The sequence below is a fragment of the Caloenas nicobarica genome, chromosome 8 (genome assembly GCF_036013445.1).
Source record: "Caloenas nicobarica isolate bCalNic1 chromosome 8, bCalNic1.hap1, whole genome shotgun sequence".
In the NCBI taxonomy this organism is placed as follows: Eukaryota; Metazoa; Chordata; class Aves; order Columbiformes; family Columbidae; genus Caloenas; species Caloenas nicobarica.
The window spans coordinates 12285856-12350656 of NC_088252.1; the positions used below are offsets into that span (position 1 = coordinate 12285856).

At 39.8% G+C, this 64801-nt stretch overlaps 3 protein-coding genes across 13 annotated transcripts; 1 reads left to right on the forward strand and 2 right to left on the reverse strand.

Moving 5' to 3' along the window:
• The first annotated feature begins 1824 nt into the window (after positions 1-1824).
• AGFG1 (ArfGAP with FG repeats 1) lies at positions 1825-37459 on the forward strand. Of its 11 annotated transcripts, none has more exons than XM_065640359.1 (15): positions 1825-2264; positions 11625-11718; positions 21848-21963; positions 22502-22664; positions 23578-23734; positions 28484-28600; positions 29236-29307; positions 30191-30400; positions 31236-31332; positions 32070-32149; positions 32435-32527; positions 34074-34121; positions 35510-35668; positions 36280-36371; positions 36713-37459. In XM_065640359.1, exons 1-15 carry the CDS (start codon positions 2098-2100, stop codon positions 36770-36772), a joined length of 1725 nt encoding a protein of 574 aa, XP_065496431.1. In that variant the 5' UTR covers positions 1825-2097; the 3' UTR covers positions 36773-37459. The 11 variants fall into 11 exon arrangements, with proteins under 11 accessions (XP_065496431.1, XP_065496426.1, XP_065496428.1 ...); XM_065640354.1 differs by having other exon boundaries at positions 1826-2264; positions 31236-31419; positions 36286-36371; XM_065640353.1 differs by having other exon boundaries at positions 1827-2264; positions 31236-31419.
• A 3431-nt stretch (positions 37460-40890) lies between these two features.
• LOC135991547 (thiamine transporter 2-like) lies at positions 40891-47040 on the reverse strand. The gene is made up of 5 exons (XM_065640253.1): positions 46891-47040; positions 43986-44790; positions 42459-42651; positions 41797-41938; positions 40891-41013 (listed from the first exon to the last, which is right to left on the reverse strand). The coding sequence occupies exons 1-5, from the start codon at positions 47038-47040 to the stop codon at positions 40891-40893; spliced, it is 1413 nt and encodes a 470-aa protein (XP_065496325.1).
• Positions 47041-52228: 5188 nt separating this feature from the next.
• Positions 52229-58340, reverse strand: LOC135991534 (thiamine transporter 2-like). The gene is made up of 5 exons (XM_065640229.1): positions 58176-58340; positions 57070-57874; positions 55355-55547; positions 53629-53770; positions 52229-52408 (listed from the first exon to the last, which is right to left on the reverse strand). Exons 1-5 carry the CDS (start codon positions 58323-58325, stop codon positions 52229-52231), a joined length of 1470 nt encoding a protein of 489 aa, XP_065496301.1. The 5' UTR covers positions 58326-58340.
• Between the last annotated feature and the right edge of the window lie 6461 nt (positions 58341-64801).

The window sequence follows — 64801 nt, forward strand, 5'->3', positions numbered from 1 at the left end:
CATGAAACAAAGGAGAGCCGGCTCCAGTGTGATATGAAATCCATGAGGCTCCTACTGAACTTTGTGAAGGACTTAAACAGCACTAGGATTTTCCCTGGGAGCTCAGTTCCACATTTAAATGTCAATGAAAACTTCAATGGCAATGGTATTGCTTTTATTAACAACTGCTCGTGTAAGTACATTCGTGACACAAGCAGTTGAAGTCGGACTTTCTCGTGGCGGTTACAAAGCACCTTTGACTCTCACTGAAACAAAGCCCAACCGTGTGTAGCAACTCTCCGCTACGGCAGGTGGTGTGACCAATCATCGCTCTCCAAAGTATTTTCCAGGAAAAAAAAAACCCTTGTTTTTTAACCTTTAAATTTTCTTTTCCTAAATTTAGGTCATCTACCTCAGCCTGCCTAGGTCATTGGCAAATCGCCAATGTCAGCGTGTTTCGTACAAGGCAAAAAAAGAGAGAAATCTTCCGAAAAACAAGAATATCAGCATTTCAGAGAGAAGTGAAAAATTAGAGGAAGCAGTGAGAGTTTGAACTTTGCAAGACTGGAGATATGTCATGTTTACTTTTAAGAATGCTGTTTAAGCATTTGTGATTATTTAATGATTTAGTGATGTTTATTTTTCACCATGAAAGGCTCCTGCCATCTGTATTAGAAAAATTTGAGATCAGTGCATTATAGTCTGAGTTTAAAACTTAGGACTGGTTGATCAACTCACATAAATCAGCACATCCAGAGGAATCAGAGAAGGAATGCCAAATTACTGATACTGAACACCTAGTCCTAGGGTTTTTTAACTAAAACTATGAGGAAAATACAGTGGATCAGATCTTGCTCCTACAAACACTGGTGGTAACATAGGTACTGACGTCAGAGGTGCAGAACTTGACCCTAAATACACAGCATTGGGAATCATTAAACCTTCAAAGATTTTGATCATACGTAGTGTTGCCAGGCAGTATTGCAAATTAAATCACCAATTTTTAAAGTAATTGCATTTTATCTAGAAATATTTCGTGCTCTGTTGAAAATATTCCTTGCGGCAGGTTTGTAAGGAACAAAAGCGTATTTTCTAGATCAGCAGCAGATTTGAGTTCAAGCCAGAGCCAAGGGTTCCTGAAGGATATCAGCAGATAGATGTGACTGCTGGCTCTTTACTTTGATGGCGAAAGTGTCCAGTCGGGCACCAACGGCCAAATTCCCAAGGGGAAACTGTGCACTTCTCATCTCCGTGACAAAAAGGACGGAGACCCAGAGCAGCGTTCTCCCCACAGATCCCGCTGCCCTGTGACGACCGCACTGACGGCGCTCGCTGGGCCCCCGGGAAGCACCGCGGCCGCCCGCGAGGCCCGCGTGTGCTGCTCTATGGAGCAGACTCCCCTCCCCAGCTGGCTCAGCCCGCGCTCAGCGCCTGCGGCCGGAGGCGCGTGGAGACCCAACGGCCGCAACGGCCCCAACGGCCGCGCCTCGCGCTCGCGCGGGAGCCGTGGAGCAGCGCGCCCCAAGCACACCGCGGGGAGGGGGCGGCCCCCGCGCCCCGAGAGCAGGCGAGCCGTACGTTTCATTGAGATTTTTCCATCGAGACTCCCTACAGGACTGCCCTCCCCGCTCCCCGGAGCGAGCCCCCGTCCCGCCGGGTCACGCCGGGTGACGCGGTCCCTGCGGCGGCACCTCCCCCGGGCGGGGGTCGCGGCAGGAGGGCAGTGCGTCCTCCCGCGCGAGAGGGGGCGCTGCCGCCGGCGAGCGCGGTCGGCTCCGCCGCCGCCATCTCCTTCTCTGATCTCATAAAGGTGTCGCGCAGGTTCCGCCTCGACTCGTCATTCAGCCGCCCCCGGCCTGGCGCCGCCGCCGGCCTCCTCCGCGCCCCGGCCCGCCCCCTCTCGTGGTGCAGCCGGCCGGCGTGAGCGGTGACCGCGCTCCCGCCCCAGCTCATCCGCCGCACCGGCTTCCCTCCCCGCCCCTTCCTCCCCTTCCTTTCCCCACCCCCCCCCTCCCGCCCCGGCTCCTTCTCCCGCCGGCCGGGCCCCGGAGCGCCGCCGCCGTCGGGGTGTGAGCGGGGCCCGGCGCCGTGCCGGGCCGTCCCTTCGCCGGCGGGGCCATGGCCGCGAGCGCCAAGCGGAAGCAGGAGGAGAAGCACCTGAAGCTGCTGCGGGAGATGAGCAGCCTCCCGCCCAACCGCAAGTGCTTCGACTGCGACCAGCGCGGCCCCACCTACACCGACATGACGGTGGGCAGCTTCGTGTGCACCTCCTGCTCCGGCATCCTGTGAGTGCGGGCGGGGGGGCTCTGGGCTCCGGCCCGGGAGGGGGAGGGCGAGGGCGGCCCCGCTGCCGGCGGGGTGACCTCCGCCCCTGGCCGGCCTCCGGGTTCGCTTCGCCGCCGGGAGACGCGGCTGCTGGGGCGGCGGCAGCGCAGCGAGCCGCTACGCGGCTGTAGCCTCTGGTTTGGCTGCGCCGGCCGCTTCCCCCTTGGGTCTGCCCTTCCTGCTGCCGCAGGGCAGCGGCGGCTGCTGGGGCAGCCACGTCGGAGGGGAGCAGGCGGGGGGTTTCCCGGCGAGGGGGATGGGGCGGCTTTCTTGGGGTTTTGGCTAAACGTCCCCGTCGAGCCCCTGCCCGGGGGATGGCGGTGGGCGCCCGGGTGTGTGTGCGGGGAGCGGGGCAGCCTGGCGGGCAGCAGCGCTCCGGACCCGTCCAGCCGCCGCTCCCGGAGGTGTTTTCCTGCACGTAGGGAGTGGAAGGGTTTGCCTGAAGGGGGATGCTCCACCGCCACCCTGGAAATCACTGGGGGGTAGTTGATTAAACAAGTGTTTGGAAAATAGTTTTGGAGAGAGAAGGGGGCACATGGCTGAACAGTTCATTTTCGTGGCAGTCTTGAAGGCGTGGTGAGACTAACCCTGTCGTGAATAGGCAGTTTAACGTTTAAAAATCTTACTTTAATATTAAATCACCAGCCTAGCCTTTCGTGTATCAAATTATGCTTGACAGTAGTTTATAAGACAGTTCTCTAAACTCTAGCTTAGAGGATGAACTCTACCCTTAATAGTTTAATATACTTGATCAGAGAAGTAGTAGAAGGTTTTTTCTTGCATCTATTGCTTCCTACAAACTATATATATAAACCATAGAATGGGATTGGCTCTGATAAAGTGGATTGCATTTTTCCTGTTCCTCATTCCTGCATGGGCCTCCCCCCATGTCTCCTCCCTTTTCCACCCTTCCCCCGCTGAGACAGTGTGTATGAAACTAAGAATTGAGATCAGTCAGTTCTGAATTGCAGTTACATGTATGTAACTTGGGGAAAAAACCCTGTCTTCAGTGTTACCGTCTCTGTAGCAAAATCTGTTTGCTTGTTTATGCTTCTGTGGCATTGTGCTTATGGAATGGAGTGGCCAAAGTAAGCAATAAATAGTATGTCAAAGGATACAGATCTGTGTTTGGAAGGGTTTGAGTTCATAAAAGGCATTCAGGAGCCTGAACTAGCTTCTGTCCCCTTACTAAGAAGGACTAAGTACCCCACACAGGCCTTCCAAGTAAGAGGTCTGGTGTTTTAGGACAAAGTTGGTAATTATATTGAGATTCAAAACAAAGTGAACATGTTAGTTCTGTGCTGAATTTACATGGAACAAGCTACCTTTTATACTACTAGACTCCTAATTAGTCTTGTGGGGTTTTTTTCTTCTTTTTCTATTAAGTGTAGACTTTTGAACAGACTTGACTCAAATACAGAAAATACAGTTGGGTCGTGGAACTGAAAGATTCTAGTTTTTAACTAGATACATACTACTTAATCAGCCAGCTCTGGCTATTGTTTGCTCTGTTAGCAAACTGTTATTTGTGCTGGCATGTGAAACTATTTTAAGCTACTGCACAGAGCTTTTTTAATGGTTGCACATGTTCTTACTGGTTAAACTGACAGCATGATAAACCTGCTCCTTGAGAATATGTTCCTTTATTTTTCAGGCTTCTTGACCTTAATAGACAAATATATCATGAGTGGTGCTGAGATTTTTGGTATGCGCTCAGTAGGACTTGTTCCTTTTGTCTATTGGCTGGGAGGTATGGACTGCTAGAGACCATAGTCCAGTGTACAGTAGCCAAAGGGATGTACATGCAGTGAGCAGGGGACCGCTGCCACTTGCTGTGAAGTTGGCCACGTTTGGATGTTAACATGCTTAAAGCAGGAAGACTTTTCCTGAAGAGCAGTTGTTAATGTGTTGGTGTTCTAATAAAATGCAAATAGCTCTCTCCTTCTAAATATGCAGTGCTTTTGTGTTGCCATAAAAAAGAAACTACAAACAACATTTTTGGTTGTTACAGCCAGTGACACCTACTCTTAAAGCTAGAGTAAAGGACTGTTAAGAGGACATAAAGCTTTCTTCTGAAATAAATTTGGGCTCATTCTTTCATGTTAACTTGGAAATGCTTTAATAAATTGTATGTGCAAGATCATGTGTATTGGCTAACACCTTAGAACCTAGCCAGTGGGATATTTCTGTTAGTGATGAGACTTAGTGTAGAGATAGGTCATGTCTGTTTCATAATTAGAAACTGTTATTTTTATCACTTCTGTCAGAATAGTCCTTCATACAACTTGTTTATTTCCAAATGCTTTTCACTGTAGAATTCCACAGTGGAGGGAAATGACTTGGAAAGAAACCACACAGTGGCAAATAGGTGTAAAAGTAGTGCTGCTTCTGTAGTGCTTGATGGCTGCTTGCATTCTGCTTCATAATACTTGCTTTACTATGAGGCCTTAATAATCTTATTACTTCATCTTGTTTGTATGCTATGTGAATGACTTGCATTGCTTCTTGGTTTAATTTTTTTTTTCTACTCTAGTACAGGAAGTATTTTTGGAGTCACATAGACCGGTATTTTCAAGTATGAAGTGCCCAATGCAAGATTAAAATACTATTCATTAACAAGTCTCCTTCAGAAAGGTTGCTCACTTAATTAAAAGTGGTTGCTAACATTGATACCATCTTAGACAGGCATCTTGTTCTAGGTACAGTTAACTGTAAACTTTTAAAATCTCAAGTCTAACTTGTTTTCTTTTGCAAGTCTTCAAAGTGTTTATTCGTTGTTCTGGCAAGGACAGTCTATTCAAACCCAAAACCTTCATTCTGGATCCATTGTTAGTTTCTATTAATGATTCTCTGTGTAGACAGAGTGTGATGCTATTTATTACTAGACTTAGTTTTCAAATACTACCATTTTCTTAACTGTTTCCAAAAATAGTATGTCTAGCTTGTTCAAGTACTACTAAAAATGATGAGAGAGTTAGTGACTTGGCGACAGAGAGCTGTTTCTGACTTTAATGTTGGAGGTGAGTCTTGTCAAGTTAAAAGTATGAATAACATAGAGGAGTTCCTATGCTGTAATACCTAGGTTTAAAGTTTTCTCATCAGGTTTGGTTTAGCTGTACAAAATGGTGTATGTGGGAGAAAGTTCATTGATAGCGGTGCAGATGGTGACTTCCTCTTAAATTCCCTTTTCTCGTTCCCTGTGTTTAAATTCTCTTAATATAGAAAAAAGCACACTATTATCACACAGGCTGTGCCTAATTCAGCTTTTTGATGTTGGACAAGAATATAGGATATATAGAAATATACACACAACTATTTCTTCCCTGAGAGTGGGAGGAGATACTCTAGAGGAACAGTCTTCTTGGGTCAAGGATCTTGGTAATACAAAACCAAAAGACTTCTCTTTATTATAGCAAAACCACATCTCAGGAAATGCTGGCAGAGAGATTCCTTGGTTTGACAGGAGTCCTTTGGTTCAAAGGATGATGTTGGTAGCTATGTGTGTTGTGTTTCTGCATGCTACCACGTGTCCTGCTGACAGTGACATCCTTCCCTTTGTATTATCAAATGCCTCTTTGCCTTGTGTCTCAGCTGTCTGTGCGTATCTCTGCTTTCAAGCGCTTCTCTACCACTCTTGGTCAGCCCTCTACTAACTTTCATAAAAAGAAAAGTTTTTAAATTCTTGAATGGAAAATATTCCATTCCATCCAGTTCGACTGAGTCCCTTCTCCGAGTTTTGTACTACAGAAATTTTTTCTTTAATATTGACATTTTTTTAATCATCTGCTGATGTGATAATTAGGACGCTCCTACCCTTTCCCTCACTGCCACCCTCCTTACTCCCTCCCTTCCAACATACAGAGGAAGTCACTTGTTCAGATGTTTGCACTTCTAGTTTGTGTCAGGAAGGAGCAACGAAGAATGTTTAGAACATATGGTTATTGCAGGGAATGCAAAAGCCCTTTTATGCTATTTCTTACAATTATTAGATCATATGGCCTTCTTTTGGCCTCTTGTAATATTCCTAGTTGAAATTTTAAATTTTCCTGGGGAATGGACTTCTGTATCAGCCAGACTGGAGTATTTGATGGCAAATACTAGTAACAAACTAAAAAATTTTGTGCAGTAGTGGTGAATTATTGTCGCTTTCCCCAAAAGAAGTTTTGCAGAAATTAAAATAAACAGTGTTACAATGATGATGATTCTTGCTGTGTTGGCATGATTTTCCAGCCCTTTTTTTCCTTTGGAGCATGTTTGGAATATGGCTCCATGTTGTAATGTGTATGTTTATATATATATTTAAGGGTATTTCCCATATTACTGTATTTCTTGGTTTCAGTGTCATGGCTGGAGAGCAAAGGAAATGTCTGTACCACAGTGAATACTATGCAGTTCAGAAAGGATGTTTGTTTTTTCTTAAGAAAAGAGTTAAATTAACCTTGACTGTGCTTCTAAATATGTGTGTGAGCCTTTTGCTGTTAAAAATAAATGAGCTTGTGAGATGGTGGAGGGTCTCCAGGGAGGTCTACAAGTATCAGGAGTGGCCAGTACTGATTATATTCTTTTACTAATAACAATAGCATAGAAATAATAAGGCATGCTATGACATTGGGTTTTTTAAAACTTGTTTTCCAGACACTTGGGGTTGTAGGATGCTCTATGGCGGCTTGGCATTTGACTTGCCTCATTAACTTCCTGCTTCTTAGGGGATCAGATTTTGCTGGCTTAGACTTCAGATCATGTGGGAATCTGACACAGGGGATGTTAGTGCTGTTGAGTTGCCACCTGTCAACCCCTCCTCCCACAGAAGTGACCCTCTCTTCCACCAGAATCCACTCTTTAAATGTCGTGGGTTTTTTGTTTGTTTCTTTTGGTTTGGTTTGGTTTTTTTCCCCATCCTAGCCCTGGCCTTTGCAGACAACTTTGACATTTGTTTGAGATGAATGCGGAAATGGCTGCTATGCCAACAATCACAAGTTCAACCATAATTTGCTACTAAATTGTGTTAGTAACAAATGTTCACTGTTTGTTGACAGTGTTCTGAATGTTTAATATTTCGGTTGCCAGACTTGAGAATCTTGTGTCCGTGGCCCTAAGGCTTCCTTTGTTTGGGAGAGCACCGGTTTTCACAGTGCTCTTTGAAGAACAGAACTCTCCTGTTCTGCTCATGTTTTGCTGTAGCTGTCCCTATGACAGACTGTGTCACTAGAAGTTTGGACTGATTCAGTGGAGGGTCGGTGGAGAACAGTCTCATAGCTGGAAGTTCTGGTCCTAGTGCTGTTCCACAGAAATTACCATTGCTGAGTATGAAGAAGCTGGCAGCGATGAGTGGGATCTATGTGTGGGATGTTCTAGCTATGGTGTGCTGGATAAGTGCAGATGGCAGAATAGTCTTACTCGGTCATCTTTCCCAAGGGCCTGTTAGGAGACAGCTGCCATCTGGGTTAAGTGCTGAGGTAACGTTTGGTTGCTGTCTTCCTCAGGAACTCTGTAGCAGAGAAAGGAGTAACTGCTACTGCTGCTTGGGTGCAGGTTGCAAATATTTGTTCAGGGTCAATTTACATTTAGGCATTATTAGTTTGGACTAAGGGACGGTAGTCCATTTTGTCCCCTGTTAAATGCGGAATACTGTAAAGCATTACAACTGTGCAAACCACTTGTCAAATACATGGAAAGCAACAAAGCAAGTGGTAGATACTTTCCCCCCACCTATAAAAAAGGTTTGTTAATTCCTCTTAAGTGATAATTGTACTTGGCTGTCTACCACTTAACTTCCCCCATATGTAGATGAGTTGTTTGTGAATCATTTGGGTCATCAAGTAATCTCTGTAGGTAAGAAAGGGTATAAAATGTCCTAGGGTTTTAAAGTAAGTGTAGCTTTAGTACTTAGGCTTGGTTCTTGAGTTTTGCTTCATAAATCCCACAACTGCTCTGTTTTAGGGAGATTCTAGTCAGTTTGTAGGTATAATGTTATTGGAATGGGCTCATGCTAGTTAGAAATCATAAAAATGGGGTTTAGCTGTTCTAATGGTAGAATCAAAGTAATTTATCTAAGGAACATAATGCATATGTTTTGGGTTGTATTTGAATGCTGTATAATACAGCATCTTGTCTTGAATTCCTTCTTGCAGTCTGACTTATGGTGCTTTAGCATAAGAGGAGGCTTTTCATAGGCTTTTCCCCACTCCTTGCCATGTTAAATAAACATAAAGATTACTTGTATGTGTAGTACTGCAGCTTGATAGTTAACTTTGCATTTATGGCAATTAAAGTTACAGTCAGGATTTCTAGTCTTCCTGGCCCATGGATGTGGTGTTGTGCTCTCATCATGCAAGACATCTGCCACTTCTGTGTTGTGACCTTTAGGAGTGGGACATGTCTTCCTCCTTTAGCAGGAGGGCATAGAAGAAATGAGAATTCACCTTATCCAACATCATGGTTATAATGTGTAAATCGGGGAACTTCATAACCTGAACCTTAAAACTTTAGAGCAGTCTTCACTGGAGAGAGCAGCATGTAGGAAGTCTCTAGTTAGGCTAAACGAAATCTAATCTATGCTTTAAGTACGTTTAATATTGCTGCTTAACAGAACTGAAGATGCATGTTTGCTGATGTAAATGCTTTGAAGAGCCCTAGTAGATCAGTGTAGAGTGGGTGCTCCTTAAATAACTTGTGCAGTCCCTTTAAATTGTAAATAGCACTTAACTATACTTACTGTAAAAAATAATTTCTAGCCCAAGATAGTGTGAAAGCTTAGATATACTACCTGTGCTGAAAAACATGTGAATAAGTTAGTGAATAACCCTAGCTTTTAAAATAGTCATTAAATCATTTACAGATATCTAACTGTGCATCTTAATTAGTAGGAGGAGACAAGGGACAGTGATTGCCATAATACTTGATAGAGCATATTTATGTGAAATGCCAGGCGGATGCCAACTTTGTTTCTGAGCTGTCACTTAATATGCAATTCTACGGTCTTGCTTAGTGACATGTAATCACATGCACAGAGCAAGAAGGTGTTTAAAAAAAACCACCCCCCACACAACCCCCCCCAAACCCTAACAACCAAATCTAATCCTAGCACCAGCTCTGAAACAATTAATTTTAACTGCATAGAACTCTTACAGATTTTTTTGAAGTTGCATCATCTTGAAATGAGTATTTGCTTCAAAAAATTCTAGACGATAACAATAAAGTATTTTAGTAAGTGTTGTTTATTCGCGATATAGATGTGGATTTGATTTACTACTAGATGAAAGATGTTAAATTGTTAATTTCAATTTAGCATGGAATTTAAACATTTTGAGTCAAGAAATAAATTTGTTGATGATTGAATTGAACAAACCATCTTGAAACCTCTCACTAACTTAACAAAAAGGCAAATGAAGTTTTGTTAGAGGTGCTGAACCATGGAGTCTAATTTTAGCTGTTCCGATTTGAAAAATTTGCTTAAGCAAATAGCATTCTGTAAAATTAATTCTCATATGCCAATACGTTCATATATGATTTTTGTTTTTAAGGTACTCTTAAGTTCATTACATTTTTGTGGCAAAATACATTTAATTGTTTGTTTTTATCCAGGTGTTTCAAACATTGAGTGTCTTAATTTTTTTTTAATGAAACAGGCTAAAACGTTACTGCTTAGCGTTCTAATCAATAACCAGCTTTTAACTAAAAATGTGGAAATTGTTTTAACACAGGATCAGAATGGTACTCTTACAGGCACAATATGAATGCATGTGTCAAGGTGAATTTGCAAGCTAAATGCACAACAATTTTTTTTTTTCTTATACTTACTCGGAAACTCAAAGTGCTAAAAATATCGCTTAAGTTGAGTAGTAATGTTAATATTTGAAACATCAGATTTGTGTCGTTTGCTGTTTTGATGGATAACAATTTAACTTCTGGTTAGTAGTCTTGGAATAATCAATAGTAGTCATCTTTAATTGGATGTCAGTGATTTTGTTGTTGATGTGTTTTTATTCCTAAAAGCAATTTAAAAAAAAAAGTATAATGAAAGTAAAATAAAAAAATCTAAGCAATTAAGCTGACTCTTAGAAGTTGATTTGTCAGCAATTCGTTAGCCACTTGTTACATCCCTGGAAAGTTTTCCCCAACTTCCTTTCTGGAAACTTTCTTCTCATATACATAACTGCAGAATTTTGCATTCTTTGGTATCTCATAGTTAATGTACATTTGGTTTTATTTTGTGGGGTGTTTTTGGTTTTGTTTTTGGGTTTGTTTTGTTTTTTTAAAGATGGTATTGCAGAAATCCAGACCTGATTAACTTGAGTGTTAAACTAACCCTGTTGTATTGCCTGAGTTAATGTCTCCACTGTTTGGCATACGTGGGATGTAATGTTCTTGTTTCCATTGAGCAAAACACGGCTTGATTTGAATTTCAAGTATTTGTGGGCAAAAGCAGTAGTTAGCATGTATTTCAAGATACAGCTTGGAAAGAAAGCAAGCTTTTTCTTACACTGGGAGTGTTGCTAGCAGGATTTTTCTCTATGCTTGCAGGTTTTGACTGAACTGGGTTTGACAATGTCAGGCTTTGGCAGCACCAGGGACTTGAGTTTCTGTTCTAATAGCTCTGCTGCAGCTGGCTGTGGTGTGGGTGCGAGAATGGTGCCCACCTTTGCTTAAGGGAGAGCTGCTGAAGTTTGGAGCTATTGCATTAGTTATGGTATCTCTCATTTGAGAGCACAATAAAAAGATTGTCTTTTTGCTTTTTGTTGCTGTTACTTGTGTAGTGTTCAGGAGGAGGAAGACAGACCTGTGGGTGGAGGAGCAAAATGTAAACTAGAAAAAGGTGCTGGGGGGAAATGGGAAATATAGGTTAAAGCAAGAGAAAAGGAATCTGAGCTGGACAGTTTAGCTTGAAGAAATCTAGTTTTTGGCTAGAAGTTGCAGTAAGAATAGGTTGAAGTGAGGGAGGAGTTAGAAGGAAAGAAAACTACAACAGACGGGGCTCAGGATTGAGAGAGGAAGGGTAGAGACAAGGGTGAGCAAGTTTGGGGAAGCAGCTCAGGATTTCTAAAAAGGTCCGTTTTCATAAATATGCATAGAAAGGGTAAGAGTTCGTCTGTGCAGTTGTAAATGTTGGTCTCCCCTAAAGCTCAGTTATTTCACTTTGCATGCTGGATGTTATTTTGAGATGAGCTTACACAGCCAAAAGTTGTATGGCAGTACTAAAATAAGTGTGTTTTGCAGAGGTGGCTCCTGAGTTTAAAACTGACTGACTTCTGGTTATAATGTGATTGTATGATGAAAGATTTCCTGAATACTGACTAAATACTTCTTGCTGCTTCTTTTAGACGGGGCTTGAATCCACCCCACAGAGTGAAGTCGATTTCAATGACTACTTTCACACAACAGGAAATAGAATTTCTGCAGAAACATGGAAACGAAGTAAGTATTCTTTGGAGAATATCAAGTGGTTTTGGCACTTTAATAAACTTTAAAACACTACTTAGGAAAACATTTTTGTATTGAAAAGTAGATGAAAACCTTTTAAAGCTAACATCATTTGAAGTTATGCTTCTGAAGAGCTTGTTTCACTTAGGTAGCTGCTCATCATAATGTTATGTGTTATTGCCTAATCCAGACAATCTAGATTCACATGATCAGTGTTTCTGAATTGGGTTTTCTTTTGCTTTTGCGCAAGACAATATGCATCTGTCTTTTTCTGCAAGCCCAGACCTTGAGGCTGACTGCAGCAGTGTTTCCTGAAAGAGCATACCATGACAAAAATAAATCTGTTGCTTGTAGCTGTATTTCTTCAGAGTGGGTGTCAGAAAGTCTTCTAGTAGTTTCAGTAACCTCCTTCTTTAATGGAAATATATCAATGTTGAAAGTTCTTGAAGAGAGGAAGGAAAGGAAGAATTTTTTTCCTCTAATGATTGTTATCTAATAAGTGGTTATCTGTTTAGAGTGGCTTGGGACAGCTTTGAAGACACAAAGTTCTGCCTTTTTGTTCTTTTAATAGATGAAAACTAAATAAGAGGTAAATGTTGGATTTGCTCTATGGGGACACATGGAGCATGTGAAACCTCGATGTGGCTATTGATATCTTCAAATTGAGGACGAAGTTTTTATACCACACTATAGCATTAAGGATTTTAGAGGCAGCTTTTACTTCTGAATTAGAAAACGTTCTATTTTGCTTTGATTTATCTGTGTTCTGCTTTAGTAGAACTATTGATTGTAGGCTACAGAGTGTCTTATCAACATGTACTTGTGAAGCTTTGTGGGGTAAATCCCATCATTAGCTAAAATGTTGATACTTGACTTTCTTAAACTTGGCCCATTCATAACTGTCAGGTTGAAGAGTGAAAACAGAAGTAGCAATTTCTTTTTCTTTCCTGGTAAATATGTGTTATTTGTTGAAATGGCTGTTAGTGGATGATTCCTCTAGACAGAGCTGGAACAAGGTCTGAACTCTTCTAGGCACTATAAAATACTCTTAATGACTTTGACTGTTTTTTAATTGTTTTGGCACATTAAAGCTGTATAACATTGCATATATATTTATATACATATGTTTGCATATATATGTATGGCATATTGCTGACTTTTTGCATAGGGTGAATAATAAAGAATCTTCTGTGGGTTCAGCTATAGTATGTTGGAATCTCTTTCCATGAGAGTAGTTCGTAAACTCCAGCTTCGCTTTAAGTTTCACAGGAGTAAAGTAAAATGTGTGTGTGCACGTATGTCCCTCCCTCTGTTCCTCCATGCATCTGTTTTAATTTCAGTTTTTCACTAAATCTGCAGTGGCCAGAGAATGCAACCAGTTTCATTTTTCACTGACCGGAAGCCTTAAGTGATCCCTATTCAGCTGATTAGTGTAGCTGTCCTTCTCATTATAGACCCGACTAGTCTGCCAATCATAATGATTTAGTAGATGCATAATTTATTATTGACATAAAAAAGTTCACGGATTTCTGCAATGCTATACTGCGTTTCAAAAGCAGGGGTCTTCGTGTTTGCAGTGCTTATTCCTTTAAAGTATGACAGTAATTTAAATGAGCTACCTCATAAATGAAGATGTCCTCCTGAGTTTAGTTTTGGGTTGTTGGATAGCAGTGCGTTCCCCTAATTCTAAAGTAACACCAAACAGATATTTGTAACTGCAGATGGTAGATTTAACAGGTGCTCAAATACTGAACAGAAATGATGTTGTTTTAAACACTGTTAGAAATTAAAAAATTAAACGTTTCCACTTTGTTGTGCTGTATGTTGCAGTAGTTATTAATTAGCGTTTTGCTTTCTCTTGTTGGTATTGGACTTTGGAATACTCACCTGCAAATAAGATAGTATTGGGCAGTTGAAGTGCATATGACCTCACAAAAAACCTGCTTTGCTTAGCATGCTCTTCAGCATAGATGGCCCTTGTGTGTATATTAAGAAACTAAATTTTCTATGATCTTGTTCAAATATGGAACTGTCCAACCTTTTTAGAATGTGGACCTGTAAAACAAAGTAGAGTCACTGAATGTTTTGATGTTGTAACGTTTAGTTGTTTTAGTTCAGCTATACATATTAAACAAACCTCAACCTTTTTCAGTCTAGTATGTTTAACTTCCATTTTTCTGTAGCTTGTAAAATACTTTCATTCCCACTTTGTCCTCCCAGTCTTTCTCCACCGTGGCCAAGGCTTTCTTGCTTCCAGATGAACAGGTAATAGTGTACAATATAGAACTTGTTCTGAATGGAAACGAAAATAGCAAGAAAGCTTCCTTGAGATAAGGTAGTTAAGGTGGTGAGTTGTTCTTAGAGGAAGTAGTTTTCCACTCTCCTTCAAAGAGTATAAGGTCAATGTGCTGTATGAGGTTGAAGTTCTCTTAAAAAAAAAAAAAAATCCTAATCCCTGATATGGTAACTTCTCCCCAGTTGTCACAAATTGCCATCTTTGGCACGTGTGGGTAAAACATTTAGTTACTAAAAGGCTTCCACAAAGTGATTTCTTTGAGAAGAGATTGTTATTCAAACCAGCTTCTCTTCAGGTGTGAGGGTACCATCTTCTTCCTGTATATACGTCTCCAAGGAAGGTCTTTCTGACACAGGTAACTTGAGCTTTTTTTCAGATGAGTTTTTACTGCTTCAAATACAGATTTAAATAGTTTTACTGTATTAGAAGACATCTATATTTTGGTATTGCTTACTAATCTGCAGGTATAAACAGATGTCCAGATTCTGGTTTTGCTTATGTTTGTGTTAGCTCATTTTTGCAGCAAGAATGGAGACATCTTCCAGCTGATATTCCTCAAGTGCTTTCTGAAGTCCTTTTGAAGGATGAAGGCAATTCTGACTCGCTGGGTACAGTTCTCCCCTCCTCGTTCTCTTCATGAAGAGCAGTGTGAGGTATTCAAACACCGTATTTTCATGTTAGGAGTAATGAGGAGAAGAGTGATATGGAGATGGTTCTGTTCGAATGCTCATAATCAAATGATGCTAATGTTGATTAGGTCTCTGATTTGGTAGTGCAATGATAGTAGAAAGTGAACTCGCTGCAGAAAGTGGAGTGCCACTTGTAGCTTGCCATTGTAGCTGTGAGTATTTATTCAAGAACTTTCCCCTGGAGCTGGAAAATGAGGGAAGCCTGTTAGTTAATTTTTCTACTGCACTTTTGAAAACTGCCATATGTTTTTGTGTTTTAGAACCTTCCCAAATAGCCTATTCTAATGTGCATATGGTGGAAGAAAATTATTTGGATGGTCTTGTATTTGGAAAAAATCTGTGTTTATATGGCAGCAAAGGTCATGTTTACCTGAGCTAATGAGTAGAACGCTATGTGGGTATGCCCAGCGGCTTGGGACTAGTTTATCAGTGCTTCATTCTGGTTTTGTGCCAATCTTCCTGACTCTCAATAGCACCTGTGCAACTGTTTCATACCAGTTTCCTGCATTCTAGATTCCAACAGAACCTGCAATTGCAGAACCAGCAGCAGTATGGGGCTGGTTCAAAGCTGGTGTTTGGCCTGACCAAAATGCTTTCCTAGAATCTTCTTTACTATGGAATGTGGCCTAGAAACCGCAGACTGGAAAGAGCAGCTGGAGCTGATGAGTCCTGACAGCATGAGCTGTGCAGTCAGGTGTCCTTGTAGAACATCCCTGGTTCTACTAATACGATATAGAGATACGTGAGCTGATTGTGTGTAGAACAGTGGCTTTGTTAGCAGGATTTACTAGCTTGGACTCTGCGCTTATGAAAGCGGCTGTAGCTTCTGGACCCAGACTGGCTTGGAAATCAGTATGCTGGCAGTATAAAATTCTTCTAACCTACAGAGATTAATGAATAATATTGACATCAGAAGTGCTGAATTACTAAACAAAGCTATAAATTGCTTACATAAGGGAACTGTTTCCAAATCTTTCTTCCTGTGGCGAGTGTTGTGTTTTGGAACATAGTTTTGTTGTGTGGTAATCTGCAATTCTTTGCACTGTCAGCATTATATTTGGTGCGTATCTGAGGATATTTGACTGGGGGGAAGGGAGAGAAGAAGAAATCTAACTTGGCATTTACCAGGCCCCTGGAAGGTAATAAGTCACTAGAGCTTTTTAAACTAGACTGACGTGTGTAATCTTCCTATGCAGTGGTACATCGGAGTCTGAACAGGAAGTGCTGTATGCTGTAGGTTTTCTAGGTGAAGTACAGCTTCTACCAGCAGAAGTACTTGTCCTATTACAGCTTTTCCTTCCCATGCGGCCTTCACCATATACAAGAGAAGGCAGCTTCATGAGCAAAAACTTAGTTTTGCTGGCCTAACTGAATTTTTATTATGCCTAGCTAGCACAACTCTGCTAACAGGAGTTTTTGAAGTGTGGTGGCTCGATGTGTTGTGTAAGCAGAAGGCCTTTGTCTCTCCCATATCCGCCTTCCCGCACACACTGGAGATCTGTATCAGTGAAATAGTTATGGCATGGTAAAGTGTTGTTTGGTAGTTGAAATATGTAGCACTGGAATATAAACAACTGAAATTGCAGATTGTTTGAGGCTTTCTGCAAAATTTGGTGGATACTACTGATTTTGGTTTTTAATTGGAAGTTTTTTAGTGTGCCTGTCCTTCCCCACCTTCCCAACTCTGTAAAAACAGACACACAAAAATCCTGAACATCACAACAAACCTAGAAATAAACCCAAAAGCTAAACGTTTGTGGAAAACAGGTACATTTATGTTCTTTTTAGCCTCTGAGCCCTGCCTGGAGTGCCTGAAAGCATGAAATGTTACTAGGAGGCTGGGTTTTAAACCAAAAGCCCTTCTGGTCAGCTTTATTTTGTGGAGTACGAGATGTGCAATGAATGGGATGAGTTCTTTGTTCCTTTCTGTCAAAGGTGAAAACAGGGGTAATTACTCAAACTGTAGGACTACAAATGTAAATAGTGTATGGAAAAAAGAAAGGTAAGTGCAATTATTCTAGGGGAAACAGTTTCTCCCTCAAATAGGTGGCTGTTGAGTGCAGATGCAGGGAAAGCAATGGTATGAAGACAAATATAGGTAAAGATTTTATTATATCATACAATACGCAATTGGCCCAATTTCTGCTTTCAACAATATATTTAAGTTATGGCAACTCACAGTTTCTGCCTTGATGCCTCCTGGGTGTTTTATCTAGGTCAGGGTGAGTAGGTTGAAGCTGGTTGCGATTCTCTTTCCCTCTTTGCTTCATGCTGTACTTACTGATCTAATTCTGAGCTTCCCAGTATCTGCTTGCCAAATGTCTAATGACATCCCTTGCAGGACTGAAGCTTGTTGGCAGAGAACAGGTACTGTTCTTCCCAAATCAATTGTAAAAGGATTCTCATGAACTTTTAAATATTGTGAAGATAACTGCTGAATCTTTTACTTATTGTTACCTGACAAGATAAAACTTTGCTTTGTCGTGGTACTTTGCAGCTCCTACAATGTAGCAAAGGCAGGCAAAACTTCAAAGCCTTGCTTCTGTCAACCCTTCAACAAAGGTAGATTTTTCAAATGCTGCATATGCTCAATCATTCTGACTTTAATGCTGGCAATTTTCTTCTTGCAGCATTGGTGAAACAGTGGGACATGGACTAATTATACTTTTCAGTGACAGTGGACAATAATTATGGATTGTTGGATATATTCCACTGTTTCTTGGGGCTTCCACATAACTCGAACGTTTACTCTTGGCTCCAGCTTGCCAGGCTCTTCTCTGAGCAGAGCCTTTTATTTAATAGAGCTTTGGTTATCAAAAGGAGGAGTATAGCAATGCCTTTTGTAAATGAACAGAGCTTTTGAGCAGATGCTTACTTGTGCTGCTGTTGCAAAAAGAACAATATTAATACTAAATGGCTAAGCCAGGCTATCTCCAAGATGATGATGTGATGTTAGAAGGATTTCAGAAAGCTATAGTATTTTTAGGCCTGATGCCTTAATAGTAATGTTGTGAAACTTGTGGTGAATTGGGGTGCTTCTTCATGTATTATCTGTAAAAGCAAAAGAATGAGAATTACTGTTAAAATGGAACTTAAGATGTATCATGGAACTTGGGCAGTAGCATTTTCCAAATCAGCTCTGCAAGTCTGGTTTATGTATGGAATAGAGAAAATATGTGCTCTTTAGGATATTAAATTCAAATTTCTCGAAGTATGTGTTCTGATTTTTTTGTTTCTTTTGAAAATAACTTCTTTTTTTTTCTCAAATAGTAAGTTTGTGTTAGAAAACCAGGAAGAAAATTTTGTGTTTAGCAGAGCAACTGATAGCTTAGAGCTTGGTTTTGTGCAAATTTTTATGACCCTTGCTGCCTCTTTGCACTTTTTCCCCCCCCATGTCCTGCAAGTAATGGCTGGGTGAAAGTCAACACGTACTGTGAATAACTGTGTGCTCATTTGTCCAGGTCCTGCCTGGGCAGCTGTCGGGCCAGACAGAACATAGAACTGAAGCTCATGTTGAAGTATTGGCAACTGAAGTTGCCAATCTGATTTTTCTACATTTCCACTAACTTTTTTTTTTTTGTTACAATTAATCTTCTAGTGTCTCAAGTGCTGTCACATTCAGATAGTGGATTTAAGAGTTGTAATTAGTGGGGGGTGATTAGCTGTGTCAGGGTACCAAAGTAGTAAATACTGAGTGATCATTCCCCACCATAACTCAACAGCAAGTTATATGGCATAAATTTCCTTGATCTTTATCGTAAGAGTAACTTTTAAACAGCTTTGAAGTAAAATGTGACAGCCCGATCAGTAGAAATATTCACATTTCTCCCAGCAAACTTTTTTTTGCACCAGATTTGGTACTGTTAGTGACTTGTTTTAAGACTATGGAAAGATAACTTTCAAAAACCAACAATTGTATATGCTGCAAGTTCTGTCTCTGACAATATTTTATTTTAATTTCCAATTTTGATTTCATCTATGATATTGCGCCACACACTGCCATTTTCTTTTTTGTAGTTTGCTTCAAGCGAGCCAGAAAACACAGTTTTCAGCTTAATCAATGCAGTATTGTGGATCCCTGTCAAGTCAGATGATAGTAACAAAAGTATAGCTAGAAAGAGCGTACAGGTCACCAGCAAACAGGGAAAGACAACAGGCCTTTTATTGTGTTCTGAATGCTGGCTTGGAACGGCTGCTGGTGCTCAAAGCATTGTGTGGTGCTTCGTACAGAAATAGACAAAACTGTGCCTTTTAGTAGTTTTTGTGTGGTGTATAAAATGTGTGGCTTTATAAAATTTGGCTTTCTAAAGGACTCGTCTGTATTTAAGACTTGGAAGAAATTGTACTTTCTCTGAGAACCCTTTAGGTAAGGAAACTTATGTGAAATTTATTTTGCATCTCTGGTGTGGTAAAGTAAATGTTTTAACTTGTGTTCATATAGCTGCTGCTCTCAAACTGTTAAAATGAGAACTTCTTGCTGAAGCGTGTGTGATTAAGTCTAGATTCTTCTTTGCTCAGTGGTTGTGTGTTGCCCATTAGTAATACAGTTTTCTGTGCTTGCATCATTTCAAACCAACAATGTGTTTGGACAGCACAGTCCTTCATGCCCCTTTGCATATTCATAGAACTGTTATCTGCTATAGCTGCCATAGCTGGTAAATGATCTGAAGTCACACAGGGCTTCGTTTTCTGATTCCTCCTAGAAATCATCTGTAGTGATTAGGAAGGCTTGAGACTGTTTCACATGGAGTTGTGGGTTGTCTTTGGTTTTTTTCCTTTTCCCCTCACTCTGAATGCTTAGGCACTTCAGGGTGAAGACGAGCAGAAACCTGGGAGGGAGAAAGGTAAAAAAACTGGGTTGTGGTTTGACTGTTGCTGTGAGTTGATCTCAGTACATGTTTCAGCGGTACTAGTGGTGTGGTAGTGATGAGTTTCTTTCATCTGGCTTCTTTTAGGTGGCAGGAGAAGGGGGAGTAATTCAGTGGCCTGATCTGGGTGGGGCAGAGGACCACCTCTTTCATTCACTAGTCTTAGGCTGCTTGCAAACTGATCATCACAGTACAGCCCTGAGTGTTATCCTGCGAACTGCAGGATAAAATAGGCTCTGTTCCAACACCCATCTTTCTGCTTGTCTGAAATTAGGCTCAACTTCTTTTCTTCAGTGTTTCTCGATGTTGTTCCCAATACTGAAGTGGGGGGGTGGGGAACCCTCTGTAGATTTGGACACCACCACCTCCTGCTGCCAGATATTCTCTAACTAGCCACAGACAGGACTTCTCTTCCTCCTGACAATGGTATGACTGTTAGTTGGTACAGATATATTCACAAATCTAAGTGTGGAGAGACTGCTGCTGGCCCACATCAGCCTATCCACTGCAGATGTTTAAAGCTATATCCATAAATGTTCTGACTTTATAAATTTTGTCAGCAAAAAGTAGTGCTTATGTGAAAGATTGCTACTATTAAAATACTGCTTTGTGCTATTAGCTACTATTTTAGAACAGACTTGTGACTTTTTTTGACTAAGTTTGTTTCTTCTAACTTTGTATGAAGAAGTATTAAACAAATACCTTCAGTTTCATTTCATCTATTACCAAATTGCAAATAATGACTGTTTAAATTTGCAAACTCAGATCGGTGCATGGAACCTTAACCCTTTTGTGGAGTACAATTGCTGAATGAATGCTAAATAACTAAGTTTATTTGAAGTGGGAACTACCGATCTTATTTTTAGATGAGGATTTAAATCACTAATTTAGAGCTATCCTTTGATCATTAAATCTGTTTTGCATTGTTGCTGTTTGTCTCTATCCAGTAGCTGTCGATAAGGACTGTGTGTTGGACATGCAAGCAGATTATATAAAATCAAGGTATCAAGTATGAAATACGTACAGGTGCTGTCTAATCTCTCTAATCCTGAGCAATCTTCAAAATGACCTATGAGACTGATCACATTTGACAACTAGCACTCCTGAAGATGCTGAGTTGCTACAATTTTAGTCAAGTTAGCTGGTGAGGTAAAGAAGAAAACCTTTCTGGGAAAGATGTAGTGGAAGTATCACAGCTTCTACCTTGATTTGCCAGCTTCCAGGGCAGTTGGTTTATGCAGCTGTTGCTTGTTAGAGCATGTGCTGCTTCTGAAGGTCATGGGGACCGTGCTGAGAACCTGACTATTGCAGGGAGAGAGGGCAACGTTTGTAGGAGGCAGGTAAGAGGAGTGGTCAGGACCACTTCAGAAAGGGTGTGGGAAGAAAGGGTGTGCATCATAAAAAGAAAGCTTTTTTGACTCCACTTCTTCGGAAGAAACCTGTTCTAAAATGGCAGAGTCTGTTTTTAGAGGGTGGCTAATGTTTAGTATATTGTTTGAGTGCATGTTCAGGTTACTTGCAGAGTAGCCTTAAATGCTTAAAGAAAATATTTTAAGAGTGACAACTCCTGTGTCTTGTTGAGTTTTGAGAATAGTCGCCATTCCTCTTGTTTAGGTCAAGAATTGAAGCTGAACATACTGAGAATTTTGCAATTGTTTCAACTTTTGCTCACACAACTACAATTTAAAAAATCAAAGCAGAGCAAGAGTACTTTCCCCCCTTCTCTCGTATCCTCACTCAAACTAAATGTATATGATACCATAGAAATTGCATCATGGTAAGAAAGGCTGTTTAAAAAAAAAAAGTAGTTCCTATGCTCAAACAGTAATTGTAAGTATAGATACTGAACCTCAGATCCTGTAAGAGCTACTGTTTGGGGCTTGTGGCGTATGGAATCTGTCAAAACAGTTTAAACCCTGAAGTACAGGTAAGGAAATGTGTGGAATTAAGTGAAGAAGAATCTTAAAGATCACAAGTAGAAATCGAGTACTTTGCCCCTTCATGAGTATATACTACAAATATTTTGTAAAAGCAGTATTTGGTGAAATTGGATGCTAGGATTTCCTTGCCCTGCTGTGACAGATGGTCTTTCAACTTTAAGTATTTAGGCCAGTACATGGTGCACCCGTCAGTTGTTAAAACAGCTCGATCTGGAATAAAAAATGTGCAGCCACACACTTTAATGGTTTGATGTATTAACAATTGTAAACTTAAATAGATTTTGAATTAAGATATTTTCTCTGATTAATCTTTTTTTTTTTTAATAAAAGGTGTGCAAACAGATTTGGCTAGGCCTATTTGATGATAGATCATCAGCAATTCCAGACTTCAGGGATCCACAGAAAGTGAAGGAATTTCTACAGGAAAAATATGAAAAGAAAAGATGGTAAGATAGCTTTACAGTTATAAAGATTGCCTCTGTGACAAGAAGTGAAGGTGGACTGTTATCCTCACATTGAGTGTGCTTTCTTTCTCGTGTTCTTTGGACTAGATTGGACAGTTCTGTAAAGGAAAATGATTTCTGGGCTTTATTCAAAGCTCCCACAGGAAGCAGAGAAAACAAACTATTTAAAGAAGTTTCTCAATGTGTAGTTCATATTGATAGAACAGAAATGGCTTAAGGGGATGTCAACAACAGTGTAAAGTAAGGGGTTTGCAGGCTTTTATTTGAAGGTGAAAGATGTGTGGTTTGTATTAAAAAGATGCTATAAAAAAGTGATGATTTGGAATTCTAGTTGCTTTTTAAAGAAATAACTGCCATATTTAAATAATAGGTATTTTGCGAACTACTGGTAGGATTTGTTGCAGGGTCATTGGTTAAAATAGCAAAGCTGAGATCTATCGGTTCTCACACTTGAGTCTTATGAATATTGAGCAGAACTTTTGCTTAAACTTGTAAAAAGCATTGCTCTTTTTGAATGTAGGTATGTTCCTCCAGAGCAAGCAAAGGTGGTGGCATCAGTCCATGCATCCATATCGGGGTCTTCTGCTAGTAGTACAAGCAGCACACCTGAGGTGAAGCCACTCAAATCTCTCTTGGGAGAAGCTGCACCCACACTGCACTTAAACAAGGGCACACCGAGCCAAGTGAGTAATGACACAGCTGAAGAGCATAGAACTGTTTAGCAGTACTTCTTCTCTTTTATTGGCCAAGAATTCTTGCAATAGCAACTGTTACCTTGGCTATATGATGGCTAAAGACAGCTTTATTTTATGTATTTTGTTGAAGTATACAGGTGTTTGCAGATTAGGTTCTAAATTAAGCTTGTTTCTATTGACCACTGATTTTTTTTAAATGATTGTTTTCAGTAAGCAGAATTTTCCAGTGTTGTTGACAAGTTTAATTATGTTTGTCTTTTGCTTAAATATCTCTTAAGGTTTGAACCTAATGTGATATATTTTCCTTTTTGTGTGGGTTTTTTAATTTGAAAACAATAAAATAGCTGATACTGTTAACCATGAGATTAGTAGTGAATATGTGCATGTTCATCATTACTTGCTATGCATTCAGTATCTGTCTCATCAAGTGGGTTTCAGGGAGTGTCTGTATGCTGTTATGTAAAGTCAAACAATATTATGTACTTAGGTTTTGGAGGGAAGACTGTCTTTTGAAAAACGGTTTTACCTTTAGGGTACAGGCAACTCTTGAATTGGCCTTTTATGACTCAAACAGAAATTTGGAGCTTGCAGCCTTTATTGTTTGCATTAGTACAATACTTGCAGTTCTAAATGCATGATTTTGAAGTTGCTTATGCTGCTACTTTATTCTTCTAGACTCTTCTAATCCATGGAAATCTGCTACAGAGTTCCTTTAAAAGCATAAATAGGTAGTCGTCTTCATACTATAGGAGGAGGGTCTGTGCTGTATACAGCATCTTAAACTTCAGGAATAAATGGCTTGTTAAAGAAATATCCTTACTCTGTTCTTCTAGTATTTTGCAAAAGTCAGATTATAAAATATCAGCTTTTTTGTATTGGCTAATTGAAATGTTGTTTGTAGTCTCCTGTTGTAGTTCGATCTCAAGGACAGCAGCAACAAGAAAAGAAACAATTTGACCTCCTCAGTGACCTTGGCTCAGATATCTTTGCTGCTGCTCCTCCTCAGTCAACTGCTACAGCAAATTTTGCTAATTTTGCACACTTCAACAGTCATACAGGTAAGTATACTGAGCAGGGTATCCCTTTTAAATGTATAAAATGTAGTTTTAATTTTTGATTACTTTAGTCTAAACTTTTTTATGAGGTATATGTAATTTCTGTGCCTTGAGAATGTTGTATTACTCAAGATTTCCTTTAGATCTTTATGAAGAAAGCTTGGAGACAGGCTGATAATCCTGCTTTTGAAGTGGGAGTCGCTATAGCTATTTTCTATGATATGTATGATTAGACTGTTTCTGCCTACTACTAGAACTTTAAATTCTTTGAGGGAGAGAGTGAGAGGATGAGTAACAGAATGTAGGGAGAAGCTGCTATTAGACCTTCAATTTTATTTTTGAAAATTATTAGGAAGAGCATTTGTGGAAAGAAAGATGATATAAAGACTTAAAGGGAGTTCAAATGCATTGACAATAACTGTCAATTTGTTAAGAGGAAAACAAAGGCTTCCTGAGTTTAAAGAATGACCTCTTATTTTGTGTATGTGTCTATCTGAAAGGTGAATGCTACCCATGTGGATAGTATTCTGTAGTTTCAGGAAGAATAAACAAGCTTTGAGCATATGTATTGACTGAGGATGGGGGTAGGCCTTGAATTCTTTAATGATTTCAGTAAAATATATTGAGCCCTCAGGATTTATTTTCAGCCAAAGATCTTGAGCCATAGAAGCCCGTCCTAAAGAAGTTGTTGATTCTGTGGTCACTGAAGTATGTTGTTTCTAACTTGCATTGTAATTGTGGGGAAAGTACCTTTGCCTGCCTTGTCTGAATTGGCTTTTCATCATGTTTTTCTGAAAGAAACTGTGATGCTGCTAAGCCAGCAAAAATAAGAGATTTCTTGCAAATCAATCCTGAAATTAATATGAGAGGAAACATGGAGGGGACTTAAGTCACATCTGAGGAACTGAACAAAGTATCAAGGCTTTCTCCAAGTTAACTTTCAAAAAAAAAGTTTGAAAATAATAATATAGAATAAGAATTGCTGTTGCAGTGTATTTTCTAAAAGAAGATTTCATGTTAATCATCTTTTGGAGATATATTTAACTGGGAGAACTTGTGCTGACTGGCCAAAGTTGTACAGTTTAACTGAAGAGTGTAAATATTTAATTCTTTCTAATAACTTATTATTTCCAGATTTGTTGCTGAATGATTTTATATTTACATACACTTAATTACTCTTTGTGAGTTTCAGGAGATGAAAATTCTGTTAAAGCAATATTTCGATACTATGTTTCAAATCTAGGTAAAATTCCACTGCATCTCTTGCTTGGTAATTTTTAAAAGGATAAAAAGCAATATGAACACTCTGGAATAAATATAATCTTATGAAAGAGTATGTTAACTTCCGGTTGTAGTAAGTGCTGAATGTCAAAATTGAGAGGGATACTCAGCTGTATGGACTAGTGGTCAGTTTCAATAGTTAACCATTGTGGTCATTCCCATGAGTCCTTTCTGCAAATTTTAGAATCCAAAACAGTTTCAGGGCTGGTAAATCAGTTTCTAAAAGACAAAATGTCATTTTGAGCATGTAGTAGCTGAACGTGTATTGCAGACTGGTTTATCTGAAGGTATTTTCTGACTCGCTAGGGTAACACACTTGTAAGGCTTGTTCTGTGTGCAGTAACCACAGGGTAGCGTTAACTGAAAGTAATAAATGTTACTCTTGCCTTTGGAAGACAAAGAGGGTTGATCAATCCACTAGGTTTGGCAAAAATGAGTTTTAAATGCTCATTTAAGGAGCTGTATAAACATGTAATTCTTGTTAGTGATCACATTTCAGCAGAGGATGGATGAACTTATATTTAGTCCAGCACTACTTTCTCAGATTTTTCTGGTCTGGTGTTCTTGTTTTAGGTCTTGGTTTAAGCTGTGCATAGGGGGGATGCACCTTTATGTATACAATGGTTAACTAAAGAAATCACAGAAGAGCACCAGCAAATTTATGGTCTTCCAGTATAAGTGCAATTCAGGCACAACTGAGTGCAGCAGCTGATAGGAAAACATTAACAAACTTGTGCTGTGAGCCATAAAGTCTTGATGTGAAGCTTGAAAATCATGCGGGAAGTGCAACTTTTGATACGTTCCTTTTTTTTGAGTTTTCTAATATACTAAGCTGGCTCAGGACATTTTATGTTGAAGGGGAAACATGCTGACCGTACGTTTACTGTCTGTATTTACTTTACAAAGTTCCATAACTTCTGCAAAATGAGATTTTGAAGATGATGGTAGACAACTGTTCTCTGTCGTTTACAGACTAATAGCAACAAAAATTTAAAAAAAGGTGCATGTAGACTAATTGAATAGAAGACCTGCACAAAAGATTTTAAAAAGATGTAATCACACAGCATAACTCTGTCATGGGTAACAAGTGAAGAGAGGCTTTACCCATAAGAAATAAAATAGTATGACACAGTTGTTGTCTTCTAGAGAATTATTTTCAATTTTGTAGTTGAATATATGTGGACTTTCTTTTAGAGTGGTTTGTTTTGTTGTGGGTTAGGGTTTTTTTGCAATTTTTCATACACTAAATGTAGTGCAAACCTTACAGAAGAAACTTCAGGAGCAGCTTGCATTGCCATGGCCAGTGCTGTTGTATCAGAGCTAGTTTGGGCCAGCTAGCTTTTGTACTGCCTTAGTGATCTGCAGGCACAACAGCAGTTGTAAATCTATGCCAATATGCTACAGTTCCTTAACTTAGGGTTCTTCTTGGGTTTCTATGTGGAGAACTGAATTTTGGAATTGCCAGTCCATCCTTGAAAACATGATCTACATATTGGTCAGGTACAGGAAAGCACAAGTCTTACCTGGTCTTTACCTTTGTGCCACTTTTACGTAGGTTTAAACTTTACCACATAAAATAAAGCAAGATTAACATCTGAATACTCTGCAGAAGAGTCTTTACAGCTCTACTGTTTTAACATGGGCCCACTTGCAAATCATACTTTCTGTGCCAGCTGATGCAATCAAATTGTTACAAGTGGTCTGAAATAGAATGTGTTCCAGTTTTTAATCTAGACCCAAAAGGTATTTCACTTAAGATTCTTGACAAAGTATTCGGTTTGAGTAGTTTTAATGAACAATCTTGTCACTATTCTAGGAGTGATATTTATGTGCTTAAGCTTATTTGGTCAGGTAAACATCGGTCTCCAAGTCGCCCCCATCCAATTGATGCATCATGATGAAAGCATCACTCCCTCTTCACTCATCTTGGTGTTTGCAGGGTTGTTTCTCTTGCATTTTCCTCCCTCCTCTCTCTCACATCTGCTTCACAGTGTTTTTTACCTTTTCTTACATATGTTACCACAGAGGTGCCACCAGCATTGCTGATGGGTGCAGCTTTGGGCAGCAGCAGGTCTGTTTTGGAGCTAGCTGAACCTGGCTGTCAGAAATGGGGACAGCTTCTCAGCTCTTCTTGCAGGGGCCACCCCTGCGGTCCCCAGCTACCTAATGCATGCCACATAAACCCAATATGCATGGCCACTTCTAATAAAAAGTGATATGAAGTGGAGTCAAACCTCACACTCTCTCCCAGTATCCCCTGTGAAGGGAAATACTTGCACTTTCATTTATATTAGCAGCAGTGTGGAATGCAGTAGTTTGTAAAAAAAGTGACCTTGTAGTTTATAAATCTGTACTATAGATGCTTTTTGAGTAGAAATTACATGATCTAATGCAACTTTAGCATTACCTGCCTATTAAGTAACAGTACTGAAACATCTACATATTTTATTGTTTTTTTAATATACTTAATCTGCAAAATCCCTCCAGAAAAAACAAATCCTGACCCAACAATATAGCGTATTGCCAACAGCTGTTGTAGAACGTGTTTTGTGGGCTTTCTTTAGATAATAGGGGTTTGAGTTGCATTTGATTAAAAATGTTTTTTTCCCCTTACTGTTTCCTTATGACAATGTTTAAGACTTTCTGTGGAGCTTATCAGTTAGGCACGCAATTCCCATTGAATCTGTAGATGCTTCAATGTCTAGATGTTTGAAATCAGATGGGTGTTAACTTTTATTTTCTCCTATAGTATGACACGAAAGGAAGGCGAAAACTGAAATTGTTTGAAATTTCCTTGGATTTTATTTTGTGGATACACTATGAATGCTATCTTCTTGACATTGGTATCAGTTTCCCATATTTCTGTACTCTGATTTATTTTTTTTAAACTGACTTTTCCAGTGAAATGAATTTATAAACCCAGCCAAAACTATTCAAGTGGTGCCACACTAAATTCACCCAAGGAAGAACCACTTTGTATATGAGGAATTCAAGTTGCCAGTGTGTTACAAGAATGCCTTCTAATTTTTATTCCCAGAGAAATGTTCAGTTAGGCCACAAATTCTAGTTTTGGAAACCAGCATTTAGAACGATACCTGGTTTGGGTTCTACAGGTATACATCTGGTATTCTGTACTTTTTGGCTGTTTTTCCCTGACCAATCACCCGTGCAAACACTCTGGGGTTAAGCTGAACTGGACTTATCAGGTTATGCAGTTGTTAGTAGTAGCATGTGTGAGGAGGAGAGAAGTAGCATTAACTGGTAAAGCTTTGGGAAGGTGACTTTTAGAAGTTTGTTCAAAGACTACTTGCTATTGTAGAGTATCATGTATAATTTTTCTCATTTAAAAAGAAATTATAAGGTAGGACATAACCCTTGGAGGCTGTCATGACCATGAATTCAGTTAATACATCTGGTTTTGTGTTTATTTCCCATATCCATTAACATGTTTTGTTCCTTTGCAATTTACAGCGCAGAACTCTGCAAATGCAGGTTTTGCAAACTTTGATGCATTTGGACAGTCTAGTGGCTTGAGTAATTTTGGAGGTTTCCCCACAGCAAGTCAGTCTTTTCAGCCCCAAAATACAGGTAGAACTCCAAGCACTTTTGATTAATACTTAATTGAAATAATCCTTACCTTTATGTTGGAAGGTACTTAAGCTGAGTTTATTTCTTGCATCTGCCTGCTTTAATGCAACGAAGCCATTGGAAGCTCTGGGGAAACACAAAATGAATTCCTCCTGTTTGGTGTTGATTTTTTTTTTTTCTAATGCTGCTCAGAAGTCTGACTTATGGCACTATGTGTTTGTTAGCTCTACACCTGAAATAACTGTGAAAAAAAGTAATCCATACTGCTTTTGATAAATACCAAATTGACTCTTGATCTTGTAAGAGAAGTGTTTTAGTAAGATCCAAAACCACATCACTGTACCAAAAAAAGTGTGTGTCTATGCATATGTGTAACATATGCACACACTTCAGTATGTTTGACTTCATGTGTAGAGTCTATTGCTGAGTTTTATTTTGCTTTCCTTTAATTTGATCATGCTTTAGAACTTCTGCTTGAGCTTACACTTGCTGTTTGTCTAGATCTTTGGCTGACTGACTTTCTTTTCCTTTTTTTTTCTTTTCTTTTGAGTGTGGTGTTGTGTTAAACTTTTTTCAAATTTTCTTTTTCCCTTCTTATGTTAACTTTAACCCACACACAATTTCTGGCTGTCCAGCGTTCAGAACGCTTTCATCTAGCTGCAGTTTTGGTGAATTTACTTCAGCTTTTCCTCTCCAGGCTGTACACAGTAAGTTCCACGCAGTGGAAAACTCAGCTTGCTTCATTTTATGCCATTGTAGTATAGCATTTTCATTCCTACTTCTGCATATGTTTTAACTTATTGATTATGCTATTAGAAACTTGTGCGTTCTGTAGTACGAGTCAAATCCTAAACTGTTATAAAATGTGGTACGCTTAATGGAACAACTAATTTAAATTTAAGTACATGTCTGGACACTGAAGAGATGGAAGCTCATGGTTTCATGTTTGAACTCAAGTTCAGTTGTGTGGACATAAGTCAGATCTTTAACACTGATTTATGTATTTCTGACATCAGTGGAGATTTGGTATAAAAAGAGCTATGTTGTGTCTTCCCCCTCACCTCTTCCCTGATTGGATGTAGTCTAAAAATCTGAGTACAGAGAACCAAACTGTCTATAAACCTTGGCATGAAATCATACTACCTTTTGATGTCTGGGCACTGTTTTTTGCTTAGAATGATTACTGACACTTGACGTGGTTAAACATTGTACCATTAAGTAAATGCAAATAGTAGATATTCATTAGACACATGACAGGAAAATAAAGCTGCTTTATTTTGAATGTAAAGATTCAGGCAAATACTTATTTTTCTAGCAAAATATTGTTGTTGAAATTACTTCAACAGCTAATAAATAGCACATAGTTTTTCAAGATCAAATTATGATTATGAAAAAAAGGTTATTCTTTTTCTGATGTCCCAATGGAATGTTGAAGGAAACAGGAAAGGGTCTTAAACGTGTGGGATGGGGTGGGGGAACACATTGCCTCATATAACCAGAAAGAGATGGGATTATTGTGCTGTCAGTTGCCATTGGAGACACTTTCTCTAGCTCTGGAGCATTGATCATGTTTAACTTATTTCGTTACAGGTGGAGGTGCTGGCTCAGCGAATGCTAACTTTGCTCACTTTGACAACTTCCCCAAATCCTCCAGTGCTGATTTTGGAGCCTTCAATGCTTCTCAAATTAACACAACAGCATCTGCAGCCAGTAAAGCTGCAGTGAATAAACCCAGTCTCCAGTCAGCTGACAAATATGCAGCTCTTGCTAATTTAGATAATATCTTCAGCGCAGGGCAAGGTATTAAAGTTTATTCTCTGAGGTGCTTATTCCACCTCTGTATACTTACCACAAGGATGGCTGTGCTTGTCAAAATAGTAACTGTATTTCAAAATGTCCATTAAGTTATCAGTAGAATTTCACATCAGTGTACCCCTAATGTGTAAGATGTAAGTTTTAAGACTAACGTTACTCCAAAAGGATGTCATCAGAAGACTGATTTTTTTGGGAACCTACTTCCTATCAAGATTAATAACTCTTAGTAGTAATATCTAAATAATTATTACTGCAATGATGAAAAAATATAAAAATATATTTTATGTTTGTGTTAAAACCTATAGCGAAGGCTCTTGAAGGGAGAGCTACAGTTGTTGCAGAGAACTGCCGGAGTAGCTTTCCTACCTCTCTGCCACAAAAAGATTTGGCTTTAGTGTTTTTTTATAAACTAGTAGCACTGATACTTGGATTTGCTTGATTTTAAGTCAAGGAGAAATAAATAGTTATTCTGTAACTTTTTTTCTTCCGAAATGGTGTATAAAAACTTGTGTTTATAATGTAGGGCTTTGTTCTGAAATGGATTATTTGCAGATATGTGTGTTATTGAATTTTCTAGTTGAAGATGACGATGGTACTGAGTCATTATTTTCCAGGGAAACTGGAGGCTCTTTGGAGCTGCAGAATATCTGTAGAAGCATGATACTTTGGTAATAGCTAATGGCTAATTTTTTTTTCCGCATGTCCTAATGCATATTTAATTTTTAAGTCAAACTTAAACTGTCCATGAACTTTAATTTAGTTCTCAACATTGGCAAGGCAGAAAATGAAAGCATCTTTAATCTGTTTTCTTTCTTTTCAGGTGGTGGTGAGCAAGGAAGTGGCTTCAGTACAGTTGTGTCAGCATCAGTAGGTCCTGCATTGTCAGCTGCAAATCAGTCAAGTGCATCTTCAGACAAGTATGCGGCTCTAGCAGAATTAGACAGCGTGTTCAGCTCCACAGCAACCTCTACTAATGCATATACTTCCCCCAGTAATGTTAACAGGTACTTGTTAGACGTAGCTGACTTTCTACATTGGCTTCAGCAATGTGAGTTTAGAGGTATTACTGAAACTGCATCCTTTGTTTAAAATAGTAGCAGTACTGTCTGATAGGGTATTACAAGATAAAATTAAGAATACTTTGTCAGCAGAATGTTCTCTGCACCTTTCTAGTCATTGCATGCAAAACCTATTAGATGGTAACACTTTCCTGTACAGAATATTTGCATGCATACCGAAAGTCATAGTGTTGTCCTTGGCAAAGAAAGAAATTCAGATATTTATAATGTAAATGGTGCCAACCACTACTTTTTTAGATCATTAAAGTAATAAATACCAAATGCGTGTTATAGCTCTGCTTCGTATTGCACGTGCCCCTAAAGCTTCAGCTTTGCAACCTTCATCCTGATGGCCTCCGTTCAATATTCTTTCCCCTGCTGTTGGTGGTGAGGGCTTTTCATTGCTCAGCAGTAGTTATAGTCTCTGACCCTGGCATCAGAGGCTCAGTTTCTGGCAGCAGTGAATTATATTGCAGTTTGCAAACTGCACGTAAGCATTCCTTTTCTATTCTTTTACATGCCAACAATAATTGTAAGTTGTATTTAATTGTTAAACAAGCAATTCTGACTTCACTGAATATATGAATTATTTTCAGCAATGCTTTTGGAACAGTACCCGTGGCTGCTACTGCACAGACACAGCCTGCATCTTCAAGTGTGCCTGCTCCCTTTGGAGGTATGTAAGTGTTACTAACACCTTTTGTGGACTGAAAGCAAATATCTTACTAATTTTTAGTTGATAGTGCTATACTTTGACACTAGTGATATTGAAGCTACTAAAGGATGCCAAAAAAGTAATGTTGTTGTAATGCATTTCAAATTAAGCATTTCATTATCAATTCCTAATTTTTCATGTAATTTTAGATAGTTGTGTCTCTGTATAAAAGCTGTATAAACTTAAGTGTAAATCAAATTGGCTGTTTTTAAGACTTTATTAAATAAAATGTTTTTGATCTTTCAGCAACACCTTCCACAAATCCATTTGTAGCTGCCCCTGTTGCCCCAGTGGCACCTTCAACAAATCCATTCCAGACCAATAGCCGAGGAGCAACAGGTTAGGAAAAAAACACTAAGCGTTTGAGAAACTTTCTTTCAAGACTTGCATTGATTATTTTTTTTCGTAGCTATGTAATTTGTTCCCTAAAGACTTTCTGTATTATCTGTCTCTAGTCTATTTGACGTGGTGTGTGTGTGTTCATCATAGAGTTCTATATTTATGAACAGGCTTCAGAAATCAACTTAGAATTTTTTTTTTTTTTTTTTTTGCTTAGAAAAGTGATGTTTCTTATTGGGCTGAGGACACTATTTTCCTGTTTCTGACTCAATCCTAAGATTTCAAATGGTGGCTACAAAAAATGTCAAAACGATCTATTAAAGATCTTCTAATACTACCTAAGCTGTTGTAGCCTGTGTATTACCAGTTGGGTACCTTCTACGACTGTAGCCTTCGCTTTGAAGTATGCTTCATAGCAGGTTGCCCTGAAATCAGGGATCTTGAAAGCCCTGCTGCTAAACTGGTACACTTTTTAAAATTTCTTTCTTTATTTCAAACTCCTGAAAGCCCTCAAAACCAAAGAGTTGGAGCTAGAACCAGGAAAGACAAGGCTTTTGGGCTATTAGCTCCTCACCAGTCCACTTATTCAGTACGTTGGTGGTATCCTTCATTTTTCTCTTTTTTAACAATAAAGTGTATGTTTAAGTATAATCTTTACAGTCATCAATTACACTAATTTTCTGGAGGAGCATTCTGTAGAATCATAATTCAATAGACAAAAACTTTATCAGTTTTTAAAAAAGCAAACTTGTCTTTAAAACACTGAACTCTGATTTATGACTGCTAGATTATGCTAATTTTTCTCTGCAAAGGCACTGCTACTTTTTAGCACTTTTATCTATTAACTGGACTTCCACAGATTTAAATCTGCTCATGTATGCTTTTTAACACAGAGTTGTGCTTTGCTCAAAGTTTTAGGTAGGTCGAATTAAACTGATCAGGCTGAATTAAAACTGAATTGATCAAATTCATGTCCTTGCTAAAATGAATTCTGTTTCCAGTCTGTTTTGGGATATTATGCAGTTAACTTGTTTTAATACCACGAATATATTTTTCCTTATTTTAGTCTCCTTCCTGACTGTGCTATTTTGAATCATCATTAAGAACTTGTAGCCTCTTTAGATAAATTTGCTTGAATATGGCAACTCTGTCCTAGCTTCTAAACTGCTGACCTTGGCTTGCAGAGGTTCCAACCCTTTGGCAGCTATGCCCATGTTATGTACTAGGCAGCAGGGATAGTGACTATAAGTAAAGATAATATTCTACCCCTTTAAGTGTAAGGTGTAAATTTATAGCTTGTCCTTTTATGCTAAGCTTTCTTTCTGCATGAACATTGCTATTTATTACATGGGAGATCTGTTTTGTAGCATTTATTTCTAATGGTTTCCTTAGCTTAATCTATTGCTGGTCATGCTATGGATGAATTGTTTGGTACCTGTGTGTATATTTATATCTATATGTATACATAGATATATAACTGAGAAACAACTGTTCAAGAGTGTATAAATGACTTGACGTTGTCTGGTCTCTTTGTGGCTTCCATAAGGCCTCTCGGGAGCAATGCACTCTCACATATTTCCTCAGGCTCATTTTGGTAGGTGGCCACATTTGGTATCAAGTTTCTTGTGGCTAATTGTTCTTGCTTGTAAAAGCTTATTGATAGCTATCTGGTTCTCTGCATGTTGAATTTCAGAAGACTTTCCATGTTTTAAAAGGGAGTGGATGCAGGTATTTGGCAACTGGGCAAAGGGAGAGCAGAACATAAATAGACAACCTATTGAGTGACTGAAACAAAACCATTATTGATATCCTCCATGGTCACAATCTAATGCTAACAAGTTGAGTGACTCTTGAAGTTTTTACCAACAATAGTTTGATGCCTTTTGGGACATCCCAAGTCACTGCTCACTTTGTGCTTTTGTTTGCTGTTTTAGCAAGTTTTCCTGTTGAATAGCTTCTCTGCTAACCGCAACTTGAGAACAATGTTAATACATTAGTTTCGTGTGTACTTTGTCAACACTTTATGTATGTGTAACATCTTGCCCTTGAATACTTTAGGGTTAACTTTTTTCAACTGGTAATAAAGCTATATTTGTTTTTTTAAACAGTTGAGCTTGCATAAAATTTAACTTGAACCAATTCAAAAGAAAAGTCCTGTCTTGATGTTTAACTAGAATAAAATGTCTGCTGTCTGTATTTGTACCAAAAAACTTCTATATGCTTCTCCTTTCAAGAATAACTCCCAAAAGACTGAATAATGGTTTTGTTACTACATTTTTGCACTTGATGTGCTCCTGTTTATTTGCTGAAGCCATGTGCAATTGCATATGAGCTGTGTGTTCTTTACTTGAAATGTTCAGCAGAGAATCAGATGAAAAGTTTTGGATTTTTTTTAAGTCTTACCTCAACAGTAAGAGTGTTTGCAATATGAACTCTGTATGCAAATAATGTGCATGGTGAGAACTTTCCTTTGAAGTGACATCAAGGATGGGATGAAGAGAGAGGGGATGCATGTATCCCTTTTGGTTTTGGGTGGCTTTTTGGTTGTTGGTGGGTTTTTCTTTTTGACTTGTAACTTTCTGTAATGCAGCTTGACGTAGGAAGATCCTTTCATGCTTTTCTCAGAAGGAGAAAAACAGAAGGGCTTATACTGCCTGAAAGTGCTTGCTTCTGATATGTACAGGCTTTTACCAGTAAAACTCTGGGGCAAGTATATGATACTGTAGAGAATGTTTAAACAAAAAAAAAAATCCTTTTCAGAAAGCGTATCTGAATGTGCTGAACCTAGTAAATTTTAAATTATTTCATTTATTTTAAGTACAAAAGTTAACGAATCAGCTCAGTGGCTGTAGAAGTAGAATGTAACTTTTGTATGGTCACTGAGGCATTAGGAGTCTTCTCTTAATATGGCATTATAGTAAACTGTCTCATGAAAAAAGTGATTTCTCTCAAGTAATTGAATGTTATTTTTTTGCCTACCAGCCGCAACATTTGGTACTGCATCCATGAGCATGCCTGCAGGATTTGGAACTCCTGCCTCCTACAGTCTTCCTACCAGCTTTAGTGGCAACTTCCAGCAGCCCACATTCCCAACCCAGGCAGCTTTCCCTCAACAGACTGCTTTTGCGCAGCAGCCAAATGGTAGGTCTATACCTTTTAGATAATCTTGCTTAAATCAGAAACATGAAGAAAATGATCTGTTTTAAGTTAGCGATAGTGGGTGCATGCTTCTTTCTATATGAACTTGATAATAATATTGATGATGGGTTCCCATACTGTTTTCGCTCTGTAGTTGAACTTTCTCACTTGGATGTGCGCAATGACTTAATTGATATTTTATCATAATCTGATACTAAAATTATAAGTATTCCCAAGATTAAAGGGTTTTTATGTAAGAAAGATCATTCTCTTTTCATTTTTGGAGTGTCTGCAACCAATTATAACACTTTATCGAACTTCATAGAACACAGTAATGAGAAAATTGGAAAATACTGTTTCCCTAAATTTAAATGATAAAAATAATATTGAGAAAAGTGCATATGTAGAAATTGGAAATTGATTAGTTCCAAAGAGTTGAAAACAAACAAAGCCCAGCCATGGTTTTTACACTTACATTCCTGATAGTGTTTAAGTAGTATCAGTCCTGCTGATTGTGCAGTCTCAGTGTCTACTTATTTTTGTGTGGGAGCTGCAGCAAAGAACTCTTTAAAAATTGGTTACTAGAGTTAATATTTTTCACTTATCTTTCCAAGGAGCAGGTTTTGCTGCATTTGGACAGGCAAAGCCTGTAGTAACTCCTTTTGGACAAGTTGCAGCTGTTGGAGTATCTATTAACCCTTTTATGGTGAGTTGTTGCATGATATTAATAAATTCTGTATTCTGAAGAGGGATAATTTGTAACACTTAATTTAGAGACACACACTTTTTTTTCTTCAAATAAGGGAAGGCAGCATGTGAATCTCGTAAATTCAATTCAGTATTATGATGACATGGCAAAACAGAAGTTCTTGTATGCCATGCTCTTGTAGTAGTGTAATTCCAGAGAACCACCAAAACCTGTGATATAAATGAGAAATATTTCCCAGTAGGTTGTTTTCTTTTTTTGTATATCCTGAATTTATGATATACAATATGGAAAAACATCTTAAGTATTTGTCTTATTTTTCTTCTTTCATTTCCTCCCAGGCTGGTGCACCAACAGGACAATTTCCAACAGGAAGCTCATCAACCAATCCTTTCTTATAGCCTTATAGACACTTTACCCAAAAGAACTCTTATGTGGTCACATAACATCTCTGCGCCTCTTGCACTGTTGTCTTGTTTCACTGATATTAGCTTTAAACACAAAAGAAGTCTTTAAGAAGTATAAATAAAAGCCTGCATTGTGTACCTTTAAAAACAAAATTTAAAAAAATTTACACAAAAAAACAAATAAAATCAACCCCCCACCAGGTAATAACGTGCAAAACAGAGGGCTGTGGTAACATCCTTGAACCTATGAACTGGCAGGTAAAAAGTAGCGGTATCATGTATATTAAAATTGGCTAATAAGTTATTGCAGATACCACATTCATTATGCTGCAGTACTGTACATATTTTTCTTAGAAAATAGCTATTTGTGCATATCAGTATTTGTAACTTTAACACATTGTTATGTGAAAAATGTTACTGGGAAATAGATCAGCCACCCTAAGGTGCTGTTGTATCTCTTGGAATGAATGAGCTACATCATTTTAACCATTGGTATTGGAGGTCATGAAGTTAAATTGAAGGTTTGTTCATTTCTCAAAACGTTTTTCTTTCCTAAGAGCTCTTCTATTTATACATGCCTAAATCTCTAATGATGTTAGAGGGATACCTGTCTGCATAATAAAGCTGATCATGTTTTGCTACAGTTTGCAGGTGAAAAAAAATAAATATTAGAAAAAACAATTGTGTAGCATCATTTCTGTGCAGTAACATCTTATGGGGTTAAAATGTACCTATATGTGAGTCTCGTACACAGATGTGTTATCAAAGTGATATACTTAAAGGTGAGTTAAGCTTAAAATTTTTGTATGCCTCACTTGGATATGTTTCTTTGTGTCCATGTGATTAAGCTTGCTTTCTAGCAAGTGAAGTGACGTATCGAACAGGAAAATGTTAAGTGAACTTGGATTAGTTTGACAGAATAGCTGTGTGGGGAAGGACACTGGAAGCACTGAGGAGTGTAGTTACTTGAGACAACTGCAAAAGATATAATTATGGGTAGCTAACGACAGTCTTGGAACAAGACTTAGTTGTGATCAGGGCAGTATGTGTAATAGCAGGCCAAGGCCACAGATGTAATAGCAATCTTTTTATTAAAAATTGATATATATTAGTAAGACCTCTTGTGGAATATTAAATTCATGAGGTTTTTTTACTGGAATGTTTCCTGCCAGACTAAAATGGAATTTGTAGAGGGGAAAAAATATCTGGCTTGTCTAGTCTGTAGTAGTAAGCAGGTTTGAGAAAAATATAACTCTGCATTAAAGTAGTTGGTGATGGTCTTTTAAACAAAGATAACTTGGCTTAAGTTCAAGTATAATACTGGAACTAACCAAATAATGTAAATGTATCATGAATACATAAACTGCAAGATTGAAAACAAGTTTCTGATCAGATGGAGAATAAAATTCTAACACCTTTCAAGATAACAGGAATAAAAAAGATCAGTGTTGTTTTTTTGAGAAAAGGATGTGTGAGACCAGTTGAGACAAACATGAAAATTCATGAAGGTAAGACAGACATTTCATGGGTAACTGACTGCCTGAATGTTAGATCTGCTTGCGTCTAGGGGAGCTGAAATGCTTGACTGCTGTTTGTAAAACACGCCAGTGATTTTTGATTTCTGTTGCCTGCCTACAAGGGAGTAGTAACTTCTGGGGGGTGTGTGTGGTGTGGTGTGTGGTGGCTTTTTTTTTTTTGAATCTTCAGAGATTCCAAAGCTGGGGACAGGCAGCTTATACAACAAGTTGCTTGTAGTAGCATTTCTCACTCAAATGATTTTGTCCTGTTGGCATACTTAAAACAGACCTGAAGTCTGTCTTTTCCTTCTGATGAGGACTGCTGAATAGAGTATGGTGTATAGTGTAATTCCCAAGATTTTCTGGAAAATTCACTAAACAAATCCCCAGCAATAGAGGGTTGCCAGGATGTTGGCAATGCCCTTGCTCTCACCACAGTATAATAGCTGTAGTTCTTCCGTGTTGTTGATCTTACCTGTTTTAGGATTGTAATGTAAATGCAGTAGAGAACAGGGAACTGCAAGGTTTCAGAGGACTTAAGGACCACTTAAAAATGCTTATTGCAGGGAGCTGGATCAAATCAACAAAATGAACAGCCTTGTAGAAGGGGAACAGTTCTGTGCTCTCTTCACCTAAATTGATGTAAACTAAGCTTTGGGCAAAGGCTAATGAGATCAGCATCTATTGAAATGGTTGTTCTGATCCAAATGAAGCTGATTACTGCTAAGAGATGCTGAGATTCATTTGCATACGCAAAGCATGTAGCTTTAGATTATGCCGCGGAAATAGTGGAATACATTATTTTTCGTTAACGAGCTTGAAAGCAGATAAAAGTTTGGCAACTTGTATCAACCAGTATGTTCACTAATTTTAAGTCTGTCAAACTCCAGACAAGTGGTTGAAGATGTCGTATTGTTCTGAGTCTCCTTTATATTGAACAGGAACTGACACTGTAGCTGTTTTGTTGATTAGATTTTTTTAAATAGCTATATTTACAAAATGAATTCTTCACCCATTCGTGTAAATGGTTTTGTCTTCCAAATCTCTGCAGTTGTTCATGCAACTAGCATAGCTGCACAAAAATTATACTTCCACTAGCTTTTCAGTATCTTCTGCTTTAGCATCAAAGCACTTCACTTGATACAGAAATTGATTTTGAGACCTTCTAGATTAATACTTTTAATCCTAACATGTCAGCTCTTACATGTGTAAGAAGATGCTGTAAGAGGTACATCCTGAGTTTTACAAGGCAGATGTGATGTATGGGTACTGCAGTTCAAAGTTATTTAATGGCTGCAAATTACCAAGCACTGTGGTGAAACAAATATGGGGCAAAAAATAAATTTGAAAAGGACCAAATTCAGTTGGAATTCCTGAAAGACAACTCGAAATATGATCCAAGTATTCTGCTTTCTTGAAGGGAAAACTTACTGGGGCAAAAAATGCAAGTTCAAGCAGCTTTTAAAGGTAAGTTTTTTAAGGAATTGATGATTTTTACTTTATTGCGAGCTTAATTGGGGGAACATCAGTTACTTCTGACTCTTGGCAAATCTGTAAGTTGTGGTAAAGGAACACAGTGAAATTTGCTGCTGTCTGATACAGTTGGCTCCAAAGTGGATGTTATTGAACACAGTCGAAAGAGCTTTCTTTAATTAGCTTTAGTTGTATCTAAATTTTTAGTTGTTCTTTAAGACAGACTGCCTTGTGTAGAATTTGAAGTGTCTCACTATGGCTTCAAAATAAAGTTAGTTTAGGAGTTTTTTTGCTTCCAGAGATAAGTGTGTGGGTCCTGGCAGTTGACCGGCACTCGAAGGGAAGTTTAATGTTGTGTTCATACATCTTCAACAAACTCACAGTAAAACTGTCACTGTACCAGTAGCAGATTATCTGCAGATAATGACGTCCTGTAACTTCAGATTCCTGAGGAGTGCGTTGTCTGTCTAGAATCCGAAATGGCTGCACTTGGCCTTTAGTAAACTGAAGTGGCAGTATTGTTATGCTATATAGCATTGAACTAATCCACCTTTGAACATACAGAAGGTAGCGTCTTTGGAAAAAAAATTGGTTTGTTGATATTTGTTAACTGGCTTTAAAAATGCATATTGCAGCTTCCAGTTGAAAAAGTCTTAAGTAGTCAAAAGGCTTCTGTGGCCAGCTTTCCAATAAATCGTCATGCTGCTGTGGGACAACTGCTTCTTCACATTCTCTTAAGACTTTTCAAAGGTCTTATGTCTACTACTCAAATGCCTTTAATTGAAAAACTCCGTAGAAGTGAAAGTTCAAAGGTTGTGTTCTATAAGTTCTTCTATGTGGTGGTCAAGCATTTGTATGTACTTGCTTGTTATGCTTATTGAGCATTAATGGAAGTTTTGGTGTCAGATGATTGAGTTGAAATAGAAGATTGTTGGAGGATTGGTGAAGAAAATGGGCAAAATGCATTGTTGTCTTGACACAGCTCTTTCTGCTGTAGGCTCATAAACAGCCTCTTTCACCATTGACCAGTCTTGCTTGATTGAGCACAATTCTCCTAATTTGGTGTGCAGATGATGCAGCTTTCTGTGCTATTGCTCGCAACCTTGCTTTTTGTCTCTGTTGTTAAAGATTGGTGCTTTCACCAGCCTCACTGGTATGTCTGCATTTGATGGAGATAATGGTGTATATGCTTCTGATCAGGAAAATGCCAGCTATGAATGTGAAGTAGCTGCCATAAATGAGAAACTGGGAAATGGAGGTGGGGAAGAGGAAGAGTCAAAAACTGCTGTTAGGTAATCTAACTTAAGGGGTGCCCCTCCACTGCCACCTTCCCTTCCCTGTCACCCATGCCCTGAAGTGATCCCTTCAAGAAGTCTGGCTGCTCGATTTCATCCTGTAGGAGGGGGAGAGGAGGATCTGTCACTCGCGTCTCCTCCCCGCTGCGGTGAGGGACCGCTGCCCTGCTCTTTCTGGCTCTCTGAAAAGATGAACACTAGAGACTTGGACCTTATTCAGTACGTATGTTGAAACTTTAAATTTAGAAATTTAATGGGGAATTGTGAGATTAGTTAATTTTCGGAGTTATAGTAACTTAAAGGTGCATCCAATGAAACTATGTAACTTAAAATTACCCTAGTAATAGGCCCACAGATTGCCTTTCAGCTTGCTTCCTACTTCTGTTTAGGGTATTTTGACAATAAACTTGTGAATAGTAAGCCTTTATGTAAAATTAAAAACAAATTAAAAAAAAAACCCACACCAAAAAACCCCTGAGTAATAGTTGGTCATCTTTCCCTTCTTCTCTGTGCAAATATTCTTAAAATTACTGCAGAAATGCAAAATTGGCAGGACTAGAGGACAAGTAGGTTGTAGCCACTACTGCCAATTCACTTTATTTAAACCCATTTTTCACGTGAGTAACTGTCCTAAGCTGGCACATTGCCTTGTGTCTTGCCAAAGGCTACTCTTGGAGTAGAACCCTCTTTTGGAGGAGAGCAGGGCAACTCAGAGCAGCGTAATGTAGCTTACCTGGGTGCTGATATCCAGACCCAGACCTCTCGAATCTACTACAACAACAGTTATAATTGTCTGAATCACCAGTGCAACAAAGTTGTTGAAGCCAAACATCAATGCGTAACGCTCCATGCTTAGATTGACAGCAATCCGAAACCTGGAAACGAACGTATGGGTTAACTAAACTATGGAGAACAAAGATGTTTGCAGTTTACTTCCGGGAGGAAGTTTGGGAACAATTTAATGTGCACAGTGGATTCTTCAAAGGATAAAGCCTCTTCAATCTGGGCTATTAAGCTTTAACAGTTTCATTTTGGCAGAAATCCCTTGTTTTTACTGGCTTTGGCACTTTTGTGCATCCTGCTTACCTTTTACTTATTTGAGTGGATATTTTTGCTAAATAAAGACCTGGATATGTTTGTTTGATTATTTAGAGAATACTTGATCATTGAACAGCTAAATGCTGAAAAAAGTAGTTTCTGACTTAGAGTAACCCATGGTAATAGGTCATATAATTTTAAGCGTAGTTTTATATAAACTAGATTATGTAGTGCTGTCATGACCTATTTAAAAATCTTATTTCTAGGGAAGCTTTCAGTAAAATTTTGATAAATTTAGAAATTCAATACTTAGTGATTTAAATATGCAACTGTTCTAATTAAATGTATAATACTTACGTTGCTATTGTTATGAGGAGCATATAGCATGCTTTAAATGCAAGGTAACCAGCATAACATGCCCAGATGTTGTCAGTAAAGTGCATGAGAAAGAGAGCGCCAGCATCCATTGCAGAGAAAACTCCCAAAGCCAGTTCTCCAGAAAGATCCCAGTTTACTTTGACATATCCAACTGCCATGGATGTTGCTGACCCTAAAAATTTTAAAGTAATAATTAAAACTCTGCAACACTATCATCCTTCCAGAGCCATTGCATAACTCTGTAAATGGACCATGCCAGGAGCTCTTGAGACTGTTGCAGTCACAATGGACTTTGATAATGGTGTGGCTTATATTTTCTCTTAGTGGTGTGGGAGTCTCCTGTTTGTTTGGGGTTTTTTTCTCCTTGCTTACTGAGCCTTCGCAGACTGAAGTGCTCTGTGAAAAGTGCCTCATGCCTAAGGCTGGAGGCAGCAGTATACGGTCTCTTGTTGTTACTCCCTTCTTTGACAACTGAGTAAAGAGAAGAACAATCCCACCAAGCATTTTCTGCCAAAATATGCATAACGGAGTTTAATTCCTTCATGTAAAGATCTTTATGAAGCGAAAATCTGTTGCAGTCCTTTGTTTGCTTTTTTTTAATGAAAGCATCTTTCCAGTTTCTAGTGAAAAATCTTGTCAACTGCATTTGTCAATGCCTTATTGACCACCACATATAGTAAAACCCCTTACTTCAGTGTAGTATCCTGTAACAAACTCCAGTGCTGGTGTCCAGGTTTTGAATGTCTCCAGGGATGGGGAGTCTAGACCTCTCGCCAACCTGTTCTAGCATTAAATCACCCTTACAATAAAAATATTTCTGTATGTTTAAATGAAACCTAGTTTAAATTTGTGCCCCATGCCTCTTGTCCTGTCTCCGGGCACTGTTGGGAAGAGTCTGGCTCCATCCTCTTTACTCCTCCCCTTCAAGTATTTATGCACTTCAGTAGATCCCAGTTTTCTCAAGGCTAAACAATTACAGCTCTCTCAGCCTGTCCTATGTCACATCCAGAGGCAAACTCATTGATCAGGATACAGATGCAGTCACAGAATATTTGTTCAGGAGTACACATCTCGTAATCTTTAATCCACTGCTGAAACAGACTAGAGCAGTGTGTCTGTTAATGTGCTCTTTTAATTCTTAAACCACCCAGCTTAAGGGGCATTTGATGGAGGAATAGGCCAAGTGTCACTGCACAGAGTTTTTGAACTGCTTACTTGGGGTTAAATTCGTGGTCTTAAACAGAGCTGTGAACCTAAATTATTGAAACGCTTTGGTGGAGTGAGGCTCCCCAAAGAAGGAAAAGCTTATATCTACATATTTTTTTAAGGTTATTTTTAAAGACCCCACTGATAAAGTTGTACAGTAAAAGCATGCTTTGCACACTGTTTGATTGGTACTATATATTGGAGGCTGTTGCTGTTGACCTATGTCTTCATAGGAGATAAAGAGAAAGGCACCAAAGAAATGGCTGAAGAATACCAAGTTGCTAATGATATTTTACTTACCTAAAAAAGTTGCTATTGCTTCGACAGCTCCGTTGTACATGGCAGAGCTGTGAGAGGGGGCTCTGAAGTCCCACAGCACCTGGATATAATTCAAAACCTGGTTAAAGCCTGCTGTAGCCAGAGCCCACCACAGGGACCAGTACAGGAGTTTCCTTGAGCTGTAGCAATCCCTCAAGTCCTTGCCCAGCTGCACCAGTACTCTGAGCACATGGTTCTGGGGCTTGGCGTGGTCAGCCTGTGGTTCAGGTGTTGGTCCCCTGCCAGCAGGTGCAGAGCCCTGGTCCTCTTGGCGGCTCGAGTCAACTGTAGCCACAACTTTATCTGGTCCTGGGAGTGTTTCTGAGACGCCTTTCCTGTGGAAGAACATACTCTTTTGAGGCATTGGGAGCAAAAAGGAGCACAGGAATGCCAGGGACACGGAAGCCAAAGTAATGGCGTTAAGGTGAAAGTAGGATACGTCTGCTAAGGAAACCAGCAGCTGCGCCAGCACAGCAGCGATGGTGGCTGCAGCAAGAGTGATACTTCTGCAATAGCTCGTCACTCTCTGATAGTGATCGGTGCTGACCACACTGTAGATGTAGGCATAGTAGGCGACTTCGGTGGCTGTCACCATCCCATAGAAGAATTCCACCACCTGCATGGCCACCACTCCCTGTGCGAAGAGGAGCAAGAGCCACGTGATGATGAAGCTGATGCCCTGGAGGAGGAGGACGGGCTTGTAGCGCACATAGTCTGTGATCAGGAAGACTGGGACAAGGAGTGCAAGGTAGGAGTATGTCCAAACTGGGAAAATCTGGTTGGTAACCTAGAAGAGAAGAGAGAATACTTAAAAAAAAAAAAAAAGTTGATTTTTTTGGAAGCTTTTTGATTGTTTTGAAGGATCCTAGTTGCATTGATAGGAAACACTGAATTGTTTGAATTGTGCAGACTTTAGCTGCCTTGCCTTAAATTACAAAACTGTAAATGTATTCCTTAAGAGGCAAAGATAGCGATGCCAGGCTCTGCTACATAAACAGGTAGACTGGCTTAAAACATATTTCTAGTAAAGGCCTACGAAGAAGGCAGATCTTGATGTGTAGCTGTTTAAAACAGCTATAACAGTGTTTGTGTCACAGGAAAGTCTGTCTAGCATCAAATCCTATTCCCCACAGTAGCTGAAATCGAATACCTATTTAGTTTTAACTCTTTTGGGAGTCATTGTATACATTTGGTCACTTCTCTCCTTTGTTAGAATTAGAAAAAAATGCATATGCCTCTTAAGATGGGGGAACTGAAACTGAACATAGTGAGTGTGTAGGTATTATAACACTATGTTGTCTTCACCTCCTACATTTTCTTCATATTTAATGTCTAAGAAGTAAGCAAGTCTTTGGAACAGTATTTCATTAAGTTTCAGTTGGCTTTCAATGCATAGATGCTCTGAAAAGAAATTCTCTGTTTCTAAAACTGATGCGTGTTCAGGTTGGAAGGTGTCGTTTCCTGCCACTCAGTGCTCGCACAGGCGGCTTCGCTACAGCTTTAGATACTGTCCGAGAAAACGTTCTCTTTGTGCAAGCTGCCTGTTTTAGGGAGGTTTTATCCAGCAATTTCTGGACCTTCTAGGCTGTTCGTGATCACTCATTCTCTGCTTAAGTAATTAGACTAGAAAGGAACCAGTTGTAGCTGGTTACCTTTTTACTTCTGAACTGGTACTGGAGTGAGTTGCATTGTGAGCACCAGATTCACTATGTCTTTATGGGTGAATTCTTTTGTTTCTCCTGAATTTTAATTAGAATTTTTAGGTGTTTGACTGAAACTTATGGAATTAGTTTACCAGAGGTGAGTTTGGCTGAAAGAGTCAGTATTCGTACTACACTTATTTTTGAATTAAGCATTTTTGTTGAAATCAGAATTAAGGAATCCCATCATGCTATTTGTCTATCTCATGTAAAAGAGAAAATTTGTCTTTGTGCTTAAAAAGGAAAGGGGGAGGGGGGAAATGGCAACAACCCAAACCACTAATTCAGTTTTTTCAGAAGAAACTTTGGGTTTGCGCTATGCTAGCAGATTCTGCCTTAACATTTGCTACTGCACATCAGGAATAACTGTTCTTCATATTAGCTGTATGTGGGTGTACCAAGCTTGTGTTCTCTAATTATACCATTAGCTCCATGACTCAGCCACTTGTTAACCATGTCCTCCTTTGTTTGGAAGTGCACTCCTGAAGCAGCTAGTGCTGAACAGAGGAGCAGAGCAAGGAAACTTGCAGTGAATGTTTTTGTAAAAAAAAACAAATCAAAAAACAAAACTACCACACACAAAAAAACCCAAACCAAAACAGCAACAACAACAAAAACCCCCAAACAACAACAAACACACCCCCTGAAGAAAACAAAAACAAAACACCAAAAAGAAACAAAAACAAAACCAAAAAGAAAGAAACAAAAACCAGACAACCCCAACAACAAACCAACAACAACCTTTTTTGAATGTGAACCTGACCTCCACACGTTAATGAATGCATAAATCAGCCCTGTAACGTGGGTCATAATCTAACAGCTCAAAGGGAAGTCTGCTTGGTTTTCTTATGGTTTGCAACCATTATGTCACTGTCAGTGTAATCAGTTCCACAATAAGTATAAATAAATACTAGTGCTGCTCCTCCTCTGCGGTGCTAGGTGGACAGAGGAACCAGCTGACCTGGTTTTCCTGGAAGTTTCCAGGTCTTAAACAGCCACCAAAGTGGTTTCAAAGTCCTAAACATGTATGGACTTTAAAGAGTCCTTACTCTTTTCCAGAAAAACCTTAAATATGAGTCTCTAGATAAAGTGTTCAATACTACAGGTATATTTTATCTCCCCTTCAGTTATTGCTGCACGACTTAATGCTTTAACATTTTAATTATTACTTGAGAGTAGTTACATACCTCTTCAATTGTTAGGTTTTTGTCTGGTCCAGTTAGGTAAGGAGTGAGAAAAGGTTCTGATGGCCTCATTGCAGAGAAAAACCCATTTGCACAGATGATCAACGTGGGATAAATCCAGCTGTGGCCTATGACTCCCTTCCACCAATCCATCGTCTACCTAAGAAAAAAGGTGTCAAAGAAATGAGCATGCCAGGAATTTCATATGCTTTTCACAGCTGGTAAAAATTCATTTGTAGGTTTACTTTTTAACTAACGCTACTTCAGCTAATGTTTCTTCCTCTAAACCTGCCAATGATGGGAGATGCAGCTTGTAAATGAACAACTTGGATCAAGGTGCATTGGTGGTGGTAAACCCCAGCCTCTGTATCGTCTGTCAAAGGTTGTTCTTAATGACGTACTTTGAATTGAGTGGACGCATTGTAGCAGAAGAAAAAAGTTCCATTAGAGTCTCATTTCCAAATAAATGAGTGGCCAAACTGAGATTAAAGCTCATTCTCAGCATGCTCAAGGAGGCTTTTTTTCTGTTGATTTGCAGCCTGAGAACCAAGTGGAACAATAGAAGTGCAAGCCTTTTTGCAGACAATAAAAGCCACCAGCCGGCTCAAAACCCATTGTGAGCTCAGTTTCTTCAAAATGCTTTAATACTCATCATATTACTTGCACTCCAGTCGTTTGGGTGGGTAAAGAAAGATGCAGAAGCTATCCGCTCATGGTACCTGCTCAGGCTTAGAAAAGGGGAATCTTCACTTTTGAAAGTGATCATCAAAGGAAAAGAATGAGACTTGTTTCTTCACTGTAGCTGGCAGTGAATAGAAGGCTAAAGAGATCAGGGGTTTTTTAAGCTTCTTTTACTTGTTTTGCATTAGAAAGTCAATTCCACTGTTCTTGGACAACAAGTGAAACAAGAATGTTCTGAAACATAAGAGAATGAAAGCAAAGCACTGACTGATGATTAATCAAGCTGTTACAAGCTATTTCTTTGAAATGGTGGAATTCCATTTTATGACAGGCACCTTTTCAAAAGTGCTTCTACTTACACTGTGAGATTGTATTGATTAAAACTTAGCATAAATAGTATGTTGTTATGGCAGTATTTCTGTGACCACAGGAGAATGTTACAAAAAACAGCCCTATTCCTGAAAGTTCATTTTGAATTATTGCCTCCAAATATTATCTTGCTCTTACAAATAATTGTATATAAAATATGGCCTGTATTATCCTTAACTCTGTATCTGCTTTGAACTCTTTTGATATCCGTTATATTTTTTAAAAATAAAAATATATTAAACCCTGGACTGGTCAATAGCATCAGCATAAATCTTGCACCACTTACAAATGCACTGAGCAAGTGAGTGGCCAGCACACTTCCACATAACTCTGAAAATAGTGAATTACCTGTCAAAATTCTGGCTGTGGTGCAATTGCTCTGGGTTCATGTGCGGTTTCCTCCTGGGATGATTTTCTGTCCTGCAGAAGTCAGAAACCACACTTTAGGATTGGAGGTAGTAAGAAATTAGTGTCTTTTTGTTTCCTGAAAGTTCTTTCTAAGCTTGATAAGATGTCAACAAAATTTAAATAATAATAATATTTCATCACAGCTCTTCTTGCTTGCAGAACTTACCCATGAAAATCGGAGGGGAAGATTTCACCTTTACAGGTTTTGCCAGTAAACTGAGTTCTAATTTTAAGGTGAAAGTTTAAGACTCGCAGTAGCTAATGATTAATAAAAACTGACATAGCGAGAAAGCAATCGATCAAATTTTTCTGTTAATAAATACCTTTAACAGCTCTGGTCTCCAACTGAGAGATAAGACACAGCACCCATTTCACAGTCTGGGCTGACACTGACGCCCCTCTGCACAGCACAGGGGCCTCTGGGCTCGTGGGGTCTCTTCTGACTGTCCTGGCTTTGCTGGGGTGTGGGAGGTAGCACATCAAATGCCATGGACTATTTGGTCCTTCCATAGAAGTAATTCCTGGACAACAATCTGTCACTTAAGGTTGAATGGACAAGAAAATAAAAAGCTTCTAAATCTAGCTTTTAAGCTAAAAAAGTCAAAGCTGATCTGCTTCAGAGAAATGCTGCTGCTTTGCTTTCCTTTGCCCATTTTACTTTTTTATTTTTTTTTTTTTTAGGCTGGACTCCCTACATCTTCCAGAGTTCATCAGAGGACAGAGCTCACCCTGAAGCTTGTTGGTGGGCTGTGGAGTGACACTGGGAGCAAACGCTGTGGCCCTGGCAGGAGGGGCCCCGTGTGCTATCTGGAGCAGCTTTGTGAGCTGGACGGAACCTGATCTTGTTCTGCAGGTACGGAAACTTCTTGTACTGCTTGCAGCGTGTGGTGCAACCGGGCGGGTGAGTGCTCAGAGCAGCCAGGCTTGGCTCTGCTGCCATGGTTCAGGCTCTTCCTTTACCAATGGCTTCTGGGGAAAGAAAAGAACCATGGGGAAGGTGCTGCTGGGTAGGTCTACTGGCCTGCTGACTGGCATTTCTCTGGTAATCCACACAGTGCTTGGTTAATACTTGCTTGCTTTGAGTGCAAAGATAGAATTTACTTGCTGCCTTGTTTGCCAGAACTGGCCTTATCAGCTTGCTGGACTGTATCTTCATGGAAGACTTGTGCCCCAAACCGCTAATGTTCCAAAGGCAGTTAGTGTTTTATTTAGATGGAGTTGTAGTTATGGGGAGCAACGTGCTTAGCTCTGGTTTTTCGTACTTAGGTGGAATCCTTTGGCCTGCTGGGAGAAAGATAAGCGCTTAACGCTAAAAGCTGCAAGGAGAGGTGGATTTGTTCAGTTTCCTTTTCCTGCAGATCTAGAGAGCCTGTGGTTCCATCTTTGCTCATAGCCTCAACTTTGCCAAGCCTCAACTAAGTCCTCTTCAAAGAGTGTGTGTGTATGTCCGCAAACACATAGGTGGGTGTGTACAGCTTACTGGTTTGGATTAAATCTCTAATTGCTGCGTTAATACTAATTTGCAGCTGAAAACCCAGGGTAGGGTAAGACCTTACATTTCTCTTGCTGTTGTTTCCACCTCCAATGTGTCATGTCCTTTCTAATGCTCCAAAGTGCTCCCCTCTTCTTTCCTGACTTTCCACCCTCCACCTCCTCCAAACACTCTGCCAGCCCCCAACCTCAGAATATTTCTTTTGGAAATTTGAGAGAATAAGAATATATATATATGTATGTGTATGTATGTATATGTATGTATATACACATATATATGTGTGTATATATATACACACATATATATGTGTGTATTTATATACACACACATATACATATATATCTGAAGTCTTATCTGTTTTCAGGAGTTAGTATTATCTACAGCTGAAAACCAAAACCATTGTGTCTGCTTGGCTCTTTTGCCTTAGTGCCAATCCATATATGCAGAAGCCAGTGAGCTCTAGGCAGCTCAGAACTTTTATGGTTATTTAGAAAAGTTTTTCTAGCTCATTTCCTGCAGCTTGCTAGTGTCATTATTTTTTTTTTTTAATAGCAGAAATTTCATGTTGGTGATTCTTTTCCTTTTGCCAGAGGTGACATAGAGAGAAATATTTAACTTTCCATACCAAAGGCGATGTGAGACTGTGAATCTGGAAACACCAACTTTTTTCATTTAAACACAAACTCCAGTTAGCTTCCAGTCCAGGTCTCGCATCTAGTTCTTCAACTAAATGCCTGAAAAGAAGATTCCTGCTCATGAGGAAAAGTAACACAAAATAGTCCTTGCTTTAGTGGACTTTGTCTCAGTTTCTTCAGGCAGGAATATCATGCCCTCAGTTCTGCAGTAATAAAAGACACTTAATGCTTAGCAGAAACTAAGTACATCTCTCACCTTTACAACTGTATTGGTTAAGATGTTCTGTCTAGAGCCCATTTACAACAGAGAATATCTGCACAATGCACAACAGCAAAGAAAATGCCTAGAAAATAAGCTGGGTTAATTTGGTCAAGTCCCATCAATTCTTCTCGTGACTTGAAACAAATTGCTTCTCTCCTACCTGCTGTCACCTCTGGGCAGTTTGTCTAGTAGTTGTATGTGACAATTGTATGAAAAGCACGTATGTCTGTACAAATGAGAGCTGGCGTCACTACAGGAAAAATATTATTCTGTAAATGCTAAGTATTTTCTATTTTTATTAGTTAGATGTAGGTATTGGAAGCTAGAAGCAAACAGCAGTACAGAAATAACTTTAACATATGGATATAATGTTTATAAAATTAGGCGTTCAATAGGCAAACTCAGTCTTTTTTTTTTTCTTCTCCTGGACTGTCCTTTGTGCTGGACTAAATTAGCCATAGTGGTTGAAGCTTCTTGATGAATTCTGAGACGCTGACCTGGCCAAATCCTTGGCCAAGATCAGTGGACCTCCTCATTTGTCACTCAAAAGCACACGTGATGCTAGCTTTTTGTTTTAGTTACAGGTCTTCTTGGATATTCAGGTTAATCTGGAATTTTCCTGTGCAGAATCAGCCAAATTTACCCACAGTGTACTTCTCTGGTCTTAGTGCATACTACTCACTTTATATTTTTTTATATTTTCCTGTTGAAACAGGAAGACACTCAGTTCTGAATTTAATTTTGTTGGATGCACAAGGAAAGAATGGGGCTCTTAAATTTTGTTTTGATTGTGAAGTTTTTCCTTTCTGGGCTGTGACTGCTGTGGACTCGGTACAGTGGGTATGTTGCAGCTTTCAAATGTGGTCCAAGCAACAATTGTGGCTTAGCAGTGTTTTAGTGAACCTTCTCAAATAGGTTATGCAAACCCTGTTTTTCTGCACCATCGTGTGCAAAAGGCTCGTTTCTGACATGGGCGTTTAAATTGGAAGAGAGGAGTCTGTCACTGAATCACCTGTACTTAGGAAAGAATATCACGATGCAAACGCAATCTCTTCTTCCTTGGTTCAGAAGAAGGGATGTGCAAAGCGGGGATAGACCCTTCACCCACATGCATGAGCAAATGTGTGTGGCAGCAGCATGCCAACACTGCGTACCAGAGCTGGAACAGGCGAGGCAGGGTGAGCTCCGGTCCTTGCCGTTGTGCACGGCGGGATGCCAAAGTGCTTGGTTCTTGTGTATAAATTACTGCTGCTAAGCTATTTATAGGCAAGTGAATAAGAATCTAAGGCAACTTATCTTTTTTTTTTATTCCTTGGCACGGTGCCATGCTGGTGATCTCTTGGCTGGCATATGTTGTAACGAAGTGCTGTAATGATTCAGCGCAGCTTTTCAGGGCTGTGTTGTACCTTCATCTTGCGCTGCCGTTCCCTGCGTGCTGCGGTAGGAGCTCTTCTCCCACGGGGGCCTGGCCACGTGAGCCTGTCTGCCTGGCTCCTACAGCCACGTTGTGTAGCCAGTTACAATCTGCTCTTTCGATTCGTGTTCAGCATGGTTCCGATGATCTTTGCAAGACCTTGCTAGTTTCCTTTGGCATTTGCTTGAGACAAGCATGCATATGCTTCTGATCAAGAAAATCCCAGCTATGACAGCAAAGTAACTGCCATAAATTAAAAACTGGGAGGGGGAGGAAAAAAAGCAGAAGAATTAATGCAAAACACTTTAGGGAAACGTTGTTCTGGAAATGACAGACTATTTTGTTTACCTGTGTTCTGGCACAGTTTCTCTATGTTCATGTTTATGCTTTGGAATTAAGCAAAATCTTAGTTTTTCCAGCAAACAGCAGATCTCTGAGGAATAAAGAACTGCCCTTTGCTTCCAGTCCTTATGCCTCTTAATAAACAGCAGAAGGGGGGAAGGAATAGGAACTGAATGTTTTTCTATTAGTGCAAAATGTAGAAGTAGCTTCATTACCCTCATAGTCATGAATAATGTAAAAGGGAAGAGTCTTGAGCTGGTCCTTTTTTGCTCTTACTTGCACATTTCAGTGCTATCACCACAGTAGCTTCAGTAAATTCACTATGACTTTGTATCAATATCTCCAACAACAGTGGCAAGGCTATTTATGAAGTCCTACATACTCCTGTCCTTTAAATTTAAGTTTTAATTTTTAGTGTTTAATTCAATATTTAATCTTCTAAAGTAACTTTTGCCTTTTCTGTGCAGAATATCTGAAGAGCTTTAGTCGTCTTCAGATCCATGGGAGTAGGAAGCTGCCTTAGCTGAGATTCCAACCGAGAAAATGCAGAAGTCAGTACATTTCAGTGGATGTGGAATTGGGCTGATTGAAGTTAGGGACACTGTTGTAGGGTAAAATATTCCACCCCAAATTAACTGCCCTAACGATGGACAGAAAACTCTATTATTTATGTTGAGATGCAGACCAGGTTTGGTCCTGAGCTGGAATTAGAAGACATGCGTCTTTGCCACTTGAGCTGAAATAACTCCAGTAATCCAGGCTGTTCCTCATGGTCTTGATCTCCTCTAACAACACGTGGTCATGTTGTTTTGGAATCTGAGAAAACCAGTCTGAATTTTTGGGCAGAGAGGATGTTATTCAGTGTCCTATTAATTGCAAAAGCTGGTCAGATAGCAGTGCTCTATTGTTTACATTCTGGTGTATCTGCCCTTAAAAAGTCAAAGACCAGCATCTGTAATCCTAATGCTGCACTAAAAGGCAAAAGGGAAGAATGATAGCTGACATGAGGGAAGAGCAAGAGGTCTAGATTGCTATAGAAGAGGGAATTAAGTTGTCCTTTGGCACAGCAATTTCTTCCTTGTTAAACTTTTGAAGAATGAATTGGTTAAGCAGTAAATATTAAGTTATTGGCACTTACCTGAGTCACTATGCCCAGTCCCAGGCCTTTTGAATCCACAACGACTACTGTAAGAATGGTCTGAATCACCAGCGCAACGAAGTTGTTGAATCCAAACATCAAGGCGTAGCGCTCCATGCTCAGATTGACTGCGATCTGAAACCTAATGTGAGACTGGCAGGTCAGTTACTTCACACTGAGTAGGAGGTTGTTCCTCTCTGTTTAGCTGATGAAGAAAAACAATTCACGCAGATGATGTATCAAGGATGGAGTAAATGGTGTTTCATTTGTCTGTTTGTTTCCTTGTTTGCTCTAAACAATGTCCTGACTACCATTGTGTATTTTGATGGGTTTTTCACTTGCCTGTGTTTCTTTTCCAAACAATGTTATCAGGTAATCTGCTTTATCCCATTAGGAATCAGATCTCTTTAATTGTTCCCTTTATTTCTTCTCTGCCTTTACAGACCATGCCAGGCAGGTTGTAAAGTCTCCATGGAAGCTTTGAAAGACATGGCCAGACCAAACCATGACTTGTCTGGGACGTGAGAAGGATGTGAGAAGGTCACCATACATGTCTTCTAACCGCTTTTCTATGATTATGTGAATCACTTCTTGCTTTGTGGATTGACAGTGGAGGTAGCATACCATTTGTTTCTGTTAAGAGCTTGTAGTTTTGCCTTGCAATATCATTTTCAACAATAATAATAATATCTTTCCTTGCAATATTTGCCTCCAAAATTTCTATCTGAACAAATGTGTGTTATTCCTGCAGCACTCTTTTTATTGGTTTTTATCAGGGCTTTTATTTGTGTAAGCTTTTACTTTTTTACTCTTTTTTTTCTTTAATTTGTTGAAGATTTTCTTTAATTTGTTGAAGTCCAGGTGTGGTCCGCTATAATGTACTAACAATCCACTAAAATGAAAATAGAGGATTTGCTTGGCTTCATTCAAGATAAGCATAATTTTGTCATGCATTATAGTTTTAGCAGTTTTTTGAAATGATATCTGAATGATTTGGAGGTTTAACGTAGAAATTCATTGGATATTTTTGTTAATGAAATAGTGTGGTATGTCTAAAGACATTCCAATCAACATAATAACTGGAGTAACAAAAATGTTTTATGCTTACTACACAGATCGTATATTATATTTTTATTTATATTGTTTTTCTATTTCTGACAACAGAATAGCTTGGTCTCCTAAGAGAACTTTTCTGATTTTATATGTCCGATGTTCTCTTTTATTCCTTGTTAACATCATAATATTATCAAGGATCATGTATATATGAAGTTATGTTGGGGAACATGCTATGCCAAATCCTTTCTTGCATGCATGCAATTCATAACTTGCTAACAAGTATATCAGCGAGGTGGTTTAGACATAAGGGGATCTTAAAGGGTAGTTGTGTGGGCATGCTAGTCCCTCCTGCTCACTTTTCATCTTCCATGCCAGGAAGAAGGAAAACAACTTGTATGTTTTACTGTTACCATTACCTTTAGTAATAAAGATACCTTGTACCTTGTTTAACTTCTGCCTAGGCGTATTTTCTATGTCCTTTAGATAATTTTTCTTTTATGGTTGTTTAGAAGAATGGAAACATAACTACACATTTCAGTGTCCTTGTCTTTACCTAAACAGTTACATCTAGCATTAGATCAGCTACTTCTGAGTGAAAGGAGGGATGCCCAACTTAAAATATTGTTGATATTCTGTGCACAATAGCAGCACTGTAAGGTTTTATACTTACGTTGCTATTGTTATGAGGAGCATATAACACGCTTTGAAAATGAGATAGCTGGCATAACATGCCCAGATGTTGGTAATAAAGTGCATGAGAAACAGAGAACCAGCATCTATTGCAGAGAAAATTCCCAAAGCCAGTTCTCCAAAAAGGTCCCAGTTAATTTTCATATATTGTACTACAAAAGATGTTACTGAGCCTAGAAAAAAGAGAAAAAAAAAATCATATAAATGTTGTATCTGTTCTATAGCCTGTATCACCACATCTTGCCAGCCTCACATGCTGAAATGCAATGCTGCATAATGAAGCAGAGTAGTTCTGAACCATTTCAAAAGCATTTCTAACCGCTTCTGCGGTCGTGCAGATGACTGGTCATTTTTTGACAGCTGCACGAATCAAGTCTCTGCCATTCCTTTCTTAATGTTTTGTGCTACTTCACAAGATAAATGGTTATGTAGAAGGATTCATTATTTAGCTGATTGTAGCCAGCATGTATCTCTGGGGAGAAAATTATGAACATGGTTTGGAGCTCAAGAACAACAATTCTTCCTGCTTCTACTAACTAACTAACTTCATAGCTAAGCTAGTAAACAGTTACCTTCTAGTTCAACAGTTTACCTCTGTGCAGCTTATAAAAGGGCTAAGCTCTCAAAAAAAGGGCATTTTGTGAGGTATCAAGTGAGTATATTCAGGGAAATGAGAAATGACAGCCACTGCTTGCTTTTGGTGGGCTGGTACAAAGACGCATCTGTTGCAAAGGTAAGCTACCTGACTCCCCATCTTAGGGGCCTCGTAGAATTTTAAAACTTCTACACTTTTACATTGAGAAACGGGCAAGTATATGAGAGAGCAATTAATCAAGGAATAGACACTACAGGACTACATGCTTCTAATTTGTGATTCAGTTGGTCTGTTTAGTTGCCTACCTCAAGACAAGAGTAATTTTTAATCTTAGAAGTATGCGTTTCTCCTTACTGTAAGGGTAACCTGAATGACCAGGTATGACGTAGACATATTTATTTTCCCTGGTGGATCACAACCCAATGTCTTGTGCAAGTTCTTTACAGCAATACAATATGAATATGTGAAACACTGCCAAGTCAGGGTCGTGTCCCCTGACGTTACCTTTCGATACTGTCACTTTGCTTGTGCGGTGCAGACACCTGCTTCTGGCGCAACAGAGTAATGGTTAATGTCAGGAGCACAATGAATTCAATAAGGTTCTTTTCTGCAAATCTCCCTATCTTGCAATGACTAAAACTCTTTTTTTTTCCCTCCTGCTGTGCAGGAGTATTTCACTAGAGCAAGATCTTAACAAGAAGGTTGTGTTCTTTTTGTGTAACATACTCATGAAAATCTCTCATCTGCATAAGCTGATACCAGTGTTATGGGAACTCTGCAATACTTTTTTGGGGAAAAAGAAAAACAACCCAGTATTCTCATCAAAAGGAACACAGATGCCTCTGAATGGATTTAGCAGTCAGATGCAAAGTCCATGCGACCTGTACACTCTGCATACTGGTAGGATATTGGGTATCCCTGTCCTAAACAAAAAAAGCATAGCTTGCATTTGAACTGTTTCGTACACCAAAGAACTAGATTTTGAATGCACAATACATACACTGGCTTCCTGGATTACCCGCAATGGAATGGCACTTCAAAAATATTCTAAAGTCAAACTTTAGAAGCTGCCTTTGATTGATGCTTGGACACCAACTTACTCAGAAAAGTTGCTATCGCTTCGACAGCTCCGTTGTACACGGCAGAGCTGTGAGAGGGGGCTCTGAAGTCCCACAGCACCTGGATATAATTCAAAACCTGGTTAAAGCCTGCTGTAGCCAGAGCCCACCACAGGGACCAGTACAGGAGTTTCCTCGAGCTGTAGCAATCCCTCAAGTCCTTGCCCAGCTGCACCAGTACTCTGAGCACATGGTTCTGGGGCTTGGCGTGGTCAGCCTGTGGTTCAGGTGTTGGTCCCCTGCCAGCAGGTGCAGAGCCCTGGTCCTCTTGGCGGCTCGAGTCAACTGTAGCCACAACTTTATCTGGTCCTGGGAGTGTTTCTGAGACGCCTTTCCTGTGGAAGAACATACTCTTTTGAGGCATTGGGAGCAAAAAGGAGCACAGGAATGCCAGGGACACAGAAGCCAAAGTAATGGCGTTAAGGTGAAAGTAGGATACGTCTGCTAAGGAAACCAGCAGCTGCGCCAGCACGGCAGCGACGGTGGCTGCAGCAAGAGTGATACTTCTGCAATAGCTCGTCACTCTCTGATAGTGATCGGTGCTGACCACACTGTAGATGTAGGCATAGTAGGCGACCTCGGTGGCTGTCACCATCCCATAGAAGAATTCCACCACCTGCATGGCCACCACTCTCTGTGCGAAGAGGAGCAAGAGCCACGTGATGATGAAGCTGATGCCCTGGAGGAGGAGGACGGGCTTGTAGCGCACATAGTCTGTGATCAGGAAGACTGGGACAAGGAGTGCAAGGTAGGAGTATGTCCAAACTGGGAAAATCTGGTTGGTAACCTAGAAGAGAAGAGAAGAGAAAATCTGTGTTGTTATTCTTGGGGAGGGAAAGAAGTTCATTTCTTTTAAATGAACTTGCAGAGGGAAGTTTTTGCTCTGAGGGAATTCATAAAATATATAACCACACTGAAGCAGCATATGACTGTTGAGCAGGCAAATGGATCTTAAATCCATTAAATGGATCTCTTATTTATGCCTTCTGCTGCAAATTGTAACCTGCCAATGGCCAAAGCTGGTTACAGTGTGCAGCTTTTTTTTTTTCCCCCGCTCCATATAAAGAAAAGGCAAAGTCAAACCATACCTCATCTATGGTCAGATTTTTATCTGGTCCTGTTAGATAGGGGGTTAGGAAAGGTTCTGATGGTTTCATCATGCAGAAGAATCCATAGAAGCAGAGGATCAGGGTGGGAAATGTCCAGGTGTTGCTTTTCTCTGGCTTCCAGCAGCCCATGGCCTCTGCAGCAAAGCTCAGGACAAAGTTTGTTAGAAGACTGATATTGACCACGAAAACGCAAAGACGTCTTGTAATTTATTTTTATTGTGTGGTTTCTAATGCTAAGGAGTGCTCTTCAGAGGCTAGTGGTTGGAAAACATTTTCCTTCATAACTTCTAAGTGACCAGTTTTTCCTTATTTGCCTAATGTTTCTGTGTCTTTGTAGATAGTGTATAAAGAATGACTTGGAAGATCTTTAACTGGGAGACAAATTACACTGTCATTCAGTCTGCACTGACCAAGTTAACCATGGGAAAAGCCTTTCTAGACAAAAGGCACTGAAGACAGCTGAGCACTGAGATTTCGCTTGACACCATGACTGATGACAGCCAAGCACCTTGTTGAATGACAATTAATTAGTTCATAGTTGCTGTTTTCACTCCTTCACCTCCTAGATGTGCATGGCTTCACTGTTCTGCAGAGCTAGTAACTCTGGAGCCCAGCAGTTGAGAGTCACTAATAAATACAGAAAAGGTGTAAAACCAGATCCTCAGCTGGAACTAACTGCATCAGAAGTCCAGTTTGGATACATGCAACCATTTTCAACGTATAAAAACATTCATGGTCATTGAATGTAATAGTTCACACTAAAATGAAATGAAACGGATATTTTTACTTTTGTCTCCACTGGAGACTTAGGGACAGAGCCCAAAAAGAAGTCAAAATGGCTGTAATGGGGGGGCACGCAAAGGAAACAGTAAGTTATACTCCATAGTCATGTTCGTATAGGCAATGTCAGGAATCTAAACATGTACAGTTTATCTTTCGGAGCCCTCTGGAGGGTACTTGTTACAGGCTAGGATCTCCATCACTCTGCTTTTGACTTTTACCTATTTACCTCCTGAGAAGTCTGGGGGTTTTTTTTCCTTTTTTTTTTCAGGCAACATTTTAAATCTTAAAACCGAAGTATTTTGCAGGCAGTGTTTTTCTCAAACTTTTTTTTTGGTAAAAGCTGAAGAAAGGTCTCTTCCAAAACATCCAAAAATGTTAATGTACCTGTTGACTACCTCACTCCAGACTGGATGGGCAGAGGGACCCTCTTATAGGGTATGATATGTAAGGTGTAAGGCAGCAGGTGTACCGTATCTTTTCTAACTTCACACCATGGTAGCACATTTTACTAATGGCCTGGGTGCAGATCAAAGGAAATTGCAATTATTTCATTTTATGCATAACAGCTGAAACCGTTGACATTACAGGACTTGCAGTAGAAAGGAACACGGCTCTGTGTCAGCTCTGTAGTGTGAACCACTAGAGGGCAAGATGACCCCAGCAAAGAAAAAGTGTGTATGGGGGGAATGTGAGACACGTTCAGGGTGCTCAAGGAACGAGGCATTTCTGCCCCTCCTCCCTCCCCAGTTGTTGTAATTGTTTCTGCTGCAACCTTGGCTTTGGCAGGACCAGTTTTGGCCCTGCCCAGGATCACACTCCCTTAGTCACCCTAACATCCCCTCGCTCTCCTTTCACATGATAATCGTTAAAATGTTACAGCACCCCAATGCCATGTGAACATGTCATGTGGTACTGAGGGGTTCTGAGACAGACAACAAGAAGAGGAGGGATGAAGAGCATCTCTAGTGCTGTAATGAAGAACGGTTGAACAAGTTAGCTCTGTGACTTAGCCAGGTTATATTTTTCACTTGCCTTGACTCTCTGCCCCAGCCTGTTTCAGGTATTGCTGTGTCTGCTCTCCCCCGAGCAGGTTGTGTGACACAAAGGCTGCAGGTCTCACAGATTGTTTCAAAACGTCCGGCACCTTGGGAGGTGAGTGGGGCAAACTGCTGTTTTTCCAGGGCTGGCAGGGTGCTGTGTGCTGCACCTCTGATGCTGCCCATCTGTGGCAGGGCTGTGCTGTCACGCACAGTAATTGCTGGTTTGAGCTACGTTCAGAAAAGCTTGAGGCATGCCCTGGCCACTGTATCCCTCCAGCCCCAGTGCAGGCACCGTTTGGGGTTTTCTGCTAGACATGCACCTCTTTTCTGTAGATTTACTCTTTGTGTTTGCCTGGCAAATAAGTCAGATGAGAAGTTTCACGCCTGATTTAAGCCTCTGGGAAGGAGAAAGCTGCCACTGGTGTTGAGCTGGGAGATTCTGTGGGCTGAAGGCTCACAGGAGCAGCCCTTGCTACCTCTGGGGAATGGGAGGTGGGTTCTGCTCCATCCGCAGCAAAAGGTACACTCGTCTCACACCCCAGCTCTTTGCTGTCGGTGAGGGGCTCTGCTGCAGCCCCGGCTCAGCTCTGCCGGCCGCTGGTATAATTGGTCCTTTCTGCATTCATAAGCAGAAACCTCTGACGACAAGATCTGTACCTTGGTGCTTAAGGGGGAGGGATCCAACTTATTCCCATTCAGTCATCCCTTATGGTCAATTTGCCTTTTATAAATCTAGGTTTTTGTTAATTTTTGGAGAGATGGTGGGATGCCTTGGTGGTGTTCTGCAGCAAAACAATCCTCTGTTTCCCGTTTCACTTATCAATTCTTGGTTAGTGCTGGTGCTGTCAGCACTTCTCCCACACAGCCTGACCCAGCCCCGCTGTTCCCCACCAGGCTGCTCTCTTCTGTCCTCCCTCTTGCCCTTGTCACTGCAGGAATTCTGATTTCTGAAGTTCATATAGAATCATACCTTGTTTGCTGGAGCTCTTCCTTTCTTACTTCCAAGGGAAAGTCCCCTTTTAGTATCTCCAGTCTCTCTTCTGGCTGTCCCGTGTGTATGGCAGCTACTGGACTCTACTTGGGTTTAGTGCTCTTCCTGTTCTTCTGGTATTTCAGCTTGCTCTGAGGACACCTCCTCTGAAAACATTTCCAGCTGGCTTTCCTTCAGCATCCACTTCCAGTACACTTAAAGGAACAGCCAGATAATCCTGGTCTGTCTTTGCCCAAAGGCAGCAGTAAATCGAGACCCAAACTATGGGTTTGGTGCTTGACTGGCGCAAAAGCAATAAAGCTAATCCTATTACCGAACAGTATTGGATCTAGTTGACAGGGTACATGGCTTGGGACCTGTGCCTGAAACTGGTCTATATTAAAGGTAGAGCAGTAGCTATGCCTGGGTAATGCCAGGGATAAGGGAAAACAAACACCAGTGTTATGAGATTTAAATGTTTCCCCATTAAATACATGAAGTTTCATACTATTCTAGCATGTTTAAAAGGTAAAACTCTCTGCTCTGCTTCCCCTTGACTGCTGTTTGTTAGCAAATTTCTCAGCTCTTTTGCTTGGGCAGGTTCTCACAGTCCTACTGAAGATGGAGATGGCCCGATAGTCACCCTCAGAAGATCCTGCAGGACTCACAAGAGCAAAGGATGCTATCTGAAACGCACAGATCTGCACAAAAAGTACGTACCTAAGAATCTAGATCCACCTTCATCTCAGTCCTACAACATACAGGTCCAGAATGAAAGATATAGTAATTGCTTAGGAATCTGACCAATACAGTAGGAAAACGATGAATTTGTAAATAACAGTGAATTATCCAATAATTTCAGAAGAAGGTAGTTCATATACAGTAAAATGGTACGGTAACTGTAAAAGAGGGAGACAGGCATGAATAAGGAAAACATACAAAATTCCCTACTGACTCAGGTGAGTTGCCTAACTAGGCCAGTATTTTGCCTTCAGCCTTGACCACATTTTGCAGTCTTTTTGCCTCCTACTCCTCAGCATGCAAAGTCAGGGGATTAGCAATGATAGAGGAGCCATCTCTGCCTATTCCCTTAATAATTTTGTTTGTTCATCTGTTGTCCATGAATCTATCCAGTCCTGCCTGGGACACTGCTGTACATTTGTATGAACTTTTGTGATGTATGTGACATTAATGGGTGCAAGGGACATAATTCCTTTTGGTACTTTCCCAGCCATCAGTTACTGTCTGACACTGATTCCAGAGCTATTTTGGTTCTACTTCACTGCATGTTTAACTAACCTATAGCTATGGGATGTGACAGCCCATCTGAGAGGAGATTGTGTATGCTAGCTTTCAATTTTATTCTCTAGGGCTCTTGCTAAAATACAGAGCACTTCTATTGAAGTGGATAGCATTACTCTGTGTTTGCATTGACTTAACCAAGATAAAAATCCAACTCAAATTTCTCAGCACTGAGAAAAAAACCCCAAAACTATGTTTTTCCTGTAACGTAATAATGAGAAAAAACGATTTAAGTAACTTCCAGTCATAGATGTTTGTGTTTTTTCTGCTTTCAAATCCTCTTTTATCCTCTATTAGCTGGTTTTTTTCACACTTTTTAGTCCATCTCTTTTGTACCTAAAAATTCATCCTTTTTCACCGACTCACATTGGAATGCCAAATGGAAGACAGTAAAACTATGATGGGCTTACACAAGCTGTTGGTCGAATTCAGCCCTATGTCATAAGCTGGCTGCAGTAGAGCTTAATTGCTGGGTTTGAAGAGGGCTGTGCTCTTTTAGCTGTGTTCTGTGTGGAGGGTGGGCTGGCAGAGCTGTTTATAGCTGACATCCCAATCCTGTTCAGGTGGGAAAGGGAAGATTCTCTAAGACTCGGAGCAAAGGTGAGTTTTATAGTAGTAGTGTTGTACCCTAAAGAGTTAATGCAATATGGTCTCTAACATATGGAGGAAACAGGAAAATTCTGAGAGAAGAGGAAGGAAAAGCAGTAAGAGAACAAGACTGCAAACCTCTGTCACCTTGGTACCTTCTGCTGCCGCTTGGATTCGATCCTGATATTTTCTCTGGTGCTTCACAGGATGGCACGAAGGCTGAGAACCTCAGCTGTACGAGGCACATCGCTCGCTCTCTCTCCAGCTGTCTGCTTGGGTGCTGACTTGGGTACTGATTTTCAGCTCCCAAAACACATCTGGTTCTTGAAACCTGCATAACTCAAGAGAAGAGACATTGCAAATCAAACTCAAGGCTTATACTTTCTGAAGAATGTGTACTATACTCCCGTAAAGAGTGATAGCAAAGAAAATTTACTGTGGCTAATACTGGATATTTTTCTCAATTGGTAGTCAAATACAGTCCAGGCACAGAAAGGTTGCAATGGCAGTTATGAAGATTAAACTGCCTGTTTGTTGGATTCCTCAGACCCAGGAGTATTCACAGACCAAGTTCAGTTTTTGATTTATGGATAAGCAAATCTTCATATTTTCTCATGCACTACCTGCTGGTTTGGGGAATGAGCTGCTATTTGCAGCCTGAGCCTGAACCCCACAGTGTCTGAGTGAGGGTTTCTATAACTTGCCTCTCAGCACAATCTCATGCAGGGTTCCCAAGATGGGGAGACATTCGCATGCTGGCCTCGAATGCTTTTCATCTGATACACTTAAATTCTTATTCAAAGTCTAGTTTAGAATATTTAGCTACAAAATACTAAGTGCATTACTCCAAGGGGTAAGTTGGAGAATACATTCAATGAAGGAGTGCTTACTTACCAAAAAGTAATGATGTACGGCTATCTTTGATTACACTGCTACTCAATAAGGCTAATGCCCTTCCTTTTTATCCAGTCACTCTTCTTACTCGTGTCACTAGAGTGCACATTGCCTCTTGCACCCCTCAGCTGGGAGAGCAGAATGGGCTTCATGCCAATCAGAGACAGAAAGTAAAAGGGGGATCTTGCTCACCTAACAAACCCAGCACTCAGACAATGTGAAACACCTTTACTTCGAAACCTACCAAAGTCCCTGACAGGTTTTTACAAGAGACATGGAGCAAATCAAGACCATCACAGGTCATTGCGATGCAATGGTAGCTGTGCTGGTAGCAGTTGCTAGTAGCAGTGCAGGATCTGGAGGTAACAGCTGTGTCTTTAATCATCACCCCCGGATGTTTGGGGAGGTTTACTGGTGGCACACTTGGATGCTTGCACAAGTAAGTCTGGACCTCTTGGTATAACATACTACCAACATAGCATGGAACATGTAGAAGTTTTGTGATGAGTTTGTAAAGACCAGTTGAACCTATTTTGCCTGCAAAGCCATGCTTTTTATCTCATTTTGTACGCTACTAACTCTGGGCCAGTGCTGGGTTGAAAGGAGTGCTTTACCCTCTTAATCGCCTGTTATTGGCCAGAGAAAGTTAAGTTCAATATCTTTAGCTTTCTGCAATATAAGTCACTGGTTGGATTTTCTCCTCTTTTGGTTACAGTTTCATTGTTGAATTAAATGTAGGTAGGTCAAAACCTCCATAGTTGTGAGAGGCTGGGGAAGCAGCATCCAATTTACACTAGGTGTCCCCTTGGAAGCCTCACCAAGAATTCACAGGGAGGTATGACATCCTTATTTGCATCGCAATGACCTGTGATGGTCTTTGATTTGCTCCATGTCTCTTGTAAAAACCTGTCAGCGACTTTGGTAGGTTTCGAAGCAAAGGTGTTTCACATTGCCTGAGTGCTGGGTTTGTTAGGTGAGCAAGATCCCCCTTTTACGTTCTGTCTCTGATTGGCACGAAGCGCAGTCTG

What these genes read in the sequence shown, in the direction of transcription:
- LOC135991534 (XM_065640229.1), bottom strand. Translation starts at nt 58,325, where the DNA reads ATGGGCTGCTGGAAGCCAGAGAAAAGCAACACCTGGACATTTCCCACC. An exon ending in AAAATCTGACCATAGATGAG is followed by an intron (nt 57,875 to 58,175) that starts GTATGGTTTGAC and finishes CTTCTCTTCTAG; the next exon opens with GTTACCAACCAGATTTTCCC. An exon ending in CTCCTCATAACAATAGCAAC is followed by an intron (nt 53,771 to 55,354) that starts GTAAGTATAAAA and finishes GTCTCACATTAG; the next exon opens with GTTTCAGATCGCAGTCAATC.
- LOC135991547 (XM_065640253.1), bottom strand. Translation starts at nt 47,040, where the DNA reads ATGGATTGGTGGAAGGGAGTCATAGGCCACAGCTGGATTTATCCCACG. An exon ending in AAAACCTAACAATTGAAGAG is followed by an intron (nt 44,791 to 46,890) that starts GTATGTAACTAC and finishes CTTCTCTTCTAG; the next exon opens with GTTACCAACCAGATTTTCCC. An exon ending in CTCCTCATAACAATAGCAAC is followed by an intron (nt 41,939 to 42,458) that starts GTAAGTATTATA and finishes GTTCGTTTCCAG; the next exon opens with GTTTCGGATTGCTGTCAATC.
- AGFG1 (XM_065640353.1), top strand. Translation starts at nt 2,098, where the DNA reads ATGGCCGCGAGCGCCAAGCGGAAGCAGGAGGAGAAGCACCTGAAGCTG. An exon ending in AAATATGAAAAGAAAAGATG is followed by an intron (nt 21,964 to 22,501) that starts GTAAGATAGCTT and finishes TTTTGAATGTAG; the next exon opens with GTATGTTCCTCCAGAGCAAG. An exon ending in CAATAGCCGAGGAGCAACAG is followed by an intron (nt 32,528 to 34,073) that starts GTTAGGAAAAAA and finishes GGCTTCCATAAG; the next exon opens with GCCTCTCGGGAGCAATGCAC.